Source organism: Pelophylax lessonae, assembly GCF_965119305.1.
Source record: "Pelophylax lessonae genome assembly, chromosome: 1".
Classification (NCBI taxonomy): Eukaryota; Metazoa; Chordata; class Amphibia; order Anura; family Ranidae; genus Pelophylax; species Pelophylax lessonae.
In genome coordinates, this window is record NC_138768.1 from 6,460,136 (window position 1) to 6,532,224 (window position 72,089).

The 72,089-nt window shown below is 44.2% G+C and overlaps 1 protein-coding gene across 1 annotated transcript; it reads left to right on the forward strand.

Annotated features, from left to right (window-relative positions):
- Positions 1–22,031: 22,031 nt before the first annotated feature.
- Positions 22,032–54,038, forward strand: LOC309551511 (vomeronasal type-2 receptor 26-like; the record flags this gene model as incomplete). The annotated part of the gene is made up of 6 exons (XM_082252124.1): positions 22,032–22,725; positions 23,652–23,828; positions 25,117–25,193; positions 43,224–43,448; positions 51,382–51,505; positions 53,131–54,038. 6 exons carry the CDS (start codon positions 22,032–22,034, stop codon positions 54,036–54,038), a joined length of 2,205 nt encoding a protein of 734 aa, XP_082108250.1.
- Between the last annotated feature and the right edge of the window lie 18,051 nt (positions 54,039–72,089).

The window sequence follows — 72,089 nt, forward strand, 5'->3', positions numbered from 1 at the left end:
AAACAATTCAGATGACTAAAATACAACTAAAACTAAAATGCCATTTTAGTCATAAGACTATAACTAAAACTAATAAAAAATTGACATCATCAAAATGAACACTCCTCTGCTGGCCATTTCTATATCAGCAAAACAATTTCATCCAGAGCATGTAATAATAGCACATTAAAGTTTAAAAATGTATTGCACCACTGCATACGCATAAGTAAGGAGCATCTACTAAGCTGCTGAAAACTAAACAATTAAGAAAAAGGCTTTTCTTATATTTTTCTCTAATATTTAATGTTGGTAATATATTCAGGTAATATGTGCAATGACATTACAGCCAATGGAGTTTACAGCAGTGTTAATTTCATCAACGAAAACGTTTTCGTCACCGCTTTCTTCACTTTTTTCAACTGACGAAAACGAGACGCAAAGTATAGCCCATTTTCATCAAATGACGACAACTATGATGAAAATCAAATCTGTTTTCGTTAACAAACGAAAATGAAACGAGAATGTGAGGCAGGGACGTTTACCCAACTTCCGGCTTTCATGGAGCTCCGCCTGTGTGGCATTGGTGTCTGGCATGGCATGCCCCATGACGTCCGACATGAGGAGTGGACTACTACAAGAGAGTCGACTCGAGACCAGTCACCTGACCTCACCAGAGCACTGCAGCTGCAGCACTACAGCCAGACGCGCCAGGCCCGACTCATCACACGGCACTGGCACCTGGCCACCACCACATCCAGAGCAGAGCACCCATTGTGAGTTAACAGCCAGACCAGCTATTACTGCCTCCCTGAGTCCCCTCAGACCACTCACCAGTCACCACTGACATCCGATTCCGCCATCCATCAAGGACTGTGTGTGTGCATATAGGCCGCTGAGGCCCGCCCAGCCCATCCTGTTCAACAACTTCAGTTCAGAGTCAGACCAGAGACCACCCTTAAACCTGAGACCCCCATCCAGCACTCTGAGCAGCACTTAACAGGGACCCATCCGTCATTAGAGCTGTCTGTCAGGGAGCCACTGCTCTCTTCAGGTTCGTATAGTGACCCTGATTCTGCCAGTACGGCTTCCCCATCTCTCTCATCTGACATGGTCAGTATACTGTAGGCCTCTTCACTACTGTACCACCGTTTGGACATTTTAGTAACTATATTGACAAGTACAGTAGTGTGACTCACAGGTAAAAAAGCACCTGGTTGTCAAGGACTATTTGGTCGCTACAAAAAACTGCTAATGCTAGTAGGGATCAGGCCTGACTCTGCTAACACAGTGGTTTTGTGTGTTGTGTTTTTTGGAAGTGACAGTAATCTATTGGTTACTGCACTTGCCTGGGTGGGGTGGGATGGGCTGGGCGGAGGGGCAAAATGCAGGTGCTGGCAGGAATCAGTGCTGATTGTGCAAACACCGTGTTTTGTGAACACTAAACTTTGGGGAGGCTAGTATAGTTCTGATCAGATCAGATATTGATCTGTTCAAACACTATACTAGTAATGGAAGTGTATGTGTGTGTATATGTGTGTATGTGTGTGTATGTGTGTGTATGTGGTAATCACAGGGTTAACTAATATTTCTAACTATGTGCCAGTGATCTGCGCTATTTTAGACTGACACTAACACTAACTAATGTCACCTGTGTCACTAATAATAGTGATCAGAAAAAAAACTGTACACTATAAAAGTGACACTGTGATAGGGCAATGAAGGGGTTAACTGGGGGTGATCAGGGGGATCAGGGGGTTACATCTTTATTGGGGGGGGTGGCGGGGACACTAAACCTACTTGGGACATAAACTAAATCGCCAGCGCTAACTGAAGTCACAATCACACTATCACAGATATACAGAAAAACACTATATTACATGTATATAGTGTGCAATGTGACAGGGGGAAAGGAGTTAACTGGGGGTGATCAGGGGGGGGGGGGTCAGAGGGTAAATTTTTATTGGGGGGGTGGTGGGTATCCTAACCCTAAAAGGAATGGCTGCAAGCGCTAAACCAGGTCACAAGTCACACTAATACAGGAATATAGGAAACCGCTATATACTGTATACAGTGTGTGTTGTGACAGGGGGTGTAGGGGTTAACTGGGGGGTGATCGGGGGTTAAGTGTGCCTAGCTAGGTGTGTGCAAGTGTCACAGTTTTGATCCTCTCTCTTCTGTTGATGAATCCAAAAAGGATTTTTGGAGGAGAGAGCGGGTCATTTCTGTGCCTGTGTTTACATGACACAGGCACAAGTTAGTTCCTGATTGGTCAGGATCGATCAGGAGCGGGCACCGTACATGTGCAACGCTTTGCCTGGGAGAGTCAGACTGCTGCCGTACAACTTCGGCGGGTGGTCAGCAAGTGGTTAAGGAGGGCTAGGGATCGCCAAAACGTTCTATACCACGGAACAGAAATACAATTTTTCCAGGACTAGAGTTGAGCGGACACCTGGATGTCCGTGTTCGGCGGGTTCGGCCGAACTTTAAAAAAAAAGTCCGGGTCCGTGTCCCGGACTTTTGCCGAACTTTTCCCGGACACCAAACCCCATTGAAGTCAATGGGGACCCGAACTTTCAGGCACTAAAATGGCTCTAAAACACCAAAGGAAAGGGCTAGAGTGCTGCAAATGGCAGCAAAACGTAGTTAAGAGCATGGCAAGTGCTCTGCAAACAAATGTGGATAGGGAAATAACTTAAAACAACAAAAAAAAACAGAAAAATAAAACAATGTTCTTCATCTCTGAAGGACGAGGCCCATATGGAGTAGGAGGGAGGTTGAGGTGGTGGTGGATGTGGCGGTGTCATAGGCGTGCGCACAGGGTGTGCCGGGTGTACCTGGGCACACCCTAATCACCTAGGGCACATTAGCATTATCGCTCTGTTTGCCAGTGAGGAGATGGGAAAGATCTCCCTCGGACCTGCTCTGCTCTATTTCACTTTGCCAGCAGGGAGAGTAATGTATCGGGACCATGTACATGTAGGCAAACACTTGCATGTGTATTTAAACTTTGGGGTGCACACCCTAATGCAATAGGCTGCGCACACCTATGGGCGGTGTAGGTGGAAGCGGCGGTGTCAGAGAAATGGCCATGCTGCAACTGGCAACTCCGCCAGTACTTCCAATGGCCGCAATGGACTCAGGCCATAGACTCATTGTCAGTGAAATGGCTGTGCTGCAACTGGCAAATTTGCCAGTACTTCCCATGGCTGCAATGGACTCAGGCCATAGACTAATTCACTGGCCTATAAAAGGACTCTGCTCAGCCCATCTGATTGCTGGATTGTCTTCAGCTCTTCCTGTTTCCTGTGTATTGCTACTTCCTGGATTCCAGTTTGACCCGGCTTGTTTCTGACCTGTCTGCTCTCTCTCCTGGCTTTGACCCACGGCTTCGTCTGACCCTTCGATCCTGCTCCGGTGTTTGACCCTCGGCTTGTGTGACCATCCTTGCTCTCTTGTCCTCTGCCTGACTTCCAGTGTACCGATCCCGGCTTGCTCAACGGACTTGCTTCTGCTCAATCCCCTTGTCTTGGCGACCTGTTTGGACTGATACCTGTGTATGACCCTCGGCCTGGCTTTTACCTGCACATTGCTTGATTCCCAGGAGGCCCTGCAAGTTGTTCCAGGATATCCTTGTGAACCTTTACCTGCACTCCACAAGCATCCAGTGCTCCTTGGGACGCGTCACCTCCTGTCCCACTTCCAGGGGTGATTCGCACCGAGCTGCAAGGGAAGCCCTCTCAGCATTTCGGCCTCTACCAAGAAGTGATCCGACAGTACAATCCAGCCATGTCAGAGGCCGACAGAGGTGCTTCCCAGCTCGAGGCTCTTTGTCAGCAAGTCTCCTCTTTAACACAGGCGGTCCAGAGACTGCAGGACGGTTATTTTCAACTAGAGGGTCGAGTGTTGAACCTAGCTGGCGCACCCTCTCCTTCCGACCCCAATCAAACGCCCGCTAGCTCCGGGGGCACCTCCACTCAGCAAGGACCAGCCGGCCCTGCGCAGGCAGCCATGGTTTTCCCACCTGAACCCAGGGTACCTACACCCGAACGCTTCCGTGGGGAACGGAGAAGGTTCAGATCCTTTAAGAATGCATGTCTCTTGTATTTAGCCCTTCAGCCCAGAACCTTCTCTTCAGAGACTGTCAAAGTAGGATTCATAATTTCTCTGTTGTCAGAAGAACCCCAGACCTGGGCCCATAACCTCCTTGAGCAAAAGAGCCCCTCATTGAACTCTGTAGACTCCTTCTTCCAGGCCATGGCCCAGTTATATGAGGACCCCCAACGGACTGTTACGGCTGAATCAGCCCTACATGCCTTACAACAAAATAAACGTCCTGTAGAGGACTATACCATTGACTTCCGCAGATGGGCTGCGGATACAGACTGGAATGAGCCAGCACTCAAGTACCAGTACCATCACGGATTGTCTGAAGCCCTTAAGGACGAGTTAGCTCGGGTAGAAACCCCTACGTCTTTGGAAGGTCTAATCTCACTGGCAATCCAACTGGACAGGCGCCTGCGGGAGAGACGCTCAGAGCGCCTTCAAGGGGCCCGACCTACCTGGGTTCTCCCGAAAGTCCCACTTGCTGCTTCACCCCATCCTGGGCCTTCTGTCTCCAGGAGATCAGAAGGAGAACCCATGCAGATTGGTCTAATCCGTTCTGCCTTGACCCCCGAGGAAAGACAACGTCGCCGTCAAGCTAACCTCTGCCTTTATTGTGGGGAATCTGGCCACTTCCTACGCAATTGTCCTGTGAGACCCAGTAAGTCCTATTCACGGCCTCTGCTGAACTGTCAAGTCGCTGGGTCATCCCCTACTCATCTTATTCTCCCTGTCTCCCTACAGGTAGCAGAAAAGAAGATTCGGCTTCTGGCGATCGTTGATTCTGGGGCATGTAGTTGCTTTCTGGACCGTTCTTTAGCTCAAAGACTGTGTGTCCCCATGCAAGCTAAGGAACAGCGACTCCATATTCTTCTGGCTGATGGTTCTTTGCCCAGTTCCGGGCCTGTTACTGAAGAGACGTGCCCCATCTTCACCACGACAGATTCTCTTCACCAGGAATTCCTCCAATTTGACGTCCTTTCCTCACCAATGTTTCCCATTATTTTAGGACTTCCCTGGCTACAGGCCCACAACCCACAGATTGATTGGGTTAAGAGAAGGATCTCCTTCACGTCTAATTACTGCCTGAACCATTGTTTCCTACCTGGATCTGATACTTCTGCTGCTTGCCTGGCCGTCCAACCAGTACATGATCTCCCGGAAAATGTCCCCGCAGTTTATGAGGAATTCATGGACGTATTTGATAAGAAAAAGGCTGAAGCTCTGCCTCCTCACAGGCCTTATGATTGCCCTGTAGAACTTCTGCCTGGAGCCGAGATTCCTTTCGGAAGGATATTCCCGTTATCTGAGAAGGAGCTGGAAACCCTCCGGATTTATATTAACGAAAATTTGGAAAAGGGTTTTATCCGCCCCTCCTCCTCACCAGCAGGGGCCGGGATATTCTTTGTCGAAAAAAAGGATGGCACACTAAGACCTTGTGTAGATTACCGGGAGCTTAATAAAATTACTATTAAAAACCGGTATCCTCTACCTCTTATCCCAGAACTGTTTCAACGTTTCCGGGCAGCTCGGATCTTTACCAAATTGGATCTCCGTGGAGCTTACAACCTTGTTCGCATTAGGAAAGGAGATGAGTGGAAGACGGCGTTCAGAACGCGGTTTGGCCATTTTGAATACCTGGTCATGCCTTTTGGGCTGTGTAACGCCCCTGCTACCTTCCAACATCTAGTTAATGACATTTTTAGGGAATTCCTGGATCTCTTTCTGATTGTCTACCTAGATGACATACTCATTTTTTCCTCCACTCTGGAACTCCACCGGACCCATGTTAAAAATGTACTATTTACTTTAAGGAAACACGGACTTTATGTGAAACCAGAGAAATGCGAATTCGAGAAAGACTCCATTCAATTCCTGGGTCTCATTATCTCAACAAACGGCATTTCCATGGATCCACAGAAAGTGCAGTCAATTCTCGATTGGCCAGCCCCCTGTGATAAGAAAGGAGTTCAACGCTTTGTGGGGTTTGCTAACTTCTATCGGAGGTTCGTGAAGGGGTTCTCTATGATTATCTCCCCCATTACCCAATTGACCCGCCAACAGGTCCGTTTCCATTGGTCACAGGAAGCTCAAACGGCCTTTGACAAACTGAAGACGTTGTTCACCTCAGCACCTATTCTCCAGCATCCTGATCCAACCCTACCTTATGTGCTTGAAGTGGATGCTTCAGAAATAGCCACTGGAGCAATCTTATCTCAAAGACAAGGCCCGAAGACTCTTCTGCACCCTGTGGCTTTCTTTTCCCGGAAGATGACACCTCCGGAGAGAAACTATGACGTAGGGGATCGGGAACTCTTGGCCATCAAATGTGCCTTGGAAGAGTGGAGATACTTGCTTGAAGGGGCTACTCATCCCATTTTAATATTCACAGACCACAAAAACCTGGAATACCTCAGGACAGCAAGACGCCTGAGACCCCGTCAAGCTCGATGGGCCTTGTTCTTTTCCCGGTTTAATTTTCATCTTACTTACAGGCCAGGGTCCAAGAACGGAAAAGCAGACGCCTTGTCCAGAATGTTTCCAGATACCCCAAACACAGCCGAACCTAACACCATCCTCTCGGCTCAAAATTTTTTGCTTATTCAAACGGATCTGCAATCAGCAATTAAGCAAGCCTCAGTTCAATGTCTCGAGCCTGGGACCTCTTCCTTGGAAAAACGCGGGGGATTCTTGTGGTTCCAAGAAAGGATTTTTGTTCCTTCACAGATCAGACTACAGGTCCTAAAGACTTTGCATGATCACAAGCTTGCCGGGCACTTCGGGGTCAGGAAGACATGTGAACTCATTCAGCGCCACTTTTGGTGGCCCAATTTAGTTCGGGACTGTAAATCCTATGTGGGTTCTTGTATTACGTGTCAGCGTAACAAGGGGGCTAAGACCAAGTCCTGGGGCCTGTTAAGGCCATTGCCCATCCCGGAACAGCCCTGGAAGCAACTTTCCATGGATTTTATAGTGGAATTACCACCTTCAGAAGGTTTCACTACTGTCCTGGTGGTGGTGGACCGTCTCTCGAAGATGGCGCACTTTTTGCCTATGATTGGCACACCTTCTGCCGTGGAAACAGCTAACATGTTTATTAAAGAAGTGGTCAGGCTACACGGTCTCCCGGACAGTATAGTATCGGACAGAGGTGTCCAATTCACTTCCAAATTCTGGAAAGAGCTTTGCAAATCCTTGTCCATTAAGATATGCCTATCATCAGCCTACCACCTGCAGAGTAATGGTCAAACGGAAAGGACCAACCAGACCCTTGAACAATACTTACGTTGCTTTTGCACTTGCTCCCAAGATAACTGGGTCTCTTTACTTCCGTGCGCGGAATTCGCGTATAATAATGCCCTGCATTCTGCAACCAACCAGACCCCGTTCTGGGTGAATTACGGGTTCCATCCTTCTTTTTTGCCCAGTGCTTTCTCAGAAACATCAGTTCCTGCAGTGCAAGACCGGATAATGGCTATCAGGGATAACTACCGGGTGCTACAGGACTCCATATCCAAAGCCCAACAGGAGTACAAGAAATTTTCTGACTGCAAGAAAAAGGAAAATCCTATGTATAAGGTTGGGGATAAGGTGTGGCTCTCCTCAAACAACCTAAGACTATCTTGCCCTTCTAAAAAGTTGGGACCAAGGTTTATTGGGCCTTTTAGAATCAAAAGGATGATAAACCCTGTGGCTTTTGAACTGGCTTTACCTAATTCATACAAGATCCATCCTGTATTCCATGTTTCCCTGCTAAAGCCTGCAATTTCTAGCCCTTTCCCAGGGAGGGAAGAATTGCCTCCACCTCCAGTTTCAGTGGAGGGTGAACCTGAATATGAAGTGGAAACCATTCTGGATTGTCGAAGAAGGGGTGAGCTCATACAGTATCTTATTAAATGGAAAGGTTACCCCACTGAAGACAATTCCTGGGAACCCGCTAGTAACCTGCATGCCCCCAGGCTGGTACAGGAATTCCACAGGAGATTCCCGGAAAGATTGGCCCGGTTGGGCATCCGGAGGCTGCCCCTTGGGGGGGGCACTGTCAGAGAAATGGCCATGCTGCAACTGGCAACTCCGCCAGTACTTCCAATGGCCGCAATGGACTCAGGCCATAGACTCATTGTCAGTGAAATGGCTGTGCTGCAACTGGCAAATTTGCCAGTACTTCCCATGGCTGCAATGGACTCAGGCCATAGACTAATTCACTGGCCTATAAAAGGACTCTGCTCAGCCCATCTGATTGCTGGATTGTCTTCAGCTCTTCCTGTTTCCTGTGTATTGCTACTTCCTGGATTCCAGTTTGACCCGGCTTGTTTCTGACCTGTCTGCTCTCTCTCCTGGCTTTGACCCACGGCTTCGTCTGACCCTTCGATCCTGCTCCGGTGTTTGACCCTCGGCTTGTGTGACCATCCTTGCTCTCTTGTCCTCTGCCTGACTTCCAGTGTACCGATCCCGGCTTGCTCAACGGACTTGCTTCTGCTCAATCCCCTTGTCTTGGCGACCTGTTTGGACTGATACCTGTGTATGACCCTCGGCCTGGCTTTTACCTGCACATTGCTTGATTCCCAGGAGGCCCTGCAAGTTGTTCCAGGATATCCTTGTGAACCTTTACCTGCACTCCACAAGCATCCAGTGCTCCTTGGGATGCGTCACCTCCTGTCCCACTTCCAGGGGTGATTCGCACCGAGCTGCAAGGGAAGCCCTCTCAGCATTTCGGCCTCTACCAAGAAGTGATCCGACAGGCGGTGGAGGAAGACCAGGGCCGGATTAAGAGCATCATGGGCTTGGTGCTGAGGATTTTGAAGGGCCTTAAGGGCCGTGCCTTGGCATGCACCCAGAGGAGGAAGGGTGCAGCCATGCATGCCTAATTGCACATGGGATGCTGTCTCTGAAGCCCATAAACACATCCATGCATCGGCAACTGTCCCTCCTTGTCCGGACTTCGTGCTGTGTGGGGAGGTTCTGAGGGAGCTGCCTGGGGAAGCGAGCATAGAAGCCAGACTTCTGTGTTTACAAGTGACAGAAGAGCGGTAACAGTGAATATGGCCAACGCGGGGCCTATATAAAAGGTAGGGGCCTGGAGCTGCAGCTCCAATAGCCCCTACGTTAATCTGGCCCTGAGGAGGATGAGGTAGCCAACACTGCTTCTTTTCACAAATTTTAAATGCGGGTACACCCCAAAAGAGTGAGAAAGAGCAAAAATGGAACAATGGGTGGGTAAGGTCGGTATCCATCGCTATTCTGCACAAGGTACGGAAAAGTCCCGTGGGATCCATGCCTGGTTCATTTTAATGAACGTGAGCTTGTCCACATTGTCTCTGGACAGGCGGCTGCGCTTGTCTGTTATAACGCCCCCAGCCGTGCTAAATACCCGTTCAGATAATACACTGGCTGCAGGGCACGCCAGCACCTCCAAGGCATAAAGGGCAAGCTCAGGCCATGTGCCCAATTTGGAGACCCAGAAGTTGAAGGGGGCAGACCCTTCATTCACTACATGTAGGCGTGTGCACACATACTGCTCCACCATGTTGGTAAAATGCTGCCTCCTGCTAAGACGTTACATCTGAGCTGCTGGTGCTGCTGTTTGTTGTGGCGTGCTGACAAAGCTTTTCCACATTTCGGCAATGCTAACCCTGCCTTCTGAGGTGCTGGCGGTGCCCTGGTTGCATTGGCGAACTCTTCCTCCTCCTCCTCCTCCTCTGCCTTGTGCTTCCACTGTGGCCCCGCTGTCAGGTGGGAATGCCAGCAGCATCGCGTCTACCAGCGTGCGCTTGAACTCGTGCATCTTGCGATCGCGTTCCAGTGAGTGAATTAAGGATGGTACGTTGTCCTTGTAACGGGGATCCAGCAGCGTGGCCACCCAGTAATCAGCACAAGTTAGAATGTGGGCAACTCGGCGGTCGTTGTGGAGACACTGCAGCATGTAATCGCTCATGTGTGCCAGGCTGCCCAGAGGCAACGAAAGGCTGTCCTCTGTGGGAGGTGTATCGTCCGTGTCCTCTGTATCCCCCCAGCCATGCACCAGTGATGGCCATGAGCTGGCCTGGGTGCCACCCTGCTGTGAACATGGTTCCATCTCCTCCTCCAGCTCCTCCTCCTCATCCTCCAGAACTGTGCCCCTGCTGGACAATTGTGTCCCTGGCGTTTGTGTGTGCAGGAACCCACCCTCGGAGCCCCTTGCGAATGACTGCCCTGAAGGCCTTGGAAATGTTACCTCCTCATCCTCCTCCTCCTCATCCTGTGCCACATCCTCTTCCATCATCGCCCGAATTGTTTTTTCAAGGAGGCATAGAAGTGAGATAGTTAAGCTGAGAACGGCGTCATCGGCACTGGCCATGTTGGTGGAGTACTCAAAACAGCGCAACAAGGCACACAGGTCTCGCATGGAGGCCCAGTTATTGGTGGTGAAGTGGTGCTGTTCCGCAAAGCGACTCACGCGTGCGTGCTGCAGCTGAAACTCCACTATGGCCTGCTGCTGCTCGCACAGTCTTTGCAGCATGTGCAAGGTGGAGTTCCACCTTGTGGGCACGTCACATATGAGGCGGTGAGCGGGAAGGCCGAAGTTACGCTGCAGCGCTGACAGGCGAGCAGCAGCAGGGTGAGAAAGCCGAAAGTGCGCACAGACGGCCCGCACTTTCTGCAGCAGCTCTGACATATCGGGGTAGTTTTTAAGGAACCTCTGCACCACCAAATTCAGCACATGCACCAGGCAAGGGATGTGCGTCAAACCGGCTAGGCCCAGAGCTGCTATGAGATTTCGCCCGTTATCGCACACCACCAGGCCGGGCTTGAGGCTCACTGGCAGCAACCACTCATTTGTCTGCTGCTCCATGCTCCTCCACAACTCCTGTGCGGTGTGTGGTTTGTCCCCCAAACAGGCAAGTTGTAAAACTGCCTGCTGTCGTTTACCCCTGGCCGTGCTGAAGTTGGTGGTGAAGGTGTTACGCTGTCCGGATGAGGAGGCGGTAGAGGATGAGGAAGCGGAGTAGGAGGAGTTAGGAACAGGAGGCAAACTGAAGCGCCCTGCAATCCTCGGTGGTGGAAGGACATGCGCCAAATTGCTATCCGCCTCAGGCCCACCTGCCACTGCATTTACCCAGTGTGCCGTTAGGGAGATATAACGCCCCTGACCGTGCTTACTGGTCCACATATCGGTAGTTAGGTGGACCTTGGCACAGATGGCGTTGCGCAGTGCGCACCTGATTTTTTCCCCCACTTGGTTGTGCAGGGAAGGGATGGCTTGCCTGGAAAAGTAGTGGCGGCTGGGCACGACGTACTGTGGGACAGCCACTGACATAAGGTTTTTAAAACTGTGCGTCTCCACCAGACGGAATGACAGCATTTCAAAGGCCAAGAATTTTTAAATGCTGGCATTCAGGGCCAGGGATCGTGGCTGGGTAGGGGGGTACTTCCTCTTCCTCTCAAGTGTTTGGGAGATGGAAATCTGAACGCTTCCACGGGACATTGTGGAGATGGTTGATGACCCAGGTGGTGGTGTTGCTGACAGATCCTCTGTTTGCGGGGTGGCAGGTTCCGGTATCACTACAGATGTGGCTGGAGCGGCCGAGACTGCAGCAGAAGAGGAAGCAGGATGAGCCAGAGACGTTTCTTGGTTTTGAAGGTGTCTATTCCACTGCAGCTCGTGCTTTGCACTTAGATGCCTGATCATGCAGGTTGTGCTCAGGTTGAGATGGTTTATGCCTCGCTTCAAGCTCTGATTGCACAGGGTGCAAACCACTCGTGTCCTGTCATCAGCACATTTTCTAAAGAACTTCCACGCTAGAGAACTCCTTTGAGCTGACTTTGGTGCGCTCGTTCCTTTGCTGCGTTGGGCAGTAGCGGGCGTAGTGTCTAGGGCACGGCCGCTCCGCTTCTGCACCCTGCTCCCTCTTCTGCTGTGCTGGTGGCTCTGTGCGACCACCGCCTCTTCCTCCAAACTACTCAGGTCACCTGCCTGACCTTCATTCCATGTGGGGTCGAGGACCTCATCGTCCTCCACATCATCTTCCACCCAGTCTTCACCCCTGCCCTCCTTGTCGGTCTCCACAATGCTGAACGCCACAGCAGTTGGCACCTGCTTTTCCTCATCATCGGAGACGTGCTGCGATGGTCCTTGCATGTACTCTGTCCTTGTATGTAACCCTGCTGACAGAGTCCTCAAAAAGAAGAAGAGACTTCTGTATGGATTGGGGCTCAGACTGCTTGCCTGATTTCCAAGGGGGTGAGGTGAAAGACGGTTGGACATTGGCTGCAGGTGCCAACTCTGACCTTTCTGCAGTAGACTGGGTGGGAGACAATGTGAAGGAACTGGAGGCACTGTCAGCAACCCAATCTACTATCGCCTGTACTTCTTTAGGCCTCATCACATCTAGAGGCGCATGATGCCCTACCAAATACTGATGCAGGTTCTGTCGCCTACTCACACTTGAGGAAGGTGTTTGACTTGTGCGTGTAGCTGGCACAGATCGACCACGTCCTCTCCTTGCAACAGGAGCTCCACCAGCAGCACCACGACCCAGGCCACGGCCCTTATTTGACGGTCTCCTCATATTTCTGTAATTTAAGATCTTGCCCTAGAAAGGTGTTTATTGAATAGCGGAACAAAACAACAACAGTATCGCACGGGTGTATCTCACAGTCAAATATGCAAACTATGCCGCAATTTAATGTTTTTTACCCCAAAAGGGTGTATATTGAATAGTGGAATAGGAAAAAGGATAAAAAAACGGTGTATCTCACACGTACAAACACAGACTAGGCCCCGATTCAAATTTTTTGTACCCTAAAGGGAGGATGAGGAAGAGGAGTAGGAGGAGTTGGGAACAGGAGGCAAACTGAAGCGCCCTGCAATCCTTGGCGGTGGAAGGAGATGCGCCAAACCAATTTAAAAAGGTGTATCTCACACGTACCGATACAGACTATGCCGTAATTTAATTTTCTTACACTCCAAAAGGGTGTATATTGAATAGCGGAATAGGACAAATTTTACAAAATGGTGTATCTCACACGTACAAACACCAACTACGCCCCGATTACAATTTTTTGTACCCTAAAGGCAGGATAAGGAAGAGGAGTAGGAAGAGTTGGGAACAGGAGGCAAACTGAAGCACCCGGCAATCCTCGGCGGTAGAAGGAGATGCGCCAAACCAATTTAAAAAGGTGTATCTCACATATACCGGTACAGACTATCCCGCAATTTAATTTTTTACACTCAAACAGGGTGTATATTGAATAGCGGAATAGGACAAATTTTACAAAACGGTGTATCTCACACGTACAAACACCAACTAGGCCCCGATTACAATTTTTTGTACCCTAAAGGCAGGATGAGGAAGAGGAGTAGGAGGAGTTGGGAACAGGAGGCAAACTGAAGCGCCCTGCAATCCTCGGCGGTAGAAGGAGATGCGCCAAACAAATTTAAAAAGGTGTATCTCACATGTACCGGTACAGACTATCCCGCAATTTAATTTTTTACACTCAAAGAGGGTGTATATTGAATAGCAGAATAGGACAAATTTTACAAAACGGTGTATCTCACACGTACAAACACAAACTAGGCCCCGATTACAATTTTTTCTACCCTAAAGGCAGGATGAGGAGTAGGAGGAGTTCGGAACAGGCAGGAGGCAGACTGAAGCACCCTCAAATCCTCGGCAGTATGAGATGCGCCCCAAAAATTGGAAAGGTGTATCTCACACGTACCAACACAGACTATCCCCCAATTTAACTGATCCCCAAAGGTTTTTGATTAAATAGCGGAATAGAAAATATGATCAAAAAAAGTGTATGTATATCACACGTACACAACCACACTAGGCCCCAATTATTATTGTTTGTACCCCTAAAAGGCTGGATGAGGAGTAGGGGGGAATATGGAACAGGCAGCACCCTCAAATCTTCAGAAGTATGAGATGAACCCCAAAAACTTGGAAAGGTGGATCTCTCTCACACGTACCAACACAGACTATCCCCCAATTTAACTGATCCCCAAAGGTTTTTGATTAAATAGCGGAATAGAAAATATGATCAAAAAAAGTGTATGTATATCACACGTACACAACCACACTAGGCCCCAATTACTATTGTTTGTACCCCTAAAAGGCTGGATGAGGAGTAGGGGGGAGTATGGAACAGGCAGCACCCTCAAATCTTCAGAAGTATGAGATGAACCCCAAAAACTTGGAAAGGTGGATCTCTCTCACACGTACCAACACAGACTATCCCCCAATTTAACTGATCCCCAAAGGTTTTTGATTAAATAGCGGAATAGAAAATATGATCAAAAAAAGTGTATGTATATCACACGTACACAACCACACTAGGCCCCAATTACTATTGTTTGTACCCCTAAAAGGCTGGATGAGGAGTAGGGGGGAGTATGGAACAGGCAGCACCCTCAAATCTTCAGAAGTATGAGATGAACCCCAAAAACTTGGAAAGGTGGATCTCTCTCACATGTACCAACACAAACTTTCCCCCAATTTACCTGATCCCCAAAGGTTTTTGATTAAATAGCGGAATAGAAAATATGATCAAAAAAAGTGTATGTATCTCACACGTACACAACCACACTAGGCCCCAATTACTATTGTTTGTACCCCTAAAAGGCTGGATGAGGAGTAGGGGGAGTATGGAACAGGCAGCACCCTCAAATCTTCAGAAGTATGAGATGAACCCCAAAAACCCCAAATATCATTCAGCTCTGCTGCAGGCCACAACTTAATTTTTTTTTAACCCAAGGCTGTATATTGAATAGTGGAATAGAAAAAAAGTGTATGATTTTTGAAACCACTCAATATTAGCACATGTGAACTTAACACAGCAGTGTATGATCAGTCACTCAGCACAGCACAGCTGAAGGAAAAAGGCTGCACACAGTGCCTGATAAAAAAATACTTTTCTCCCTCCTCCTCAGTGGGCAAAAAAGATTGTGTTCACTGCACCCCAAAAAGATTGTGTTCACTGTACCCCAAAAAGATTGCGTTCACTGCACCCCAAAAAGATTGTGTTCACTGCACCCCAAAAAGATTGTGTTCACTGTACCCCAAAAAGATTGCATTCACTGCACCCCAAAAAGATTGTGTTCACTGCACCCCAAAAAGATTGCGTTCACTGCACCCCAAAAATATTGCGTTCACTGCACCCCAAAAAGATTGTGTTCACTGCACCCCAAAAAGATTGTGTTCACTGCAGCCCACACACAGCAAAATGGATGTGGACCACTGACACCTGCCTATCTCCTATCCCACACCACACAGCAATATCGATTGTAGTTTGTAGAACACACTTTCCCTAAAAATCAGCAGACTCTATCCCTAATAGGATTTATAAGATCGTAGATCGGGTGACTGCAAACCCCACCCCACACAGCAATGTCGATTGTAGTTTGTAGAACGCACTGTCCCTAAAATCAGCAGCCTCGCCCTAAAATGCCTACAACTCGCCCTGCCTAACACACTCCGACCTGTCCCTCAATTCTATCCGGACACAAATGTTTTTTTTTCCTGTCTGTCCCTAATCAGCAGGCAGCACGTTGATGTGTGCTCTCTCCCTGATCTAAATAGCAGAATGACGCCGCAGCGGCGCTGCCTCGAACTTATAAAGACTTGGTCACATGCTTCAGACGGCCAATCACAGCTACTGATACATTTGCAGGCATGGCTGGGATGGCTTAGGCACACCAGTTAAACGCTTGTTGATTGACTGTTGAAAGCCCGCCATGAAAAGCGCGTCAAAGCATGCAAAACCCGGAAATAAAACGACCGAACACAGATTTTTACCCGAATATACAGTAAAATGTCCATGTCCGTGTTCGGGTAAAAAAAATCCAATTATTCGGTACGAACACGAATAATACAGTCCGTGTTCGCTCAACCCTATCCAGGACGTCTCCCATATCACCCTACAAAAAAGGAGAAATCTCTGTCTACTGTTAGACCTGCTCTGCTCTAAAGGTATTCAATACTGCTGGAAATTCCCTTTCTGCCTTTCAGCAACCTCTGCAGTCCACACAGTGAACATGCGTGTGCCAGAGGACCTTAGGTCCTTCTGTGAAACTCTGCAAATACCACAGGTCCCCCTGCCTAATTGGCACGGTACCACCTGCAACCCACAGCTCCAACGTACCAACTCTATGGATGCAATTCCCGTAAGAGATGAATTCCATATTAGGCGCAGGAGGTCTCCCTCTCCAAAACAACAACCGCAAGTAGAGCCTAGTCACATAGCTGGCTGCAGCCCGACAGCATCTCCAGTCTACAGGAGGCCGTGTCATGAGGGGGCCAATGCCTGAATATGTGCCTGGTGGCAAAGTCTGCCCTTTCTTGCCCACATTCTCCTGCATTGAGCAAATACTCACACTTTTTCCAATAAGGACAACATCGGATCCCTCCTACACACCGTACTCTCTCCATGAAGAGGATCTTGCCTCACAAACTATTACAACCTCTCATGGGCCTCATATCTCCCATTCCTTCTGATAATCCACTCGTCATATGCAGAAGGAGGATACTTCCAAGACTAACAATTTTACTGGGAAGCTTCCTATTTCAAACAACCCTTATGCTCCTGGCCACCGCATGAATGACAAACTTGAGATCTTATTGATAACTACCCTTGAAGCTCAGCGCAAACCCCCTGTGATTGCACACCCTATGCCAACTCGCACCAGGGTCACTACCCTATTACTTACCCCCTCCCCTTAACCTTTCTATCCTTTTTCTCAGGAATAGGTTTTCTTGATTTTCCTTTTATTTTATGATTTTTTTACAGTTTTAAACTGCTACAGAAACCTTACTGAACGTTTTTTGAGCATACAATAGGTGCTATGGATGTCCATCCTTCACCACAATGTATTGTGTTGTTCTCTATCTTACTATGTTATAGATATATGAATTACTGACTGAACCAATGCCAGTATTAAGTTCTCCATGTGATTCCTGTTTACCTGAATATGTCTTCTCTTTTGTTTCTTTATTAAGCTTCCAAGCTCTATTATTTATACATGATTGTCTTCTTTTGACCTCCTGTGCTCCGGACCTCCCAGACCATTGTACATCGATACCCTCCACTCCTTCAACCAACAGAATAGTGACTGCTACTGTTGGCCTACACCAGACTACATGAAGACCATCAGGGTAAGGTAGCTGGAGTACCTGTACATCCGGTAACTACTTTTATTTCCAAAGACCTACACTTCACTTCTTTTTGCTTTTCTCTCCCCTATTCTCTCTCTTCTGCATCCTACCCCTGCACTCCTTCTTTCTCTCCTCTCCCCTTCTTCCTCCCCCTTCCCCTTTTCTTCTCTTCACTTCTATCCTTGGTTGGCTCCATAACCATTGCTCTTCTCATATAAGTACTCAGCCTCAACCACTACTAGCTTATTCAATTGCTATCCACATAACTCTTCCAACATCTATACCATTTCCGATCCCCTTGATTCCTTTTGAATACTAGACATCATGCCCATCCCAGGTCACTCTCATGGCCGCTCAACTCTTAAAATGATCTTGTTAAATGCAAAGGGATTGAATATACCTGAAAAATGAACTCAGGTTTTACATATGATGCACAGATTGAGGGCAGACATAATTTACCTTCAGGAAACACACTTCCACACAGGCAACATTCCTAGACTTACAAACCATCACTACCCCACATATTACCATGCCACCAATCCACAAGCTAAGACAAAGGGGGTTTCCACCTTGATCTCTAAAATCACCCGATGGCAAATGAGTGACTTCCTTTATAGATTCTGATGGCAGATACTTAATAGTAAAGGGCTTTATTCATGACCGACCGGTCACTTTAGCCAACATTTACAGCCCCAACTCCACACAAGTTACTTTTTTCAAATCCATCTATACACTCCTGGCAGGCTTCCAATCAGGAATCACCATTCCAGGTGGTGATTTCAATGTGGCTCTACACCTCTTATTAGACTCCTCTTCGGGCTCATCATCCCAGCCATTTAAAGCCCTGCGACAAATCAAAACTCAACTACAGAACCTTCTTCTGCACGATACATGACACATTCTGCATCCCAGTGTTAAGGATTACACATTTTTCTCAGCCCCCCACAACAAATATTCGAGGATCGACTGTTTCTTTATTTCTCAAAAAGATATCCCCTTACTTACAACCGCCACCATCGAAACTATGCTCTTTTCTGACCACCACCCCATTACGGTCACGCTTACACTCCCAGATGCAGTCCCCTTCACTTAAATTTGACGTCTTGACTCATCTCTATTAACAACAGACTCAGATGTTATAGGTAGTATAATCAGCGCAACTAATAATAATAATATGTGATAGCGACTATACCATAAACTTACTTCACAACAGGTGGAAGATGAATATGATGCAAGGGTACAGCGCTAAAGTGACTTGGTGCTAGATAAGGTGCTAATATTCAAAATATAGTGGCACGGTGCTTGGCATAGTACCCACTAACCATAATGTAATACATTTACAGATGTATTAATATAGGTGCAAAGTGGCAAAAATCAGTTCAACTCATAAAAATACATAAAATATAAAACAGCAGCTATATCAAAAACTTTCTCACTGAAAAAGTGCTAAGATGTATATAATGCAGGGGTACAGCGCTAAAGTAAAGCGTGAAAAATAAGGTGCTAAATGAATCTTGAAGTGACAATCTGCTTATTGCAATATCCTTAATGTATACAATTAATCACATATAGATATCGGAGATTCAGCAAGATTCAGAGGGCACAAATGGGGACATTAGTGGTAGGGTGTTTATAGTACCTAAATCCAAGGTGGGTATGGGGAAAAATCACAAGAGCAGCTTAAAAACAACATCAAACGAGGATATAGTATGCAACCGGTCAAAATTACAAGGTTTGTATACCAATGCTAGAAGCCTGGCTAATAAGATTGGAGAGCTGGAGCTGCTGATGTTTGAGGAGGACTTCGATTTTGTGGGGATAACAGAGACTTGGTTTGACGGCTCTCATGACTGGATGGCGACCATTCAGTGGTATTCCCTTTATCGCAGAGATTGAGAAGGTAAAAAAGGGGGAGGGGTATGTCTGTATATTAAGAACAGTGTACAGGTAAATAGGAGGGATGATATTAATAATGTAGCTATGGACGAGGTAGAATCCCTATGGGTAGAACTTCAAAGGGAAGGCACTGTGGGGAAGGTAATATTGGGCATATGCTATAGGCCCCCCAACCTATAGCATACGGGAGGAGGGGGAGGCGGACCTCCTTTTACAGATAGGATTGGCAGCAAGGATGGGAAATGTCATTATAATGGGGGACTTTAATTATCCAGATATAGACTGGGCAGAAGGAACCGCGCATTCAGCCAAGGCTCGACAGTTCCTAAATGTTTTGCAGGACAATTTCATGGGTCAGATGGTGAACGCACCGACAAGAAACAATGCGGTACTTGACCTACTGATCACCAACAATACAGACCTGATCACGGATATAGAAATACGAAGCAACTTAGGAAACAGTGACCATAGGTCAATTAGTTCCAGTATTGATTACAGTAATAGGAAACACGAGGGTAATATAAGGACACTGAATTTCAAAATAGCCAATTTCCAAAAACTGCGCTCGCTGCTAGAAAATACCAAATGGGATAGAACCCTGGGAACAAAGAACACGGAGGAAAAATGGGAGTGCTTCAAGAGCATACTAAGCAAAGGGATTGGCCAGTGCATTCCAAAGGGAAATACATTTAAAAGAGCAAAACTTGGGGCGTGGCGACCGCTGACCAAGATGGCCGCGTGATCAGGGAGCTCCTTACTCCGTCCGCTCTATTCCACATCTACGGCCCGACACAGCAGCCATCGACGCCCTAACCTGCCAGCTTACCTTGGGGGAACAACTCCTGCACCCAGCCAAGATGACTAGATGGAAGCCAACAGCCCCGCAACTCCGAAAACTCTCCGAATTCTTTCCACCGGCGCCCTCGGGGCTCCGGCAAAATGGTGGCGGCGACACTTCCGGTCTACGATCGCCGGGTCCTCTAGCGTCAACTCCAGATGCAGCATACGTCACAATCCAGGGACAGCCCGCGCAATCGCCAGACGGTTCCCTGATGAGACCTGCACGATCCGCCGACTCTTCCCCCTCATCACCTTCAATGCAGAGCCCTGTTAAATCAAAACCGAGGAGGGAGGATGGCCCACAGCAGTACCGCAGCTCTTCAATGGAGGTGAGAAGTAACACTACGATACTGCAGGGTGCCTGGGCCTATATACCACAGCCCGATCCATTCGCCAATCTCCCTAAAACAGGCCAACCAGTGTCCGACACGACACTGAAAGATATGTTATCACTTTTTCATACCTCCATGCAAAATAACATCTTGGCATCTATTCAGTATTGTCAGAAGGAACTGCACCAGATGGGAGACAGGGTAGACGTGGTTGAGAACAGGATGGGGGAGTTTGCGGTGTCCTACAATGCCCTAATTGATTCCCACTCCTCACATCAAGAAGACATGCAGCGTATGCAAGCTAAAATAGCTGATTTGGAGGACAGGTCGAGGCGTAATAACCTCAAGATCAGGGGCATTCCTGAATCCATCCAATCTCCTCAATTACCAGGATTTGTACATGATCTCTTTTCCAAAGTGGTTCCTGAACTCACGAATGCTGACCTCACAATAGATAAAATCCACCGCATCCCGAAACCCTCCTTTTTACCCCAAGAGATTCCTAGAGATGTATTGTTGAGAATCCACTTTTTTCAAGCCAAAGAAAACATTTTGGACACCTTTAGGAAAAAAAAATCGCCTCCCTGATCAAGCTGCGTCACTACAGATCCTTCCGGACTACTCTCAGTACACTCTTCAACTGAGACGTAACCTCAATTCGATCACTAAGGCTCTCCGAAACAACAAAATACCGTACAAGTGGAAATATCCGGCCAATCTCTGTGTAACTCATCAAGGCTCAACCTCCCAGATAACTACCATGGAACAAGGGCTAAGATGTCTCCGTCAGTGGAATATTCTTCCGGACCCCTCCGACCTACAGCAGCAATGCGACAATCCTAGACCCCAACACCTACAACCCGACTGGCAAGTCGCTACTCGGTCCTCCAGGTCTACTCATCGCCACAAATGATGACTGTCGTACTTCCGGAATAGGACTCCCTGTTTCTCAATAGCACCCTACACCGTGCTTTTCCCCCCACCGAAGATGCAGCCACAGCTGCGCACTTGGTCCATCCGGACCTTGTCTTTTTTACACCCACTGTTTTTCTGTATGTTTGTTCTTTTTGTTTTTTGTGTTTCCTTCGTATCCCACCCTCTCTTGCAGAACAGGATCACGATGAGCACATTGAAGCCTCACGCTAAGGACAACACGAACTGCCGTTATGTTCCAACCTGTTCCACGGATTGGAGTTCACCACCCGCCGAACTGTTCCTTCCTTCTGACCGAACTACTTTGTCTCTAATTTGGTGTGTACCAGAAGCTACTATACGTATACATAACTCCAAGGTACCACTTCTCCAGTATGTGTCAGCAGGTTACGATCACAGTAGATTTCTTGTGTCATGCCTTTGCAATTATTGTCTTTAAATGTTAAGGGTCTGAACCACCCTGTAAAAAGGTACTCCATGTGGAAAGAGGCATCTTCCCACAAGGCAGATATCCTTGCTATTCAGGAGACGCATTTTCAACTTGATCACAGCCCTAGATGCTCTCATAGAGATTACCCACACATTTTCCAATCCTCCGCTGGGGAAAAAAAAAAGAGGGGTTCTGCTGGCGATCAGTGGCTCTGTATCCTTCACCTATACTAGGGTGGTGTTGGATGCAGAGGGCCGCTATATCATCCTTAACTGTACTATTGACAACTGCTTGTACACCATAGTGAATGTGTATGCCCCCAACACGTACCAATTGAGGTTCCTCCGCAAACTGTGTGCAAAGGTTAACAAACTCAAGTCCGGGATGTTAATTGTTTGTGGGGACTTTAACTTGGTGGCGAACCACGTTATGGATGCCTCCTCTAGAGGGCGACCCTCGGCTCCTTCTCTAGCTACACTTATCCACTCTGAGGGGCTCCATGATGTGTGGCGCTATCAACACGTGGAGGAGAGGGACTACTCCTACTTTTCCACAAGCCACAACTCCTACACTAGGATTGATATGTTTCTAGTTGACATGCAAACGTTATCTCATGTCACTCATACATCTATTTCCCCCATTACATGGTCAGACCATGCTGCCATTCATATGCCACTGTCCCATCGTCCCACCTCTCCCACCGCCTTTCTGTGGAGATGCAACAACTCTATTCTATCTGATCCAGATTCTCTTAAATTTTTGAAATCCCGGTTGGAAGAATTATTTTCCATTAATAATACTCCTGACGTTGATCCTGCCATGCTGTGGAACACACATAAGGCCTTTGCGAGGGGAATTCTTATTCAGCTGGGTTCTAAGTTGAAGAAGAGGTTCCACTTGGAAGATCTTATTCACAGTATTCAGGATCTGGATACCAAGAACAAAAATATTCCCTCCCCATCTAATGCCTCCAAATTGGGTGCCCTCCGCACTGACCTTAGGAGACTTCTTTCTGAGCGCCACGATAGCATGTTAGCACGTCTCCACATGCGTTACTATTCTGCCCACAACAAAGCAGGTAAATTTCTAGCTTCAAGAATTAAGGCGAGGAGGGTTAAAACTAGAACTGAATCTATCGTACATCCACACACGGGTAATAAACATTCCCACTCGCAAGAAATATCAGATGCGTTCGCGGATTATTATAGTTCTCTATATAACCTTAAGCTTGATGCAGACACTCCCCAACCCACGGATGCATCCATTCGGGATTTCCTTCACAGACTCCACCTCCCGACTCTGACGACAGACGCATTAACACAATTAAACAGACCTTTTTCCCTTAAGGAACTGACTGACACGCTCGCAGCCATGCCTCTAAATAAGTCCCCAGGCCCCGATGGTCTCACAAATGAATATTAAAAATCCCTGCAAGACCAATTATCACCCCACCTCTTAAATCTTTTTTCTAATACGGTCAAGATGGGCACCCTACCGTCAGAAATGTTATAGGCTAACATCACTACACTCCCTAAGCCGGGTAAACCCCCTACCACTCCCGCAAATTTTAGGCCTATCTCCCTCTTAAAAATGATATTAAATTATATGCTAAACTTATTGCCAATAGGATTGCACTGATTTTGCCCTCTCTTATAAAGGAGGACCAGATGGGGTTAGTTAAGGGCAGACAGGCTCCCGATGCCACGAGACGGGTTATCAATCTGCTCCATCATGCTGAGCGCACAAAAACGCCTTCTCTGCTCTTATCCATAGACGCGGAGAAGTCGTTTGATCATGTTCATTGGGGTTATATGAGAGCTGTGTTGGAAAAGTTCGGTTTCACCGGCCCGATTTTGTCGGCCATCCTGACTCTCTACACTACCCCAACGGCCAGGGTACTCTCGGCGGGCACTCTAACCAAAGCTTTTCTAATTTCGAACGGCACGCGTCAAGGCTGCCCACTTTCCCCTCTGATATTTAATCTAATGATTGAACCCTTGGCAGAAACATTCAGACAAAACCCCATGGTTTCGGGCTTTAAGTTTCAACGCTCGCAACATGTTATTACACTCTTTGCTGATGATGTTATCCTGAGCCTGACGAACCCCATCGTGTCCTTACCCGCTGCTTATGATATCCTGCAAACCTTCAGCGCCATTTCTTACTATAAGGTCAACTTCAGTAAATCCGTCATTCTAAATTTGGGCATACATGGACATGCACTTGAACACCTTAAGCAAAAATTAACCTACACATGGACTACTCAAGCTTTGCAATACTTGGGCATATCCTTAACGTTCCCGACCTCTGGTCTACTGACCTCTAATTTGCATCCATTAATAGCCTCCATTTCCGAAGATATCAACAAACTAAAGAAGACAGAATTATCCTGGGCTGGTAGAATAGCTGCCTTTAAAATGACATGTCTCCCTAAAATACTATGTACATTTCGCACTCTTCCGATTCACATCCCCAAACATCATATCAACTCGCTCAACAAACTACTATGTACCTTTATTTGGCAGTGGAAACGGGCACGATGCGCATACACGCACATGATACGACATAAATCGGTGGGTGGGTTGGGACTACCAAATATCGAAGACTACTATCACGCATCCCGCCTGGCCCCTTTGCAGTATTGGTTCACCCATAGAACTCATAACATAACTCTCCCGTGGCTCCTGATAGAATCCGTATTATCCAAATCACAGGACCTATACACATTACTCTTGGCGGACATGTGGAAACCCTTGACACTACATACTCTTCCGATAACAATGAGAGCTTCCCTACAATCCTGGCGTTATCTAATTGCTCAACCTCCGACTCCGCAACATAACATACCAGTTCCCATACCTTTATCCACCATGAGTATTCTACTTCCTTATGTCCACATCAATAAATTGTTGTCGGCCGGCATTGACACAGTAACACAACTGTATCAAGGTAATTATATTAAACCCTTTGCGGTCCTACAACGAGAGTTCTCACTCCCCCCTCAAGCTGTCTTTGCTTATAAAAGCATTGTGAGCTTTGTATCCAAACATCCCCCCCTAGATTTGACCTTCCCCTATCACTGTGGAAGTATCTTACAGACCCGACATCCAAGATTAAAGGGATATCTGTGTTTTACAACAGACTACAGCAGAAGCTCACATTTCATAAAACGTCCCACATGACGAAATGGTAAAGGGACCTGCGTTCGACCTTTTCCAGTGAGCAATGGAAGTGGGCGATACGCACGTCTTACAAGTCAACATAGTGTGTCACTCATTGGGAACAATTTCAGAAAATAGTCACTAGATGGTACCTGACCCCTTATCTCTTGTCATTAATTTATCCTACACATGACCGCTTTGCTGGCGCAATTGTGATCAAACTGGTACACTTCTTCATATCTTCTGGTCCTGCAAAGGACTTACTAGCTTCTGGAGGAAAATCTTTGAAGTAATTTCTTATGTTACAGGCATCTTGACCAAACCTGAGCCCGCCTTGGCTCTTCTCTTCCTGGGCATTGAAAATATACCCTCCGACATGAGAACGGTATTTACACATATACTGATAGCAGCCAAAACGGTCATTGCTAGATGTTGGAAACAACCAGTAGCCCCCTCCCACATGGAGGTGATACGTCTAGTTAATCAACACTTTTCCTTGGAAAAGGCATATGCGTTTTCCGAGGTAGTAAATTCCATACAGCTTGGATTCTCTGGCAACAGAGCTCTTATTTCCAACCTGTCTAATGAGATATTGCCGCTAGTTTCTGGTTTAATACAAATTTTTGTGTTATGTACTCATGTTACGAATGTTCATCCTTTACTACGAGAATTACCTTCCCTGTTCTCGCTTTGTATAATGTTACATTGCATTGTAATGCATTCTTCCTTGTTTTGTACTTTTGTTTTTTTGTGAAAAATCTAATAAAAACAATTTCAAGTAAAAAAAAAGAGCAAAACTAAACCCTGGGTGGCTAAACTCCAACATAAAAGAAAAGGCCTTAAAAAAATACAAGGCTGAGGGGTCATTGGCAGCATTCAAGCATTACAAATAGGGTTGAGCGAAACTGGACTGTATTGTTCGTGTTCATACCGGACTTTTGGGTATTCGGTACCCGGACCCAAACCCGAACATTTCACTGTATGTTCGGGTACTATCCGTTGTTTGGTATGTTTTGGCACGGTTTTAATGGCGCGCTTTCAACACGTGCAAGGCAGCCAATCAGAAAGCGTTTAACTAGTGTGCCCTAGAAGCCATTACAGCCATGCCTACTAATGGCATGGCTGTGATTGGCCAGTGCAGCATGTGACCCAGCCTCTATATAAGCTGGAGTCACATAGCGCCGCGCGTCACTCTGGGGTGCAGTGCACGATGTTTATGCCCTGACCTGAGCCCAGTGAGGAGGAGGGAGAAAAAAAAACTTTTATCTGTCTGTTAGATGGGCATTGTGTGGTGCTGCACATTTCATGCAAGCTCAGTGCATATGTGTCTGCTTAACCACTTGCCGCCCGCCCACCGTCAAATGACGGCAGGACGGTGCGGCAATTGTTCTGGGCGGACGTCATATGACACAGCCCGTCACCGGCAGGGGGGAAACAGCCAATGGGCGTGGCTGTTTCCCACGTGATCGACTGTGATCTAATCACACAGCCGATCACAATAGAGGAGCCTGGAAGAAGACAGCGCATGCGCAATCGGGAGCGCGCAGCGCAGTCATGGCGGTGGCTCTGTTTTCCCTAGGAACACAGCTAGTCACCGGCAGTAGTAAACAGTCACTGACAGTGACTGTTTACTATGTGATTGGCTGTGAATCCATTCACAGCCGATCACAAAATGTAAACACAGAGCAGTAACTCACTGTTACTAGCTCTTCTCCCCTCACACATTTTCCAGTGTGAGGAGAGCAGAGCCAGAAACAGTGAGTTACTGCTCTGTGTACCTGTCACTGTAAAATCATAGCAATAAAGGTCCCCACACAGTCCTCAGCCCCCCCCCCCAATTGTGCCTGTCACCCAACAGTCACCTCATCAGTGCCCAGAAATTGCCACCCATAATGTTCACATGTGAGCGTAGCGATCGCAGGCAGAATCGCCGCGATTCTGCCCACGATCCGGAAATCATTGCAAATCGCGGGACGCCTGTGCGTTGCCCGTGATTTGCAATAGCACCCCAAACGCTGTGCGATGTTGCCGCGATTTCCGCCTGCCGAATCGCAGTAACATCGCGCAAACAACGCATGACACCCAAAAAAAGGTACAAGAGCTCTTTGGGGCGTCATGCGTTGTTTGCGTGATGTTACCGCGATTCGGCAGGCGGAAATCACAGAAACATCGCACAGCGTTTAGGGGGGGTTTGGCAAATCACGGGCAACGCACAGGCGCCCCGCGATTTCCAACGATTTCCGGAATGCGGGCAGAATCACAGTGATTCTGCCCATGATCGCTACGCCCACATGTGAACGTAGCCTAAAGTTCACCTGTGACCAGAGGCTGCCATCAGTACCGCCGTGCACCATCGCCTGTTACCTGTCACCCATCGGTGACCATCGCCCGTCACCTGTCACCCCATCAATCACCGTCACCTGTCACCCCATCAGTCATCCTCACCTGTCACCCAATCAATCATCTTCACTTGTCACCCCATCAGTGATCATCACTTGTCACCCCATCAATCATTGTCACTTGTCACCCCATCAGTGATCGTCACCTGTCACCCCATCAATCATCATCATCTGTCACCCCATCAATCATCGTCACCTGTCACCCCATCAATCATCGTCACCTGTCACCCCATCAGTCATCGTTACCTGTCTCCCCATCAGTCATTGTCATCTGTCACCCCATCAGTCATCGTCACCTGTCACCCCATCAGTCATCGTCATCTGTCACCCCATCAGTCATCATCATCTGTCACCCCACCACTCATCGTCATCTGTCAACCCATCAGTCATCGTCATCTGTCACCCCATCGGTGACCGTCACCTGCCACCTATCAGTCACCTGCCACCCATCAGTGATCATCTGCAGTCAACCGTCACCCATCGCACAGCCCATCACAGCCAGCACGTCAAAAAGGATGTACAGCAACGAGGAGGCCCTTCAGGTCCTCTCCATGACTGATGAGAGCACCGGGGAGCTCTCATCAGTATCCGAATCCATATCCGAATCCGATTCGGAATTTGAAATCGCTAATAGTAGCAGATCGGAGATGGACTTGGACTATTCCTGTATACTTTCCTTTATAGAATGTATTTTGGGGTGCAATTTTTGCTATATACATGCAACAACTTACTGACCGCCTAACGACTATATACGTCGGCCATTAAAAGCTAAATACTGGGGTTATGGCAGCAGATGGCTGCCATAACCCCGGTATTTTTTTAAACGGCGAGCGGTCGGCTTTCAAATAAGGGTGGTCCCAGTGGCGGATTCGCCGCGGAATTACCCTTACGGTGCAGGGGAAGAGGTGCCCCCTCCCGCCACGTCCCAGACGTTTTCCCAGCTTACCGGACCCGCCAGCAGAGGAGAAAACTATCCGGTCCCGGATCCTCAGAGACAGGAAGTCGAGTGAGGCCAAGATGGCCCTCACTCGACTCTATGGTCTTGGAGGACCGGAGCTACGTCAAAAGTCGTTACCTAGCAACCGGTTTAACCACTTACCGCCCGCCCGCCGTCATATGACGGCGGGACGGTGCGGCTATTATCCTGGGCGGACGTCATATGACGTGACCCAGGAAATGCACGGCAGGCGCGTGATCGCGGGCGCGCCGCCATGCACTGCCGGTGTCGGGGTGTCCCCGGGACACCCCCCGTCACCGGCAGGGGGGAAACAGCCACTGGGCGTGGCTGTTTCCCACGTGATCGGCTGTGTTCCAATGACACAGCCGATCACAATGGAGGCGGCCGGGAGATGACCGCGCATGCGCGATCGGGAGCGCGCAGCGCGGTCATGTCGGTGGCACTGTGTTCCGTAGGAACACAGCTGTCACCGGCAGTAGTAAACAGTCACTGACAGTGACTGTTTACTATGTGATCGGCTGTGAATCCATTCACAGCCGATCAGAAAATGTAAATAAAGAGCAGTAACTCACTGTTACTAGCTCTTCTCTCCTCATACAGTTTCCAGTATGAGGGGAGCAGAGCTAGAAATAGTGAGTTACTGCTCTGTACACCTGTAAAAAGTAAAATCACAGCAATAAAGGTCCCCTTAAACAGTCCTCAGCCCCCCCCCCCAATGTCACCTGTCACCCAACAGTCACCTCATCAGTGCCCAGAAATTGACACCCATAACGTTCACATGTGAGCGCAGCGATTGCGGGCAGAATCACCGCGATTCTGCCCGCGATCCGGAAATCATTGCAAATTGCGGGACGCCTGTGCGTTGCCCGTTTTTTGCAATAGCACCCCAAACGCTGTGCAATGTTGCCACCATTTCCGCCTGCCGAATCGCGGTAACATCGCGCAAACATCGCATGATGCCCAAAAAAGGTACAAGAGCTTCTTTGGGGCATCATGCGTTGTTTGCGTGATGTTACCGCGATTCGGCTGGCGGAAATCGCAGCAACATCGCACAGCGTTTGGGGTGCTATTGCAAATCACGGGCAACGCACAGGCGTCCCGCAATTTGAAATGATTTCTGGATCACGGGCAGAATCACAGTGATTCTGCCCGCGATCGCTACGCTCACATGTGAACGTAGCCTAAAGTTCACCGGTCACCAGAGACTGCCATCAGTACCGCCGTGCACCATCGCCCGTCACCTGTCACCCATCAGTGACCATCGCCCGTCACCTGTCACCCCATCAGTCATCGTCACCTGTCACCCCATCAGTCATCGTCATCTGTCACCCTATCAATCATCGTCACTTGACACCCCATCAGTGATTGTCACTTGTCACCCCATCAATCATCGTCACATGTCACCTCGTCAGTGATTGTCATCTGTCACCCCATCAATCATCGTCACTTGTCACCTCATCAATCATCGTCACCTGTCACCTCATCAGTCATCATCACCTGTCACCCCATCAGTCATCGTCACCTGTCACCCCATCAGTTATCGTCACCTGTCACCTCATCCATCATCACCTGTCACCTCATCAATCATCACCTGTCACCTCATCAATCATCGTCACCTGTCACCCCATCAGTCATCGTCACCTGTCACCCCATCAGTCATCGTCACCTGTTTGCCATATACATGCAATCACTTACTGACTGCCTAACGACTATATGCGTCGGCCATTAAAAGCTAAATACTGGGGTTATGGCAGCAGATAGCCCCCATAACCCCGGTATTTTTTGAAACGGCGGGCGGTCGGCTTTCAGATAAGGGTGGTCCCAGTGGCGGATTCGCCGCGGAATTACCCTTACGGTGCAGGGGAAGAGGTGCCCCCCCCTCCTGCCGCATCCCAGACGTTTTCCCAGCTTACCACACCCGCCGGCAGCGGGGAAAACTATCCGGTCCCGGATCCTCAGAGACAGGAAGTCGAGTGAGGGCAAGATGGCCCTCACTCAACTCTATGGTCTTGGAGGACCGGAGCTACGTCAAAAGACGTTGCCTAGCAACCGGTTTAAAAGGCCGCTTTTTTTTTTTCTTTTTTTTTTTTCCTCTTTCAACAATTTTTTTTTTCTTTTCTTTTTTAGTGTAGTTGTGAGGTGTGAGGTCTTTTTGACCCCAGATCTCACAATAAAGAGGACCTGTCATGCCTATTTCTATTACAAGGGATGTTTACATTCCTTGTAATAGGAATAAAAATGATCAAAACATTTTTTTTTTTAAACTGTGTAAAAATAAAAAAAATAATAAATAAAATAAATAGGAAAAAAAAAATAAAAAAAATTAAAGCGCCCTGTCCCCGTTAGCTCGCGCGCAGAAGCAAACGCATACGCAAGTCCCGCCCACATATGTAAACGGTGTTCAAACCATACATGTGAGGTATCACCGCGATCGTTAGAGCGAGAGCAATAATTTGAGCCCTAGACCTCCTCTGTAACTCTAAGCTAGTAACCTGCAGACATTTTTAAAATGTTGCCTATGGGGATTTTTAAGTACCAATGTTTGGCGCCATTCTGTGAGCATATTCAATTTTGAAGCATGACATGTTGGGTATCTAATTACTCGGCGTAACATTATCTTTCACATTATGGAAAAAAATTGTGCTAAATTTACTGTTTTCTTATTTTTTAGTTCAAAAAAGTGAATTTTTTTCAAAAAAATCGCATCTGGAAGACTGCTGCGCAAATATGGTGTGATAAAAAATATTGCAACGATCTCCATTTTATTCTCTAGGGTCTCTGCTAAAAAAAATATATAATGTTTGGGGGTTCCAAGTAATTTTCTAGCAAAAAAAATGATTTTAGCTTGTAAACACCAAGTGTCAAAAATAGGCCCAGTCTTAAAGTGGATAAATGGACAACTTTGTGTAAAGCGCTACTTGGATGTTAGGCCTCTGTATGTGGCCAGGCTGTGAAAAAGTGTTACACATGTGGTATCGCCATACTCAGGAGGAGTAGTAGAATGTGTTTTGGGGTGTAGTTGCAAGTATATATATGCTGTGTAAGAGAAATAACCTGTTAATACGTCAATTTGTAAAAAAAAAAAAAAATCTTCATTTTGCAAAGAATTGTGGTAAAAAATTACAACTTCAAAAAACTCACCATGTCCCTTATTAAATACATTGGAATGTCTACTTTCCAAAAAGGGGTCATTTGGGGGGTATTTGTACTTTCCTGACTTTTTAGTGTCTCAAGAAATGAGATAGGCCTTCAGTACATCAGGTGTGAGCAAGTAAGGTCAATTTTCAATGATTAGCGCCATAACTTGTGGACTCTATAACTTTCACAAAGACCAAATAATATACACTTATTTGGGTTATTTTTACCAAAGATAAGTAGCAGTATAAATTTTGGCCAAAATTTGTGAAGAAAAATGACTAATTTGCTAAATTTTATGACAGAAACAAAGAAAAATGTGTTTTTTCACAATATTTTCAGTCTTTTTTTATTTATAGCACAAAAAATAAAAAACCCAGTAGTGATTAAATATCATCAAAAGAAAGCTCTATTTGTGTGAAAAAAAAGACACAATTTTTTTATGGGTACAGTGTTGCATGACTGAGTAATTGTCATTCAAAGTGTGAGAGCGCTGAAAGCTGAAAATCGGTCTGGGCAGGAAGGGGGTGAAAGTGCACTGTAGGCAAGTGGTTAATCTGCATTTAAAAGAGAAAAAAATATTTTTCCTTCATATTTAACTTTGACATACAGTGTTTAGACAGACCCTGCTTTTCTAACCTGCTCTTCAAAAAGCACCAATGTAAGGGGAAAATAATTATTTTTTCAGTATTTAGGGAAAAAAAAATATTTTTCAGTTTTTCATTCAAATGGGGTTTTTTTGTATTCAATAGCGGAATAGAACAACAACAGTATCCAACCTGTTAGGCGTGCGGCGTGTAGCGGGCATTTCCTGCAACCTCAGTGCATATGTGTCTGCTTAATCTGCATTTTAAAAAGAAAAAAACTTTTTCCATCATATTTTACTGTGACTTACAGCATTTAGACAGACACTGCATTTCAAATCTGCTATTCAACAAGCACCAATTAAGGGGACAATTATTTTTCAGATTTCCATTCATACGTTACAGGGAGATACACCCATTGCATACTGTTGTTGTATTGCGCTTTGCAATAAAAAAGAAAAAACATTTAGGGGACAAAAGAGTTGATTGCGGCCCTGTCTGCATATGTTACAGTGCGATACACCCATTGCATACTGTTGTATTGCGCATTGCAATAAAAAAACACATTTAGGGGCAAAAAAAGTTGATTGCGGCCCTGTCTGCATATGTTGTATAAAAATTAGGGTATTGGCGCTGCCAATCTATAAGGTGGGAAGTGTGTAGCTGGAAATACAGTCCAATAAGCCAATGCTTGGAAGGAAAAGAGAAATTAGTCCATATCTTGGTAGGTGTACAGAAAAAGTGGAAATAACCTTACGGTGACCCCAAGGTGGGTGACTGGCGAGGTGCGGGGTGACCCCTAGTAAAAAGACCTACTAACCAGATATACCCACCCCACACAGGGGTATAGAGCGGGTATTTGGAATATAGCTGGGTATTCCTTCCTCTGGCTTCTTAGTTCCCTTCTGTGTAGGGGAGAGGCGTAATGGGCAGCCACTGGGGATCCCAGCTGTCCCAAAGGAAAAACGGGCTTAGTAGGGTCTTCTCCTAATGGTATGGAGTCCAGCGGTCCGTGGGTGGAGTCCGGTCACTCGATAATGTATGGGTGGGAGGGTCACATAGGGCAAAGAAAGGCTCAATAGTGTGATATCGTTTAAAACCTTTATTCAGATCAGTATATAAAAGATGGGTACTCACATTTAAAAAATTAGTTCAGAGCGAGATAATGGCGTCTTGGAACGCAATGCGTTCCACCAGGATACTGGAACCGGAAGTGATGTGACGGCGCTGTACGCGTTTCGTCATCAGGCATCTTCTGCAGCGTCGCATCACTTCCAGTGCGATCCCTTTAGTATATGGTGGTTACTAAGCAACGGAACCCGCCAACTTATTATGCGGAAAGGAACAATCGGCGTTCATGGGCTAATATTGTGACACAATAGTGATCTTTAATATGCTTGCTAGACTTAACCAGCAGGGTTAGCCGTGTTAATTGGTATATTATAAGATCGGGGGAAGGAAAAATATATAAACGAACAGAGTAATAATAGAATATATTGTGTATTAATATATAGTCCCTGTGCCATAAATACCAAACAAAACCACCATATATACATACAGGGAGAAAGATATTTTAAAAACATTAATGTTGCATACAATGATTAATTTATTAGACTACATATGTTAAACAAATAAAAGGGGAATGTTATAGGCCGCATTCTCAGAGGAGGACATCTAGTGGATAAGAATGTGTATTTCATATATTTTACATATAAGGGAATATTTAAGGAGGAATTCTTAAAGGGGAAGGACATCTAGTGGATAAAAATGTGTACTACACTTGAAAGATATAATAATTGTATACCAACTAGGATTGAAAAGGTTATAAATTAATCAATGGTCAATGGGAAACTTAAAAGTCATTTGATACCTATTATATGAAGCAGGAAGGGTAATACATTAATAATATGTAATTTAAAAGAGGTAACTGATGGGAAATTGTATTACATATAAAAAAAAATTAAAATTAATTTAATAATGTAATACCATTGAAAATATATATTTTAAAATGTATTTTAAAATTAGTAGGAGGAGGATGTAATAAATGTAATCTCTAATATATTATCCACTAGATGTCCTTCCCCTTTAAGAATTCCTCCTTAAATATTCCCTTATATGTAAAATATATGAAGTTTCAAATCGAATACTGTATGACAAAATAATATTTAATTCTACAGAACAGGTGTAACATTATTATTTTCTGAGGTTCCCATAAATTTAATTCATTTATTATTCTTTTAAATTAATTGCTAGTTGTTATGCATATACGAATTTTCGACATTTCCTTTAAGTGCAATACACATTCTTATCCACTAGATGTTCTCCTCTGAGAATGCGGCCTATAACATTCCCCTTTTATTTATTTAACATATGTAGTCGAATAAATTAATCAATGTATGTAACAATGTTTTTAAAATATCTTTCTCCCTGTATGTAAATATGGTGGTTTTGTTTGGTATTTATGGCACGGGGACTATATATTAATACACAATATATTCTATTATTACTCTGTTCGTTTATATATTTTTCCTTCCCCCGATCTTATAATATACCAATTAACACGGCTAACCCTGCTGGTTAAGTCTAGCAAGCATATTAAAGATCACTATTGTGTCACAATATTAGCCCATGAACGCCGATCGTTCCTTTCCGCATAATAAGTTGGCGGGTTCCGTTGCCTAGTAACCACCATATATAAAAGGGATCGCACTGGAAGTGATGCGACGCTGCAGAAGACGTCTGATGACGAAACACGTACAGCGCCGTCACCTCACTTCCGGTTCCGGTATCCTGGTGAGTACCCATCTTTTATATACTGATCTGAATAACGGTTTTAAACGATATCACACTATCGAGCCTTTCTTTGCCCTATGTGACCCTCCCACCCATACATTATCGAGTGATCGGACTCCACCCATGGACCGCCGGACTCCATACCATTAGGAGAAAACTCTACTAAGCCCGTTTTTCCTTTGGGACACCTGGGATCCCCAGTGGCTGCCCATTACGCCTCTCCCCTACACAGAAGGGAACCAAGAAGCCAGAGGAAGGAATACCCAGCTATATTTCAAATACCCGCTCTATACCCCTGTGTGGGGTGGGTATATCTGGTTAGTAGGTCTTTTTACTAGGGGTCACCCCGCACCTCGCCAGTCACCCACCTTGGGGTCACCGTAAGGTTATTTCCACTTTTTCTGTACACCTACCAAGATATGGACTAATTTCTCTTTTCTTTCCAAGCATTGGCTTATTGGACTGTATTTCCAGCTACACACTTCATAAAAAAAAAAAAAAAAAATTGTGCACTATTCCGCACCATTTGGTGTGTTACTCACTCACTTAATCCTTTAATAGCATACTCTTATGCTCAATTTTCATTTTATGTTTCAGTGCTACTATTTAGCACTGCACACCATTAGTTCACATTTTATTTCACTATTGCACATTTTTTTACTAATTTAGGGTTTATCATACCACTTATTTATTTACTGAGACGCATTTTGCACTTTCTCTACGCCTCCTTCTGGTCATATATTTTTATTGTATTTTATCAGTTGCTGATTGCACATTGTATCTTCTATTCATCTAGTTTTTATACCAATTTATTGTTTTTGATACATACTTTTCACTTTTCTCACGCCTCCTGTTGGCTATTCACTCGTATTGCACTATATTTATTGTTGATTGTATATTATTTGAAATTGTATACCCATTTATATATCTATTATTGGCTTATTTTACATATCATTATTTTGTATACCATCACATCACAGGTTTTACACTTATTTATTTATTTATTTGCACCTTATAGATTGGCAGCGCCAATACCCTAATTTTTATACACCATTTTATATAGTCTTTGGACTAAAGTCTTGGGTAGGCTGCAGCCGACCTTTATACATATCCTTTTAATCCTTTGATAACCTTAGCGCGAATTTTACCTTTACTCTGTCTGCATATGTGCCTGAGGCGGATAGCAGTTTGGCGCATGTCCTTCCACCACCGAGGATTGCAGGGTGCCTCAGTTTGCCTCCTGTTCCTAACTCCTCCACCTCCTCTTCTGGTCAGCGTAACACCTTCACCACCAACTTCAGCACAGTCAGGGGTAAACAACAGCAGGCATTTTAAAAATTTGCCTGTTTCAGTGAAAAACCACACACCGCGCAGGAGTTGTGGAGGGGCATTGAACATCAGACCGATGAATGGTTGCTGCCAGTGAGCCTCAAGCCCGGCCTGGTGGTGTGCGATAACTGGCAAAATCACATAGCAGCTCTGGGCCTAGCCGGTTTGACACACATCCCTTGCTTGGTGCATGTGCTGAATTTGGTGGTGCAGAGGTTCCTTAGAAATGACCCCGATATGTCAGAGCTGCTGCAGAAAGTGCGGGCCGTCTGTGCGCACTTTCGGCGTTCTCACCCTGCTGCTGCTTGCCTGTCAGTGCTGCAGCTTAACTTTGGCCTTCCCGCTCACCGCCTCATATGTGACATGCCCAGTGCCTGCAAGGTGGAACTCCACCTTGCACATGCTGGCCAGACTGTGCGAGCAGTAGCAGGCCATAGTGGAGAATCAGCGGCAGCATGCACGCGTGAGTCGCTCTGCGGAACAGCACCACTTCACCACCAATAACTGGGCCTCCATGCGAAACCTGTGTGCCTTGTTTCGCTGTTTCGAGTACTCCACCAACATGGCCAGTGCCGATGATGCAGTTCTCAGCTTAACTATCCCACTTCTATGCCTTCTTGAAAAAACACTTCGGTTGATGATGGAAGAGGATGTGGCACATGCTGAGGAGGAGGAGGATAAAGAGGTAACATTTCCAAGGCTTTCAGGGCAGTCATTCGCAAGTGGCTCTGAGGGTGGGTTCCTGCACCCACAAACGCCAGGGACACAATTGTCCAGCAGGGGCACAGTTCTGGAGGATGATGAAGATGAGAAGGACGAGATGGAGGAGAATATGGAACCATGTTCACAGCAGGATGGCACCCAGGCCAGCTCATGGCCATCACTGGTGCATGGCTGGGGGGATACGGAGGACACAGAGGATACACCTCCCACAGTGTACAGCTTTTCGTTGCCTCTGGGCAGCCTGGCACACATGAGCGATTACATTCTGCAGTGTCTCCGCAACGACCGCCGAGTTTCCCACATAATAACTTGTGCTGATTACTGGGTGGTCACCCTGCTGGATCCCCGTTACAAGGACAATGTACCGTCCTTAATTCCCTCACTGGAGCGTTATCGGTAGATGTGAGAGTACAAGCGCACGCTGGTAGACGCGCTGCTGGTGGCATTCCCACCTGACAGCGGGGGCACAGTGAAAGCACAAGGCCAAGGCAGGGGAGGAGGAGGAAGAGGTCGTCAACGCTGCCAGGGCACCGCCACCACCTCAGAAGGCAGGGTTAGCATGGCTGAAATGTGGAAAAGCTTTGTCAGCACGCCACAACAAGCAGCTGTACCAGCAGCTCATATGGAACGTCTTAGCAGGAGGCAGCATTTCACGACAAAAATGGTGGAGCAGTATGTGTGCACACACCTAGACGTACTGAATGATGGGTCTGACCCCTTCAACTTCTGGGTCTCCAAGTTGGGCACATGGCCTGAGCTTTCCCTTAATGACTTGGAGGTGCTGGCCTGCCCTGCAGCCAGTGTATTATCTGAACGTGTATTTGGCACGGCTGGGGGCGTTAAAACAGACAAGCGCAGCCGCCTGTCCAGAGACAATGTGGACAAGCTCACGTTCATTAAAATGAACCAGGCATGGATCCCACAGGACTTGTCCATACCTTGTGCAGAAAAGACATGTATACCGGCCATACCCAGCCATTGTTGGATTTGATCTTTCTTACTCTTGTACCCGAATTAAAAAAAAATGTAATTAAAAACCAAAACCAGTGTTGGCTACCTCATCCTCCTCCTCTACTGCCGTCACCGCTTCCACCTACATCGCCATATCCACCGCCGTATCCTCCCCTACCTCAACCTCCTACTCTATATGGGCCTCGTCCTCCTCCTACATCATTCAAGATAATTATTTTTTATTTTTCTGTTTTTTCTGTTATTTTTAATTGTTTCCTTATCCACATTTGTTTGCATAACACTTGCCATGCTCTTAAGATGAGTTTGCTGCCATTTGCAGCCCTCTAGCCCTTTCAATGTTTGTTTTAGAGGCATTTTAGTGCTCAAAAGTTCGGGTCTCCATTGACTTCAATGGGGTTTGGGATCGGGGCAAAGTTCGGGTTAAGTCCGGTTCACGAACCCGGACTTTTTTTCAAGTTCGGCCGAACCCGCCAAACATGGACATCCAGGTGTTCGCTCAACTCTAATTACAAAGAGTGCAATAAGAAATGTAAAGGCGAAATCAAGGCGGCTAAAATAGAACACGAGAGACATATAGCGGAAGAGAGTAAAAAGAACCCCAAGAAATTCTTTAAGTATATAAATGGTAAGAAAGCAAGGCCAGAACACATTGGCTCCATAAAAAACGACGAAGGAAATTTGGCCACAGAGGACAGAGAAAAGGCGAAAGTGTTAAATAATTTCTTCTCTTCAGTCTTCACAAAAGAATTGGGGGGCTACACTAACCCAGCTTGTAATGCTAAACTAAATAATACACCTCAGGAAGTACCGCCATGGCTAACAGAAGATAGACTGTAACATAAATAAATCACCGGGACTGGATGGCGTGCACCCGATGGTTCTTAAAGAGCTCAGACAGGTGATTGCCAGACCATTATTCTTGATCTTTAGGGATAGTCTACAGACGGGTATGGTGCCAGCTGATTGGAAAAAAGCCAACGTGGTACCAATATTTAAAAATGGCCCGAGATATATCCCGGGTAACTATAGGCCGGTCAGCCTAACATCATTAGTCTGCAAGATTTTGGAGGGGATGTTAAGAGACTATATACAAGACTTTAGTAATGAAAACGGTATTATTAATAGTAATCAGCATGGATTCATGAAAAATCGTTCTTGACAAACCAATCTATTAACCTTCTATGATGAAGTGAGCTGCCACCTAGATAAAGATAAGCCTGTGGATGTGGTGTATCTGGACTTTGAAAAGGCCTTTGACACCGTTCCCCACAAACGCTTACTATACAAACTAAGGAATGTAGGTATGGACCATAAGGTGAGTACCTGGATAGAGAACTGGCTCCAGGGGAGAGTCCAGAGGGTGGTGATAAATGGGGAGTACTCAGATTGGGCGGGTGTGGAAAGTGGGGTCCCCCAAGGTTCTGTCCTGGGACCAATCCTGTTTAATTTATTCATAAATGATCTAGAGGAGGGGATATCTACTACAATCTCAGTATTTGTGGATGGTACTAAACTTAGCATGCCAATATCTTCCATGCAGGATGTGGAAACCTTACAAGCGGACCTGAACAAAATAATGGGGTGGGCAACTACATGGCAGATGAGGTTTAATGTTGAAAAATGACACGGTTCCTACGAATGCATGTATGCTTCCAGTAAAGGGCATCTCCGGTCAACCCAAGCAGAATGGTCCCTTTGGACCAAGTGGTACAATCAAGAAATATCTAACAGAAACTGAATTAGTCAACACTCAGGTTTAAAATTCCCAGCCGCATATCACGCAAACGCACCCTGTTCTGACCAAGATCATAGTTGTGTACAATATTCAAGATGTACACTCAGAAAGACTCGTGTCTCCATCGACACACAGATGGGAGCATCTCTAACTGAACTTATTTTCAATTACCAGTAGTTCAAAATTGGTTGTTTTCTTGTAGAATTTATTAGATGTATATCTTCCGCATTGTATAATACTTAATCTATCACCAATTGTGCGATAACCTCGGACCAGGCATCGTGCTAGTCTCTGGACACAGGAGTGTCTGAGAGAGGGGGGGCGTACCTGGTTCCATATCAGTCTCCTGTTCCATCTCGCACACCTCTCATCGTTTGTTTATTTGTATCCCTATATTAGACTTTTAACTGTATCCAATCAAACTTTACACCTTAACAAGTCTCTATGCAACAAATACTGTTCAAATGTTCTTTTGTTACGTTGTTTTCTTTTTGATAAACCAATAAAAACGATTGAAACGAAAGTAGCACAATGCCAAATAGCAAAAAATACCATTGTCATTAATGGGGTAATATTTTCTAGGGGTCAAGTGGTTAAAAACAACACAGGTCCATCCATTTCAACGTGTGTGTGTGTGTGTGTATATGTATATGTATGTGTGTGTATGCATGTGTGATTTTTACTCTCTAAAAGTTCCCATAGCCCCATATAGTCTGCTTTCTGAGGAAGACATCTAAAAGTTTTTTTGAAATTATCACAAGTTCAGATGTTTTGCCTGCCTCCAAAAACCCCCAAAAAATGCCTGCAACAACACACCTGGGCGTTTTTTTTTTTGACGCTAGCGTTTTTTGGGGCATTTTTTGGGGTTCTTTGGAGGCAGGCAAAACATCTGAACTTGTGTATAGTGGTATATATACCACTATACACAAGTTCAGATGTTTTGCCTGCCTTCAAAGAACCCAAAAAATGCCCAAAAAAACTCTTGCTACTAAACCGGCAATGTGTGAAAAGCGAGAAGCCAACAACCTGTGTTCTAAGTGACAAATGATCTTTTTTTTCTGGTTTTGGACATGCTACAGAGCTGAAACTTCACAGGTACACTTTTTAGACCCCCCAGATACTAAATCCAAAGAAATTTTTTTTTTTCCTCAATAATTGGCTCTCTATCAAATATGACAATTTTTAAGAACTTTTGTGTGATTTTGTGTCTGGGGGGTCTAAAAAGTGTACCTGTGAAGTTTTAGCTCTGTAGCATGTCCAGAACCAGAAAAAAAGATCATATAGGTGTAAAAGGAGGGTCCCACCATCCCTGCTCTACTGAAAAATGATATTTTTTTCTGGTTCTGGACATGCTACAGAGCTGAAACTTCACAGGTACACTTTTTAGACCCCCCCAGACACTAATCCAAAAACGTCATGCCTGCCTCCAAAAATGCCCGATAAATGCCTGCAAGAAAAAACGCCGTAGAGAAGCCGTATTCCTGTTCTAATAAAAATTATAAGAAAAATGCAAATTTTTTTAAGGGTTCTGGACATGCTACAGAGCTGAAACTTCACAGGTACACTTTTTAGACCCCCCAGACACTAAATCCAAAGACATTTTTTTTTTCTTAAATTTTTTTTTGTTGTGTGATTTAGTGTCGGGGGGGGGGGGGGACCAGAAAAAAAGATCATTTTTCAGTAGAGCAGGGATGGAGGGACCCTCCTTTTACACCTATATGATCTTTTTTTTTCTGGTCCTGGACATGCTACAGAGCTGAAACTTCACAGGTACACTTTTTAGACCCCCCAGATACTAAATCCAAAGAATTTTTTTCTTTTTTTTCTTTTTTTTTTTTTTTATTTTTTCAATAATTGTCTCTCTATCAAAAATGAAATTTTTTAAGAACTTTTTTTTTGTGTTATTAATAGAACCCTGGGGTATGACCCAGAACCCTAGGTACTTTTTAGGGGCATTTATTGGGTTTTAGGGCTTCAAAATGGTGTTTTTTTATTACCGAAGTTCGGGTCCCATTGATTTCAATGGGGTTCTGAAATCCGGGCCGAACTTTCGGGAAGTTCGGATGTTCTGGCCGAACCGAACTTTTCAAAAGTTCGATCATCCCTAATCCTAATGCTCTAACCCTAAGTTTCTAACCTTAACCCTAACCCTCTAACCCTAACCCCCTAACCCTCTAACCCTAACCCTAGCCCTAACAATAACCCTAGCCCTAATTCTAACCCTAACCCTCTAACCCTCTAAACCTAGCACTAAAAAAAACCCTAACCCTAGCCGAAACCATAGCCCTAACCCTAATGCTAATCCTAACTCTAACCCTAGCTCTAGGCCTGACCCTAACCCTAACGCTAACCCTAAGCCATAACCCTAACACTAACCCTTAACCCTAACCTTTAACCCAAACCCTAAACTCTAACCCTAACCCCAAACCCTATCCAACCTTAAAACAAACTCTATCTAACCCTAACCCCCCTAACCCTAACCCTAACCCTAAATCCCTAACCCTAAATTCTAACCCTACCTCTAACCCTCTAACCCTAACCCTCTAACCCTAAGCACTAAAAATAACCCTAACCCTAGCCCTAACCCTAACCCTAATTCTAACTCTAACCCTAGCCCTAGGTCTGACCCTAACCTTAATGTTAAACCCTAAGCCATAACCCTAACCCTAACCCTTAAAGCCCAGTTCCTGTCCCATTTTGGTCGGTTCTGGTCTGTTTGCGGTTGTTTGCAGTGCTTTAAACGGGGAGTTGGGTCTGCCAGAGTTTGGTCTGTCACTGTGAAGCGGGCGTAACCCTTACACTACCTGATCGATACAACATCATACCTGATCGTATACACACACTGGATGTTTTAAAGCACGTTATTACAAACAATTTAGGAATGTTAGGTGATTTATGCCCTTTATGGATTAAAACCCGACTCTGCGTCAACTACGTAATTTTCCATGGAAGTTTTGCCATGGATCCCCCTCCGGCATGCCACAGTCCAGGTGTTAGTCCCCTTGAAACAACTTTTCCATCACTATTGTGGCCAGAAAGAGTCCCTGTGGGTTTTAAAATTCACCTGCCTATTGAAGTCTATGGCGGTTCGGGAACATTTGCGGAGGTTCGCGTTCGCCGTTCGCGAACGGCAAATTTTAGGTTCGTGACATCACTAGTTATCGGCACTCTCAGCTTTTACCACTTCCTAAGGAAGGGAGTCACACATTTTTACTGCTCTAACAGTAAAAAACCCTTTCCACAATCTAAGGTTAAGCCTCCTTTCTTCTAGCCTCAAATCATGGCCACGTGTCCTCTTCAGGGACCTTACAGTAAACAGTTTGACGCAGTTACTGAAGTCACCTTCAATACATTTGTACATTGTAATCATGTCCTCTCTTAAGTGCCTCTTCTCCGGAGTGAATAACTCTATTCTATTTGTCGTCATAGCTGAGATCCTGTGTCCTCCTTTTCAATTTTGTTGCCATTTGCTGAACTCTTTTTTAATTCATTGAGATCTTTCCTGAGGATTGGTGACCAAAACTGAACTTTATATTCAAGATGAGGCTGATCCAGTGTATTGTAAAGGTGGAAAATTATGGATTTATCTCTGGAACGATCGCATTCACAAAACAAATTACTTATTAATAGTCCCAATAAAATGTATCGGATTATAAGTGCTCAGCAAACAGGTCATCACATCCCGATGGCATTCTCTAAATGAGATATAACTAGATAAACTATCTATAATCAATAAAGTATTAAACGTTCTATATGCTTGTTGCCTATAATCATTTTCTTTTTTAAGCTGTCCCGCTATGTAGAGAAAGTCCAGTACAAGGACCGGATTGGCAGGGTTCTGATTTTTAATGATAAAGGAGAACTGCCCAGCCCACTGGAAATTGTAAATTGGATTACAATTAATGGTGAAAATATCATCTATCGGATTCACGTGGGCGACTTTGATGGGTCCCTTTCAGAGGGTCAGCAACTTACACTACAATCAGAGCGAATATCATGGAAAGGAGACAAGGTGAGTTACACTGGGGAAGCTGATTCACAATTTTTACAAGAAATATTAGTTTTGACCCTAAAGCCCATCTCCTGACAAAACCTAACCCCCTCCCCCCACCCTGTTCTTGTATGGCCAACATCTTCCCTGACTAATTCCATGGTGATTAGATGAAGGTGTCAGCAATAGCTGTGTGGATATAAATGTCGGGATATGTTCCCATCACTCATTATAACTGAAGAATAGACGAACTACAAGACATCTTCTACATTACAGAACAAGTCCAGCTGAATGTGACTGACTACTACTAGCTACCCCCCTCCTCATCACACAGACTGGGACATAGACATTAGGGATGGGCGAACGATTTGGCCCGAGCATCAGTTCGAGCCGAACATTGGCTGTTCGTCCATTCAACGAACACCCAAATTATCGGGGGGCTTTCAACCATTTGTTTCGCCTGCCGAATGGCCAAATTACCACAATGCACTGCGCTGCCGCACAGTGCATTGGAAGCTCTGATTGGCCGAAGCAATGAAAGCTTTGCCCAATCAGGGCACAGAGTACTATCAGAGCCATAATTGGAGAAAAAAATGATGACTCTATCCAATCATGGCTCACTGCTCTAAGTCCCATCCCACATTGTAAAAGTATTCTTTCAACAGCGGCTATTTGTAGTGTGAAATTGGCATGGAGAGAGATAGAACAGGGCTCTGTTCAGTGCTACTAGAGAGTTAGTGTGCTATAGTGTGCTATTCTGATTCTATTGTCAGTGTAGAATATCAGTTTAGTGTGAATCTAGTTATAGTTCAGTCAGTGTGACTATTCATTTTTACATTAGTGTCAGTTTTTTTTGTCAGGGCATGTTTAACGCAGTATATTTCAGTGTGTTACATTAAGTTTAAGACAGTATACTTCTGTGCATTATGTGTCGTTTAATGTAGTATATTCCTGTGCGTTACTGCATGTCTACTCAGTATATTTCTTTGCTTTACTGCACATTTAATGCAGTATATTTCAGTGCTTTACTTGCCGTTTAATGAACTATAGTTCAGTGCATTAGTACACGTTTAATGCAGTATATTTTAGTGCATTAGTGCATGTTTAATGCAGTATATTTTAGTGCATTAGTGCACATTTAACACAGTTTTTTTCAGTGCATTACTGCATGTTTAACAAAGTATATTTCTGTTTGTTAGTGCATATTTAACGCAATATATTTCAGTGCGTTACTGCGCGTTTAACGCAGTATATTTCTGTGCGCTAGTGCATGTTCAATACAATATATTTCTGTGCTTTACTACACATTTAAAGCAATATATTTCTGTGTAAAAAATTAGCAAAAAAGCTATCAGCGCAGTTATTTAAAATAAATAGAAAAAAACATTTTTTTTTTTTTTAAATATCCGGCAGCCACCACCACATAGTGTTATTCACTTCCACAATATAAGTAATTCAAAACAAACAGGTGCTGCGCCAGAAAAATGAATAGTGAATATGTCAAAAAAATATATGTATAATGACAATGTGTGTTAATAATAAGCAAACTCAATGACCTTAAATCATAAGTGCTTCCCAATATCACACAAAAAATAAAAAAAATGAATAAGTGTCAATAAATCAATATGTGCATACACTCAAAATCATGAAATTAAATGTCCATAAATAGGTGCATTCCAATCCTCAAAGTAATGGCCACCACAGAAGTGATTAATATATAATATTGTGCTTCACTCCACTGCCACCAGAGATCAAAGCCTTTCACCTTAAGATTTGACCCAGAACACTGAGTCAAAAACAACTTTTTTACCCCTATGGGTTCACAGGCAGATGTCACCAAATGGTAAGGAGGTCTCAGACGGATGCACAGGGACAAGGTAACAGCGATGGTGCCGCTTTCACACAGGGCACATAGAGATCACCACATAAGTAAAGAAGCAAAAAGAAATTGAATGCTCTCTGTGCGGATAAGCTGGTAACAGCCATTTATTAAAATCAATATACTCACAAACAGCCACTTAGAGTCATGCTTGTAACAATGAGATTGCACAGCTGAGATGATACACCGAGCAGCAGGGAAGGCTCCGCCCCCTATACGCGTTACGCCTAAGCCTATTGGGTGCTGACTTCAACAGTAGAGGTCCTCTACGTAACGCGTATAGGGGGCAGAGCCTTCCCTGCTGCTCAGTGTATCCTCTCAGCTGTGCAATCTCATTGTTACAAGCATGACTCTAAGTGGCTGTTTGTGAGTATATTGATTTTAATAAATGGCTGTTACCAGCTTATCCGCACAGAGAGCATTCGATTTCTTTTTGCTTCTTTACTTATGTGGTGATCCCTGTGTGAAAGCGGCACCATCGCTGTTACCTTGTCCCTGTGCATCCGTCTGAGACCTCCTTACCATTTGGTGACACCTGCCTATGACCCCAGAGGGGTAAAAAAGCTGTTTTTGACTCAGTGTTCTGGGTCAAATCTTAAGGTGAGAGGCTTTGATCTCTGGTGGCGGTGGAGTGAAGCACAATATTATATATTTGTCAGAATATTTATACTGCTCTGAATATAACAGTGTCTATTCATGTAAGTAAGTAAAGATCTGTAAGGTAGGAGAATCTCAACTTATTTCCACAAATCAATATGTAACAAAAATACAAACTTAAAACGATGAATGCAATGTGATATGTAGCTCAATAATGAAATTAAAATTAAAAGCAAGATTACATTTTCCCCAGGTAGAGTAGAAACCATATATAAGTGTTCTATATAATCAGACCACAATTGTCTGCGAATTGCGCAGCCAACAGTCACTCCGCTGCAGTTGAAGTGAGAATAGGCTATGCAAAATAAGAGACAAATGCGCTCATATTGCGCTAAATCTGATATTAATAGAAATGTATAAAAACAAAAATCGATTTTTAGAGAAAAATCAAATATGGTTCATACGGCTGGGATTGTAATCTCATTACCCTTAAATATAAAATATTAAACATATAAGGAAGGAAATAAACAATATTGATTAAAATCAAATAAACAGCAAGGTATATTTACCACACTTAAGATGGCTGCTAGCTTAAAATGGTCGTTACCAGAGTCCTTAAGATGGCTGCCTTCCCAAAATGGTGGCCAGTTAGGGAAAAGTTTCGTTTGGCGTTCTTCAAAGTTTCAGATAAATGATGGAGCAAGATGGAGTATGTATAGATGAGTATATGTATGGATGTGAGTAGCATGTGTGTTGCAAGTGTAATGAATGCTGTCGTAATTTGCCTGTGTATATCTCACATCTGGGGTTCCCTTTTTATATTGTGTTGAACAAAAGACCAGTAAAATTACCTTAAGCTAAACCCAGAAGAGGAACTTTATCCCCATTGGTTGGGATATTTTATCCATTAACTGGTGAGGTCATTGGCAACACCTCATATTCAGTATATTGGATATTAGAATTATATAATAATTTCTCCAATTAAGAATAATCATAAAAACAACATAAAAAAACCTGTCCATACTGTCATAATATATACATGTCCATCTAATATCTCCATCATGTATCTTGGCAGGGATTGAACCTGGCAATGCCATTTTAATAAGAATATATTAATAATACAATATATATATATATATATATATATATATATATATATATATATATATATATATATATATATTGGAAATTACTGATTTACTCCGAGACTGCATTTAGTAGTAGTCTCCAAAGGGGGCAGTATTGTATTGCTTATTAGATTCAGTATATTTTTTACATTTTTTTATATGAAATTCCCCCCCAAAAAAATGTAAAAAACTAAATTTTTTAACATTTTTGGCCAATTTGTTTTCTGCTACATATGTTTGGTATAAGCGTATTTTGATTGGTTTGCGCAAAAGTTATTGCGTTTACTAACTAAGGGAAAGATTTCTGTCATTTTTGGTGTTTTTTTTTAACGCGTAATGGCGGCGATCTGCGACTTTTTTGCGGTACTGCGACATTGCGGCGGACAGATCGGACCCTTGACTGACATTTTTGACACTTTTGGGGTTACCAGTGACATTACTGCAGTAATCAGTGCTATACATATGGACTGTTACTGCAAAATGACACTGGCAGGGAAGGGGTTAACTTTATTGGGGAGGGAGGGGTTAAGTGTGTCCCTAGGGGCGTGCTTTCTACTGTGATTGGCTGTGGCTACTAGTGTAGGAACAGTGATCAACGATGCTACATAGTAGAACCGTCTGATCACTGTTTCTACACAGGGGAGAATGACAGGTGGCTTGTTTACATCAGCCGCCTGACTTTCTCCCTCTGTACCGACGATCGGCATGTGACCGGCAGACATCGGGTCCGCCAGTCACACGCACTAACTTCCCTGTGAACGAGCCGCGGCGGGCGCTCGCTCGCCAGCTATTGGCTCACAAGGAAGTGACAGGCAAGTGACGTACCGGTTTGTCACTCTGCCTGGCCGGGGCTGACCGCCGCAGTATATAGTCGTGCGGCAGTCGGCAACCGGTTAAGGATGCCACGGCTGGCTTCCCGGCTCCACTCCTTGTAATGGATGTAATCAATGGTGTATAGTGAAATGCCTATTTCCCCTTATGATGAATACCTTATGCCTTATGTATGTGTATATATATATATATATATATATATATATATATATATATATATATATATATATGTTACTGCTGCGGTTTACTACCTTACTCAAAATGGCTGCTAGCTCACCCCTCCCTTCATGGAAGTAATATGGAAACCAAGATGGCGCCTCCAGAGGTGACTACACCCAAGGCAGAGGTGGTCATATCCTGGAAGAAAATCATAGTCACATAGATAGATCCAATCATGAGCTTATATGCTCTTTGCTACTTTTCATCTACACCAGATCTATACAAGTATTTCCTGGAATGAATATCTTGATGCTTTATAAGCTTGAAAAGAGGAACAAATAAAACAGAAGTATCTTATCTCTGACAGTGTGTCGGCGTACGATTTTTCCTGTGTGCACACATCATATTGAATTTAGACCAGGGACAGATATAATCTCAGACTGTTTTGGTTCCAATCCAAAACATCCTTAACAACCAGCTTATACTGCACCCTGATTGGGCAAAGCTTTGCCCAATCAGGTCACAGAATGCACTATGCAGCGCTCAGTGCATTGTAGGGTGTTCAGCGGGGCAAATGCTCTGCAAATTCAGGTGTTCCTCCGAACCGTCTGTCCATCCCTGGAAGAAGCTGCGTTGGAACGCAGCGTAACGCGTAGGATAGCCAAACCGGAAGTGACGTATCGGCAAAGGAATGTTTGTTATGTGAGAAACAAGACGCAATGAAATGTGAGTGTTACTCTTATCTTTTTTAATAAAATTTATGAGACGTACTTCACCATGTTTGGCCCAATTTGATTTCTTGGAGATAAAAAGGACCGCATATACCCCCTGGAGTAGAGCTGTCTGTATAAAGGAAATATAATTGAGGATTCAGAATGGTACATATATGCCAATAAGGAGAAAGGCACAGCATACTGAGGCATATAACTTAAGGCTCTCTTTAAAGAGCATTGAGGTGAGCGCATAGGACACCTAGTGGGCACCGCACGAAAAAGCACCTGCATGCCATATTTGGATAAGAAGATTCGTTTTATCACTATATATTTATATATTTATTTAAAGGACACTTTAGCACCTTATATTTGTAACCACCTATTTGGAGCACATAATTTTATTTTATTTTAAAAAGGTCACGGACTTATAACTTTATTTATTTTTCTCACTATATATTGTATTTATATAGTTGGTTTAACAGAGATCCATTCTAGTTTAACAGATTTACCACCTATCATATTTATTGTAAGATTTATATTAGATTGTATTTATTATGCACATTGAGATATATTATTTATGAATATTATATTTAAGAAGCACTAAGGCACTTTTTCACATATGTATTTTATTTGATTTATGTTACATCCCCCTTTCCTAACCTGCCAGGCAGCATGCCCTTATAATTGTCTGGCAGGGATTTTGAAGGGGACCCACACAGTTTTTTTTTTACATTTTGGTGTCGGGTTCCCCGCCAGATTCATACCACGGACTGGGGGGGGGGGGCCCTACGCGTTTTTTTTTTTTAATTTATTTATTTATCTGCACTTTTTTTTATTATTCAACTGTCAGCGGGGAATCCCATTGACAGTTGATGACTCTTCAGTTGTTAACCACTTAAGCCCCGGAAGATTTTACCCCCTTCCTGACCAGGGGTTTTTTTGTGATTTTTTACTGCGTGACTTTAACGGACAATTGCGCGGTCGTGCGACGCTGTACCTAAACGAATTTGACGTCCTTTTTTTCCCACAAACAGAGCTTTCTTTTGGTGGTATTTGATCACCTGTGCGATTTTTACTTTTTGCGCTATAAACAAAAAAAGAGCGTAAATTTTGAAAAAATAAAAAATATTTTTTAAATTTTTTTATATGAAATTCCCCCCCCAAAAAATGTAAAAAACTAAATTTTTTAACATTTTTGGCCAATTTGTTTTCTGCTACATATGTTTGGTATAAGCGTATTTTGATTGGTTTGCGCAAAAGTTATTGCGTTTACTAACTAAGGGAAAGATTTCTGTCATTTTTGGTGTTTTTTTTTAACGCGTAATGGCGGCGATCTGCGACTTTTTTGCGGTACTGCGACATTGCGGCGGACAGATCGGACCCTTGACTGACATTTTTGACACTTTTGGGGTTACCAGTGACATTACTGCAGTAATCAGTGCTATACATATGCACTGTTACTGCAAAATGACACTGGCAGGGAAGGGGTTAACTTTATTGGGGAGGGAGGGGTTAAGTGTGTCCCTAGGGGCGTGCTTTCTACTGTGATTGGCTGTGGCTACTAGTGTAGGAACAGTGATCAATGATGCTACATAGTAGAACCGTCTGATCACTGTTTCTACACAGGGGAGAATGACAGGTGGCTTGTTTACATCAGCCGCCTGACTTTCTCCCTCTGTACCGACGATCGGCGAGTGACCGGCAGACATCGGGTCCGCCAGTCACACGCACTAACTTCCCTGTGAACGAGCCGCGGCGGGCGCTCGCTCGCCAGCTATTGGCTCACAAGGAAGTGACAGGCAAGTGACGTACCGGTTTGTCACTCTGCCTGGCCGGGGCTGACCGCCGCAGTATATAGTCGTGCGGCAGTCGGCAACCGGTTAAGGATGCCACGGCTGGCTTCCCGGCTCCACTCCTTGTAATGGATGTAATCAATGGTGTATAGTGAAATGCCTATTTCCCCTTATGATGAATACCTTATGCCTTATGTATGTGTATATATATATATATATATATATATATATATATATATATATGTTACTGCTGCGGTTTACTACCTTACTCAAAATGGCTGCTAGCTCACCCCTCCCTTCATGGAAGTAATATGGAAACCAAGATGGCGCCTCCAGAGAGGACTACACCCAAGGCAGAGGTGGTCATATCCTGGAAGAAAATCATAGTCACATAGATAGATCCAATCATGAGCTTATCTGCTCTTTGCTACTTTTCATCTACACCAGATCTATACAAGTATTTCCTGGAATGAATATCTTGATGCTTTATAAGCTTGAAAAGAGGAACAAATAAAACAGAAGTATCTTATCTCTGACAGTGTGTCGGCGTACGATTTTTCCTGTGTGCACACATCATATTGAATATAGACCAGGGACAGATATAATCTCGGACTGTTCTGGTTCCAATCCAAAACATCCTTAACAACCAGCTTATATTGCACCCTGATTGGGCAAAGCTTTGCCCAATCAGGGCACAGAATGCACTATGCAGCGCTCAGTGCATTGTAGGGTGTTCAGCGGGGCAAACGCTCTGCAAATTCAGGTGTTCCTCCGAACCGTCTGTCCATCCCTACTTACATTATTATGTCTGTAGTTTTGCTCTTGAATAGTTCATATCTTTTCATATTATCTTAGGTCCCAAGGGGTCGATGCTCCGAGGAATGTCTTCCAGGGTTCAGAAAATCCATAAGAGAAGGATATCACCCATGTTGTTATAATTGTGCTCCATGTTCAGAAGGAGAAATATCAAACCAATCCGGTAAGCTTTATATTTCTTTAAATAGAAACTCTGATATTGAATTAGAAAATGAAAACTTTTAAAGTCCCTTAAAGTGATTCTGTAACCACTTTACACTTTGCAGGCTGAACATCTCCCTACATTCTATGAAATTAATGATTACTGATGGCGCCTTTCTGCCTTTTTTGGGGGGGAAAGAATGCTGCACTTTTCTTCTATCTCTGACCCTTCTGGGAGTGTTGGAGGCTTTCTCAAGCAAGCAACAGGAAAGAGATTCCTCCAACTGTCTGCCTGAGAAAGCCTCCAACAGTTTTACACTTACCTAAAAGTGGTCTGGAAAATGATTTCCCTGAAGAGACCAAAAATGGTAAAATAAGAGAATGTCATTGTTACATATATGTTAGGGTTACAGATAGACTGTGTCATGGCCACCACTGAGGCTGAAGGTGCTTTTATTTTCAGTAGGTCATCATCACACTTTGTTCATGAATAAAGTTTTCTTGAGATATTCACCATATTTATTGTTCCAAACAATTTGTTTTGTTTGGCTTTTAATTCATATTTAATATTACATCATAACTCCAAAAAATGTTAAAGTAATTAACAACCTCTGGAAGGTTTACCCCTTCATGACCAGGCCATTTTTTTTGTGAAACAGCACTATGTTACTTTGACTGACAATTGCACGCTCATGCGACACTGTACACAAATAAAATATAGGTCATTTTTTTCCAACAAATAAAGATTTCTTTTGTGGTATTTTATCACCACTGCATTTATTTATTTATTTATTTATTTATTTTTGCGCTATAAAAAAGAGAAGACCGACAATTTTGAAAAAAAAAAAGTATTTCCTGCTAAAAAATATTTCCAATAAAGAAAAATTTTAAATGGAATTTCCTCGTACATTTAGGCCAAAATTGATTTGGCTACATGTTTTTCATAAATAATCCCAATAAGCATTTATTGATTGGTTTATGTGAACGTTATAGCATCTACAAAATATGGAATGCATTTTTGGAATTGTTTTTTATACTAGTAATGGCGGTGATCAGCAACTTATAGTGGGACTGCGATACTGCGGTGGACTATCGGACACTAACTGACACTTTTGAGACTTTGTGGGAGCCGGTGACACCAATACATTGATCAGTGCTACAAATAAGCACTATTACTGTACTAATGACACTGGCTTGGAAGGGGATAAACATCTAGGGCGAACAAAGGGTTAATTGTGTGCCTAGCCAGTGTTTATGTGTACACAGTGTGCTGCATTCTCTAGGTGAAGAGATGGATTCTAGTCTCTGCTTTGCAGGAACACAGAATCCACCCCTTCCCTCCTTTGAGAACTGAGGTATGCCCTGTTTACATAAGCATTTCTCGGTTCTCTGTGTTACTAACAATCAACGGGTTCCAGAGAACATCGAGTCCCCAGGACCCACAGATCAGTTTCTACTAGCACCCCCTGCAGGCACAAATGCAGAATCACATGATTTGGCGCACAGCTGCCACCCTGTAACAGTAAAAGTGCCATAGGGCGGTAAGCAAGTGGTTAAGGAAATGACTGAAATTTTTTTAATATCATCAAATAGTTGCATTGTCGGTGTACCGTGCCTAATGTTATTTTCACTTATTTTACTCTACAGACAGTGAACTCTGCAAGAAGTGTCCTGAAAATGAATGGCCTAACAAAGCTAAAAATGTTTGTATTGACAAGGTCAATGAGTATTTATCATACGAGGAGGATATTCTAGTTTTATTTTTTTCTGTATCTTCAGTCATATTTGCTACAATATCTCTCCTTATACTTGGACTATTCTTTTGGTTTCGGAGCACTCCCATAGTCAAAGCCAATAACCGGAACCTCAGCTTCATTCTGCTCCTCTCCCTCATACTGAGTTTCCTGTCTGTATTCCTCTTCCTTGGCCGTCCTGTGGATATTACCTGTATGCTGCAACAAGTCTCCTTTGGAGTTCCCTTCACCATCTCAGTATCTTCTATCCTAGCCAAAACCATCATGGTCTTTGTTGCTTTCAAAGCCACCAGACCTGGAAGCTCTTGTAGAAAATGGGTGGGAGTCAAACTTCCCAATACAGTCATGTTATTCTGCTCATCCATTCAGGTTATGAATTGCATTCTCTGGATTTGCATCTCTCCACAATTTCAGGAGTATGACATGGACTCCTATCCTGGGAAGATCATCATTCAGTGTAATGAAGGGTCAGTTATTGGGTTCTACTCTATGTTGGGTTATATGGGGTTTCTGGCAGCTGTGAGTTTTGTTCTGGCTTTCATGGTGAGGACATTACCGGACAGTTTTAATGAAGCCAAGTACATCACCTTCAGCATGCTGGTGTTCTGCAGTGTCTGGATTGCCATGATCCCGGCCTATCTGAGCACCAGAGGGAAATACATGGTGGCTGTGGAAATATTCGCCATATTGACCTCCAGTGCTGGAATATTATTGTGTATGTTTTCTCCAAAACTCTACATTTTACTATTGAAACCTGAGCTGAACACAAGAGGAACAATGCTGGGGAAAAGAATGCTGTAAATGTAATTCATTGATTCAATGTATAATGCTGTAGACCAGATTAAACACATTCAGTAATATTGTTAAATCATCATCATTATGATTTTTGTGTATATTAACTGCCTTCTGTCTGCCTATTGTACATAAGTGGATGGAAGGCGGATGTTATAGGATGGGATGCTATTTTAGAGCTTAATTGTTTTCTTTCTCTTACATGACCAATAGCATGCACAAGCAAAGTAGTGTGACTGCGCTGTTCATTGGACAATGCCAATCACAAAAATTGCTGTGACCAATAGAAACATCACACCATGTAACCAACACCTGCACTCCCACTTGCTCCCACTTTGCTCTCACACACTGATTGGAGTGTGATAAGAAAGAAAGCTTCAAGATCACCAGCCAGTATAAATTCAATCCAGAATTCGACCCGCCAAGCCTTGTCATGTGGCCTTCACAGCAAGTTTTACAGCAGGAACGTGACAGAACTCCATTCCACCACCTCTGGATCTCACCCTCCTCTCCCACTCCCCACTGTCATTTGTAAACACAGAAGCCTTCTATGTTTACAAGGGACAACTTGGCTCTCAGCGGCTCCTGGATCTAACAGATCTCTGCACGCTCTTACGGTGGGGCACAGCAGGGACAAATCTCCAGAATCTGAGAGAAGGAACAATATCTCTGCAAAGTGATGCAGAACCACCTACACATGGAGGTACTAGAGCCGGACCAGGTAGGAGAGAGAGATGTGAGGAAGCTTTGAGGGGGGTGGGGTTTCACACTGTACATAATACACTTCTAAACTCTGCACTCTGTACGTAGTGCATCCCAGACACAACCGGCCCTTTGAGGGCAATCATACTTCTGATGCGACCCGCAATGAAATTGAGTTTGACACCCCTGCTCTACAGTATATGTAGGCAGTTGTTTCCTTTCAGCCTTTTCTGTTCCAGCATGACTGTGCCCCTGAGCATCTCCATAAAGACATGGATTAAAAAGTTTGGTGTGGAGGAACTCAAATGTTATGAACATTGTCCTGACCACAGCCTGATTGTGAGTCAAGTCTTCTCATCCAACACCAGTATCTGACCTCACTAAGGTTCTTTTGGTTGAATGGGCACAAATTCCCACAGATACATTCCAAATCTTGTGAACAGACTTCCCAGAAAACTGGAGGCAGTTATAGGCACAAAGATGGGGGGCAACTCCATATTAATGACCATCATTTTGAAATGGGATGCTCAAACAGCCCATATAGGTGTGATGTTTAGGTGACTACAAATATTTGGTCATATAGCATATCTGATCTGCTCACCTTTCTTTTAAGAATGGAACCAGAATTGATGTGCTCTGATCCCTTCTGGGTTCAGTGTTGTCATTCCCGCAGCCCCCAATGGCCAAGGAAGAAGCAATTTGAGCATGATTGTGCTTTGTTTCAAAGCATTCATATATAATATATATTCTTACTTCACACATTGGAAACCCTCCCAGTCTATTATTTATAGTTATTATTTTTTATTGAACGATACATTTTAAATCTATATATTTTAAATATATTGTACAATTTTCTAAATATTTGAAATGCTGGAAACAATTTTGCAAATTTTTATATTCACCTGTAAATTTAAAATATAATAAATACCGAATATCTAGCAAAAGAAACTACTAAACCTTACAATATCACTAATATTTATCAGCATTGCTGATAGTGGAAAGCGGTTCTTTAGTAAAGTATTATTAGACATCTTCTATAGGGAACAGCTGGAGTTTGTTCTATTGGATGAAAGTTTCTATGCAATCTCTCAGGAGATGGAATCAGAATTTACTATTCTTCACTAGAGTTGGGCGAACATCTGAATTGTCAGGGCGTTTGACCATTTGTACAGCCTGCCGAGTTAACACAATGCACTGCGCCGCCACACATTGCATTGGAAGCCCTAAATGGCTGAAGCAATGAAAGCTTGGCCCAATTAGGGCACAGAGCACTGTCAGAGCCATTATTGGACACTGTCATGATGACTATATCCAATCATGGTTCATTGCTCTTAATCCCACCCGACACTATTAAAGTATTCTTTCTAGAGCGGCTATATGTAGTGTGATATCAGCATAGAGAGAGATAGAACAGGGCTCTGTTCAGTGCTGCTAGTGAGTTAGTGTGCTATTGTGATTCTATTGTCAGAGTAGAATATCACCTTAGTGTGAATCTAGTGATCGTGCAGTGTGAGTGTAGAGCGAATGTTCATTTTTACTTTAGTGTCAGTTTATTTTGTCAGGGTAGGTTTTCTACAGTATATTTTAGTGTGTTGGTGCACCTTTAATGCAATTAACTTCAGTGCATTATCGCTTGTTTACCGCAGTATATTGCAGTGCATAGGTGTGTGTTTACTGCAGTATATTTCAGTGTGTTAGTGCACATATAACGCAGTATATTAAAGTGGGTTAGTGCATGTTTAATGCAGTATATTTCAGTGTGTTAGTGCACATATAACGCAGTATATTTTAGTGTGTTGGTGCATGTTTAATGCAGTATATTACTGTGCATTAGAGCACTTTTATCGCGGTATATTTGAGTGCATTAGTGCACATTTACCACAGTATATTGCCATGTGTTAGTGCACCTTTAATGCAGTATATTCTAGTGCATAGGTGCACATTTAATGCAGTATATTTTAGTGTTTCGGTGCACATTTAATGCAGTATATTGCTGTGCATTAGTGCACTTTTATCTCAGTATATTTCAGTGCATTATTGCACGTTTACCACAGTATATTGCAGTATGTTAGTGCACGTTTAATGTAGTATATTTTTGGGCATTAGTGCACGTTTAATGCAGTAATTTTCAGTGCATTGGTGCACATTTAATGCAGCATATTTCAGTGCAGTATATTTCAGTTCATTAGTGCATGTTTACCACAGTATATTGCAGTGTGTCAGTGCAGTTTTACTGCAGTATATTGTTGTGTATCAGTGGAGGGCATCTGTGTAGTGAGTACTCAGGTTAAAGTGTACCAAACACCACTTTGCAATTGATTAAAGTTCATCCAAATACACACGTTCCCATCTTTATTACATTTTGTTAATAAGCCCCCCTCCCCATTGTGTCTGGGAGGCCAACAAAGAGAGGCATATATTCCCATGGCACTGTGAGGAGGCCAGCAGCGTATGTGTCCACAGGCAAAGGTGGACGTAACCCGTCCTCAGGCAGGGCATCATTTCCTCTGTTTAGTGATGTTGCCCGTGCTATCCAGCCACAGCATGCAGAGGAGGTGGTGGACTGGCTTACTAAACCACCCTCATCCTCCATCACACAAGCAGAGACTAGTGCACAGTCCACCGCAGCTGCCAGAGTGGCCTATTCTGCCTCCTTAGCCACAGCTATTCCTGCCATAGCCCCAGTATCAGGCATGGAGGAGTCAGCTGAGTTATTTGAACACAGCGTCAGCCACTTGCTCTTTGATGATGCCCAGCCATTACTTGATTCAGATCTTGGTTCTGAGGTTGGGAAAGGTAAGAAAATGAGCCTACAGGGAGGGGAGAACCCCGGTAAAAAACAAATTGGTAGACATGCCCCCCCCGCCACAGCATATTGTCAAGTTGTCTCCAGTGATGATGAGGATGGAGGGGATGATGATGATGATGATGACGTCACTGACGTTACTTAAGTGCCCGATAGAGCAGAAAAGGAAAGTGAGGGTTAGGCACATCCCCAAAAAGACAGCCATCATGGAAGGATCACATGCAGCAGAGGAGGTCAACAAGTACCTGTGTGAGAATGGCACAATGACAGGCTTCGGCCGACTCCATTTTTTTCCTATGCCAATGGCTGCTGATAAAGGATGCTGAATTCCCTTTTTACCATCTGCTTTTCAATACAAACTGTCATCATCCAAATATAACAATGTCTCTTTCTCTTTAACTCTTCATTGATCAATTTCATTTATGGTAATTATAAAATATATATATATAAATATATATATTATTATTAGTAGTAGTAGTAGTAGTAGTAGTAGTAGTAATAATAGTAGTAGTAGTATGTATTTTATTATATTTATATTTTTTACTATATAAATTATTTTATATTATATTTATATATGGTTATCATTTTATAACTTGCATTGTACAAATAAATGATACAATTTTACAAAATATTTTTTAACAGGAGTCTAAAAAAGACACTAATTTTTAATGCTAAAAGCACACTCCAGAAATTCTGGCTCATTTAACAGGGCAATTTCCATCCATGGTGCCCAAAACACGACACAAATATTTATTTTTACAGATGCTAAATGTCTGCTCAATCTCTAAGAAATTACCTGTCCAGAATGGCTTTCTAGCTGTAGTGCAAACCTGCAATTCTGTTTCAATCATTTTTATAAGTTTTAAAAAAGAGAGTAACACAATTTAGTAGACATTTTTACAGTACTGAGGCTGTACATCAGGAATGGTAAAGGCATACAGTAGTAACAAGTCAAGGGATACCGGTATAGTCCCATGTTTCAATCAGATAATATTCACAACTGTTAGGCTACTAGACTCAAGGGACTAACTCAAGGGTAGGAACCTAAAATGAACCCATCAAAAATCTCAACAATATAAATTTGAAGCTATGACAGGTGCTATACTGTGATAAACCTCAGATAGGATCAGAAGTCAGGGTACAAAACCTCACATTATTATCAAAAACAATTAAGAAAGAAAATCTCAAAAGAGCAAAAGGGGAGAAAAGAAAAGAAGGGGAAGAATGGAGACAAGGAATGTCCGTCCAAAGATCCAGGACCCCAAAGCCAAGAAGACCACCTCTCGGTATCCGAGACCTGTAAATAAGAGAGCCAGGGGTTTCATATTTTATCAAATATCATTTTTTTTATCCCCTAAGACACTCACCATCTTTTCATGGAGCATAATCAAGGTCAGCTTGTGCTTCAGCAAAGGGATTTCTACCACAGAACTTTTCCATACAGTGGCTATTGTGATTTTGGCCACCAAAAAGATAATTTGAATCAACGTTTGTGTGTGTCTAGGGATATTTTCAACCAGTTCATTTAACAATGCTATCTGAGCATCTTTAGTAATATTGATCATGGTGACAGAATAAACTAAGGAATGGACCCGTATCCAGAAGCGCCTAACTTTAGGACAGGTCCACCGAATGTAAAGGGTTGTCCCCACTTGACCACAACCCTAGAAACAGGAGGATGAGGGGCCAGAGTACATTTTAGAGAGTAGTTCAGGTACCGAGTACCATCTAGCGTATGCTTTGTACCCTGCTTCCACCAAGGCATTATCAGGACACAAATATTTATTGTTGTACATAGAAATGATGGCCCATCCCAACAAGCTTTTAATTTGTGGTGCAAACTTGTATGCTATTTTCATTGTTAGTGTTCAAGAAAAGACACTTTTTCAAGATGCTCAATGCCTCCTTTTATAAATTGCAGACTGCCTAAACAGACCTTCTAGATGTGGTACAAAAAGATATGCTATTTACGTTGTCAATGTCGAGAAAACACTTATCACTTTTTCTTTGACTATTTTGAATGTTTGCTCAAACTCTCAATAATGTTGGCCTGTTCACAGAGGCTTTCTAGCTGTGGTACAAACCTGTATGCTATTTCCATCCTCAGTGTTCAAAAAAGTAATATTTATTTTATATTGAATATTAAATGCATGCTCAAGCTTTCATTAATTGTGGCCCGTTCACAAAATCTTTCCAGCTGTGGTACAATCCTGTATGCTATTTCTGTAATAGTTTTTTTCTTTTTCTTTAAAAAACACAATTTATTTTCTGATGCTGAATGCGCACTCAAACCCTCAAACATTGTGGGCAGTTTAAGCAGGCTTTTTTTTTAGCTATGGTGCAAACCTCTATGGTATTTCAATTATCTGTGATAAAAAAAAAAAAAAAAAATCTTAACCACTTGCCTACAGTGCACTTTCACCCCCTTCCTGCCCAGACTGATTTTCAGCTTTCAGCGCTCTCACAATTTGAATGACAATTACTCAGTCATGCAACACTGTACCCATAAAAAATTTGTGTCCTTTTTTTCACACAAATAGAGCTTTCTTTTGATTGTATTTAATCACTACTGGGTTTTTTATTTTTTGTGCTATAAATAAAAAAAGACTGAAAATATTGTGAAAAAACGCATTTTTCTTTGTTTCTGTCATAAAATTTAGCAAATGAGTATTTTTTCTTCACAAATTTTGGCCAAAATTTATACTGCTACCTATCTTTGGTAAAAATAACCCAAATAAGTGTATATTATTTGGTCTTTGTGAAAGTTATAGAGTCCACAAGCTATGGTGCTATTCATTGAAAATTGATCATACTTGATCACACCTGATGTACTGAAGGCCTATCTCATTTCTTGAGACACTAAAAAGTAAGGAAAGTACAAATACCCCCCAAATGACCCCTATTTGGAAAGTAGACATTCCAGTGTATTTAATAAGGGGCATGGTGAGATTTTTGAAGTTGTAATTTTTTCCCACAATTCTTTGCAAAATGAAGATTTTTTTTTTTTTTTTTACAAATTGACATATTAACAGGTTATTTCTCTCACACAGCATATATATACTTGCAACTACACCCCAAAACACATTTTACTACTCCTCCTGAGTATGGAGATACCACATGTGTGAGACTTTTTCACAGCCTGGCCACATACAGAGGCCTAACATCCAAGTAGCACCGTCCGGCATTCTAGGAGCACAAATTACACATATAATTTCCTGACAACCTATCGCACTTTTGAAGGCCCTGGAGCACCAGGATAATGGAAACCCCCATAAAATGACCCCATTTTGGAAAGCAAACAGCCCAACGTATAATTTTTGAGGCATAATGAGTCTTTTGAACATGTCATTTTTTTCCACAAGTTTTTGGAAGCTGTGGAAAGAAAATGAAAATGCATTTTTTTTACACAAAGTTGTCCATTTATGAAATATTTCCAATACATAGCATGTACATAGCAAAAATTGCACCCCAAAATACATTCTGCTATTCGAGTATGGCGATACCACATGTGTAAAACTTTTACACAGCCTAGCCACATACAGAGGCCTAACATCTAAGTAGCACTTTACACAAAGTTGTCCATTTATCCACTTTAAGACTGGGCCTATTTTTGACACTTGGTGTTTTCAAGCTAAAATCATTTTTTTTGCTAGAAAACTACTTAGAACCCCCAAACATTATATATATTTTTTAGCAGAGACCCTAGAGAATAAAATGGAGACCATTGCAATATTTTTTATGACACCTTATCTGCGCAAGAGTCTTCCAAATGCAATTTTTTTGGAAAAAATTCACTTTTTTAATTAAAAAATAAGAAAGCAGTAAATTTAGCCCAATTTTTTTCCACAATGTGAAAGATAATGTTACGCCGAGTAATTAGATACCCAACATGTCATGCTTCAAAATTGTGCACGCTCACAGAATGGCACCAAACATTGGTACTTAAAAATCCCCATAGGCAACATTTTAAAAATTTCTACAGGTTACCATCTTAGAGTTACAGAGGAGGTCTAGGGATCAAATTATTGCTCTCGCTCTAACGATCGCGTCGATACCTCACATGTGTGATTTGAACACCGTTTACATATGTGGGGGGGGACTTGCGTATGGGTTCGCTTCTGCGCGCGAGCTAATGTGGACCGGGCGCTTTCATTTTTTTTTTCCTATTTATTTTATTTATTATTTTTTTATTTTTACACAGTTTAAAAAAAAAATGTTTTGATCATTTTTATTCCTATTACAAGGAATGTAAACATCCCTTGTAATAGAAATAGGCATGACAGGTCCTCTTTATTGTGAGATCTGGGGTCAAAAAGTCCTCAGACCTCACAACTACACTAAAAAAGGAAAAAAAAATTGTTGAAAAAGAAAAAAAAAAAAGCAGCCCTTTAAACCGGTTGCTAGGCAATGACTTTTGACGTAGCTCCGGTCCTCCAAGACCATAGAGTCGAGTGAGGGCCATCTTGCCCTCACTCGACTTCCTGTCTCTGAGGATCCGGGACCGGATAGTTTTCCCCGCTGCTGGCGGGTCCGGTAAGCTGGGAAAACGTCTGGGACGCGGCGGGAGGGGGGGGCCCTCTTCCCCTGCACCGTAAGGGTAATTCCGCAGCGAATCTGCCACTGGGACAGACGAATCAAATTCCGAATCGGTGCTCTCATCAGTCATGGAGAGGACCTGAAGGGCCTCCTCGCTGCTGTACATCCTTTTTGACGTGCTGGCTGTGATGGGCTGTGCGACGGGTGACGGTTGACTGCGGATGATCACTGATGGGTGGCAGGTGACTGATAGGTGGCAGGTGACGGTCACTGATGGGGTGACAGATGACAATGACTGATGGGTTGACAGATGACGATGAGTGGTGGGGTGACAGGTGACGATGACTGATGGGGAGACAGATGATGACTGATGGGGTGACAGGTGACGATGACTGATGGGGTGATAGATGACAATGACTGATGAGGTGACAGGTAACGATGACTGATGGGGTGACAGGTGACGATGATTGATGGGGTGACAGGTGACGATGATTGATGGGGTGACAGATGACGATGATTGATGGGGTGACAGATGACGATCACTGATGGGGTGACAGCCAGCTGATGATGATTGATGGGGTGACAGATGACGATCACTGATGGGGTGACAATTGACAATGATTGATGGGGTGACAGGTGACGGTGATTGATGGGGTGACAGGTGATGGGCGATGGTCACCGGTGGGTGACAGGTGACGGGCTATGGTGCACGGTGGTACTGATGGCAGTCTCTGGTGACAGGTGCACTTTAGGCTACGTTCACATGTGGGCGTAGCGGATCAGGGCAGAATCACTGTGATTCTGCCCGTATTCCGGAAATCATTGCAAATTGCGGGGCGCCTGTGCGTTGCCCGTGATTTGCAATAGCACCCCAAATGCTGTGCGATGTTGCTGAGCTCTTGTACCTTTTTTGGGCGTCATGCGTTGTTTGCGTGATGTTACTGCGATTCAGCAGGCGTAAATCGCAGCAACATCGCAGAGCGTTTGGGGTGCTATTGCAAATCACAGGCAACGCACAGGCATCCCGCGATTTGCAATGATTTCCGGATCACGGGCAGAGTCGCAGTGATTCTGCCCGCGATCGCTACGCTCACATGTGAATGTTATGGGTGTCAATTTCTGGGCACTGATGAGGTGACTGTTGGGTGACAGGTGCAATTGGGGGGGGGGGGGGCTGAGGACTGTGTGGGGACCTTTATTTGTGTGATTTTACATTTGACATGTACACAGAGCAGTAACTCACTGTTTCTAGCTCTGCTCTCCTCACACTGGAAAATGTGTGAGGGGAGAAGAGCTAGTAACAGTGAGTTACTGCTCTGTGTTTACATTTTGTGATCGGCTGTGAATGGATTCACAGCCGATCACATAGTTAACAGTCACTGTCAGTGACTGTTTACTACTGCCGGTGACTAGCTGTGCTCCTAGGGAACACAGAGCCACCGACATGACCGCGCTGCACGCTCCCGATCGCGCATGTGCGGTCTTCTTCCGGGCTCCTCTATTGTGATCGGCTGTATCATTGGAGCACAGCCGATCACGTGGGAAACAGCCACACCCATTTGCTGTTTCCCCCCTGCCGGTGACCAGCTGTGTCCCGGGGACACGCCGACACCGGCAGTGCAGGGCAGCGCGCACACGATCGCGCGCCTGCCCTGCTTGAATGGGCAGACGTCATATGACGTCCGCCCAGAACAATGGCCGCACCGTCCAGCCGTCATTTGACGGTGGGCGGGCGGCAAGTGGTTAATGCTAAATATCTGTTCAAGCTTTGACAAATAGGGCCCCAACCAAACTGGGTATTTAGCTGTGGTGCAAACTTGTACGTTAATTTATCCTTCATTAACCTCACTGGTGGTATGATTATTTCAGATTTTAGGTGCTGAAAGCTGTACCATTATTTTGCATGTAATTCTTAAGAATGAGCAGCTCAAACCAACTATTTACATATGATTTTTTTTTTTAACTGTGCGTTTTTCTTTACAACATCTTGGGTATGATAAAGTTTGAGACACAAAACCATAAATTATAATATAATAAATAACTATAAATAAGTTATAGTATATACAGTATATATATATATTACATGGTTACATAGTTTGTGAGGTTGAAAAAAGACATCAGTCCATCCAGTTCAACCTATGATGTGTGTGTGTGTTTGCTGTTAACCGTACATTGTATACCCCTGTATGTTGTACATTGTATACCCGTGTATGTTGTACATTGTATACCCCTGTATGTTGTGGTCTGTAAGGTGCCCATCTAATAGTTTTTTGAAACTATCGATGCTCCCTGCTGATACAACTGCTTGTGGAAGCGAATTCCACATCCTTACTGCTCTGATAGTAAAGAACCCCCTACATATTTTAAGGTTAAACCGTTTTTCCTCTAGTTTTAGTTAGTGGCCACGTGTCCTATTGTATTCCCTTTCTCTAAAAAGTTTGTTCCTTATGCTAGGGTTGCCAGTACAGTATTTGTACATTGATATCATATCCCCTCTCAAGCGTCACTTCTCCAGAGAGAATAAGTTCAGTGCTTGTAGTCTTTCCTCATATCTGATGTCCTCCATTCCCCTAATTATTTTTGTTGCCCTTCTCTGGACTCTCTCCAGTACCAGCACATCCTTCCTGAGGACCGGTGCCCAGAACTGGACAGAATACCACAGATGTGGCCGGACCAGAGTCTTGTAGAGTGGGAGAATAATCTCTTTTTTTTCTGGAGTGAATCCCCTTTTTTATACAACCCAGTATTCTGTTGGCTTTGCTTGCAGCGGCTTGGCATTGCATGCCACTTATCATCTGCCATGTAGATCCCCATGCCATTATTTTGTTCAGGTCCGCTTGTAAGGTTTCCACATTCTGCATAGAGGATATTACTAATAATAATACTGTTTTCATTACTAATGTCTTGAATGTAGTCCCTTAACATCCCCTCCAAAATCTTGCAGACTACTGATGTTAGGCTGACCGGCCTATAGTTACCCGGGATATATCTCGGCCTTTTTTGAAATATTGGTACCACGTTGGCTTTTTTCCAATCAGTTGGCACCATACCCATCTGTAGACTATCCTTAAAGATCAAGAATAATAGTCTGGCAATCACCTGGCTGAGCTCTTTAAGAACCCTCGGGTGCAAGCCACCCGGTCCCGGTGATTTATTTATGTTAAGTTTCTCTAGTTTAGTTCTAAGTCTATCTTCTGTTAGCCATGGCGGTACTTCCAGAGGTGTGTTGTTTAGTTTGGCCTTACAAGCTGGGTTAGTGTAGTGTAGTGTAGTCAATTATTTTGTGAAAAAACGGAAGAGAAGAAATTATTTAACACTACCGCCTTTTCCCTGTCCTCTGTTGCCAAAACTCCCTTATCGTCTTTTATGGGGCCAATGTGTTCTGGCCTCGCTTTCTTACTGTTTATATACTTAAAGAATTTCTTGGGGTTCTTTTTACTCTCTTCTGCTATATGTCTCTTGTGTTCTATTTTAGCCGCCTTGATTTCGCCTTTACATTTCTTATTACACTCTTTGTAATGCTTGAATGCTGCCAATGACCCCTCAGCCTTGTATTTTTTGAAGGCCTTTTCTTTAGTATTAATATGCATTTTTATGTTGGAGTTTAGCCACCCAGGGTTTAGTTTTGCTCTTTTAAATATATTTCCCTTTGGAATGCACTGGCCAATCCCTTTGTTTAGTATGCTCTTGAAGTACTCCCATTTTTCCTTTGTGTTCTTTGTTCCCAGGGTTCTATCCCATTTGATATTTTCTAGCAAAGAGCACAGTTTTGGGAAATTGGCTCTTTTGAAATTCAGTGTCCTTATATTACCCTTGTGTTTCCTATTACTATGATTAAAACTGAAACTAATTGACCTTTGGTCAATGTTTCCTAAGTTGCCCCGAATTTCTATATCCGTGATCAGGTCTGTATTGTTGGTAATCAGTAGGTCAAATACCGTATTGTTTCTTGTCGGTGCGTTCACCATCTGACCCATAAAATTGTCCTGCAAAACATTTAGGAACTGCCGAGCCTTGGCTGAATGCGCGGTTCCTTCTGCCCAGTCTATATCTGGAAAATTAAAGTCCTCCATTATAATGACATTTCCCATCCTTGCTGCCAATCGAATCTGTGAAAGGAGGTCCGCCTCCCCCTCCTCCCTCTGGTTGGGGGGCCTATAGCATACGCCCAATGTTACCTTCCCCATAGTGCCTTCCCTTTGAGGTTCTACCCATAGGGATTCTGCCTCGTCTATAGCTCCATTATTAAAATCATCGTTCATATTTAACTGTACACTGTTCTTAATATACAGACATACCCCTCCCCCTTTTTTACCCTCTCTATCTCTGCGATAAAGGGAATACACCTGAATGGTCGCCATCCAATCATGAGAGTTGCCGAGCCATGTCTCTGTAATCCCCACAAAATCTAAGTCCTCCTTATACATCAGCAGCTCCAGCTCTCCCATCTTGTTGGCCAGGCTTCTGGCATTGGTATACAAACCTTGTAATTTTGACCGGATGCATATATCCTCATTTGATGTTGTTTTTAGGCTGCTCTTGTGATTTTTCCTCATACCCACCCTGGGTTTAGGAGCTCCGAACACCCTACCGCTAATGTCCCCATTTGTGCCCTCTGAATCTTGCTCCCCGCTGGCTAATTCTACATCTGTAACCCCCCCCCCCATCACCTAGTTTATAAGCCCCTCTAACTTTTTGGCCATCCTCTCACCCAGTACGGTTGCATCCTCCCCATTTAGGTGCAATCCATCCCTACTAAAGTGCCGGTGGCCGACTGAGAAGTTGGCCCAGTTCTCCAGGATCCCGAAACCCTCCTTACTACACCAGCTCCTCAGCCACTTGTTAACCTCCCTAATCTCCCGCTGCCTCTCTGGTGTGGCTCGAGGTACAGGTAGTATTCCTGAAAATACCACCTTGGAGGTCCTAATCCTCAACTTAGCTCCTAAGTCCCTGAAATTGTTTAGGACTCCCCATCTCCCTCTGCCTATGTCATTGGTACCCACGTGTACCATGACAACTGGGTCTTAACCAGCCCCACCCAGTAAACTGTCCACCCGATCCTTGATGTGCTGAACCCGAGCGCCCGGTAAACAACAGACAGTTCGGCGCTCACGGTCTTTGTGACAGATTGCCCTGTCTGTCCTTCTAATGATTGAGTCCCCTACCACCAGCACCTGTCTTTCCTTTCTCCCGGCCTCACTGGAGGAGTTCTTCCCCTGGCAGCTAGGGGCGTCACTCTGCTCCAGCAATGCTGGTCCCTGACTGGTTTCCCCAACATCACGCAACGGGGCGTGTTTATTGTGGTGCTCCAGGCCAGGACCGGCCTTCTTGCCTTGTTCCCTTCTACCCCTCCTAATTGTTACCCATCTACTCTGCTCTGATGCCTGCACCCCTGTTTTTCCACCCTTCTCTGTGCAGGCCCCCGCCTGCACCTGTCGGGTACGATCCCAGCTCTGCTTCAGTATGGAGTGTCTTCTCAGTGTTGCCAGCTGCTTCCCTAGATTCAGGACCTGAGATTCCAGGGAAGCAATGTGCTTACATTTTGTGCAGCTGTATTTGCCCTTGATCGCATGATAGAGGAACGCATACATGCCACAAGATGTACACCGAATCGCATCTCCACACCCGCCATGCATTGTACCCACTAATCTAATCAGATTCAGGTCAGGTGATTGACTTGGCCATTGCATAACATTCCACTTCTTTCCCTTAAAAAACTCTTTGGTTGCTTTCGCAGTATGCTTCGGGTCATTGTCCATCTGCACTGTGAAGAGCTGTCCAATGATTTCTGAAGCATTTGGCTGAATATGAGCCGATAATATTGCCCGAAACACTTCAGAATTCATCCTGCTGCTTTTGTCAGCAGTCACATCATCAATAAATACAAGAGAAGCAGTTCCATTGGCAGCCATACATGCCCACGCCATGACACTACCACCACCATGCTTCACTGATGAGGTGGTATGCCTTGGATCATGAGCAGTTCCTTTCCTTCTCCATACTAAATTACTTAGAACCCCCAAACATTTTATATATTTTTTTTAGCAGAGACCCTAGAGAATAAAATGGAGATCGTCGCAATACTTAATGCCACGCCGTACACGCGCAGTGGTCTTACAAATGCATTTTTTTTTAAATAAATACACTTATTTGATTTAAAAAATAAGAAAAAAGTTAAGTTAGCCTACATTTTTTTCTATAATGTGAAAGATAACTTTACGCCAAGTAAATAGATACCCAACATCTCACGCTCGTGGAATGTCGACAAACATTAGTACTTAAACATCTCCATATGTGACACTTTAAATTTTTTTACAGGTTACCAGCTTAGAGTTACAGAGGAGGTCTAGGGCTAGAATTATTGATCTCGCTCTAACGATCATGATGATACCTCACATGTGTGGTTTGAACACTGTTTACATATGTGGGCGCGACTTGCGTATGCGTTCGCTTCTACCCGCAAGTTTGGAGGAACGGGGCACTTTACATTTTTTTATTATTTATTTTACCTATTATTTTTTATTTTTACACTGTCCCTTTATTTTTATTTTTTTGATCACTTTTATTCCTATTACAAGGAATGTAAACATCCCTTGTAATAGAAATAAGCAGGACGGGACCTCTTTAATGTGAGATCTGAGGCCAACCCCCCGAAGTGGAATTTACTGGCAGGATACCAACATTTACTAACTGCACCATTTTTAACTGGCAAAAAAACATGAAATTTACTGACAGAGCCGCATTTTTTACTGACACTGTAAAAAAGTACTTAAAATGTCTGTTATCAGTGCTAAACACTGCAAATGTCAATATTTAAACCGTACACATGTAGCTAGTGCTATTAGCAAAGTGTTTACATTAAACAAAAGTCAAAAAACATATTTCTCCATTTATATGAAGGTCGGGTTAATATAACCCAGCCAGCACAGAGTTCCACTATATATCTGAGTGTGCAGGATTCCCCCTTACAGCACAAGGGAGCTCTGACATAAAGGGGAATGCTGCAGCTCATGATCTAAGGGGCAACTCTGTTGTAAGGGGGCTCTGGTCACCAGAGGCCACCTTACATCAGAGCCCACTGCATTCTCCTTTACTTTACAGTTCCCACTTACATCAAGGTCTGCAGCATTGCCCCTCACATCAAAGTTTCCCATTACATCAGGGTTCGCAGAGTTCCCCCTTGCACTGTAAGGGAAAATCCTGAAAACTCTGATGTAAAGGGGAATGCCGGGAACTCTAAAGTGACAAGAGATGGTCAGAGATTGCAAACATGATACAAGAGATGGTCAAAGGATGCGCACAGGATACAGAAGGTGGTCAGAGGATGCACACAGGAAACAGGAGGTGGTCAGAGGATGCGCACAGGATACAGGTGGTGGTCAGAGGATGCGCACAGGAGACAGGAGGTGGTCAGAGGATACACAAATGATACAGGAGTAAGTCAGAGGATGTAGAAATGGTACTGGTTGTGGTCAGAGGATGCGGACAGGATACAGGAAGAGGTCAGAGGATGTAGAAATGGTACAGGTGGTAGTCAGAGGATGCAGACAGGATACAGGTGGTGGTCAGAGGATGCGGACGGGACACAGGTGGCAGTCAGAGGATGTGGACGGGATACAGGTGGTGGTCAGAGGATGCAGACGGGATACAGGTGGCGGTCAGAGGATGCGGACGGGATAAAGGTGGCGGTCAGAGGATGCAGACGGGATAAAGGTGGCGGTCAGAGGATGCGAACGGGATACAGGTGGTGGTCAGAGGATGCGGAAGGGATAAAGGTGGCGGCCAGAGGATGGGGACAGGATACAGGTGGCGGTCAGAGGATGCAGATGGGATACAGGTGACGGTCAGAGGATGCGGACGGGATACAGGTGGCGGTCAGAGGATGCGGACGGGACACAGGTGGCGGTCAAAGGATGCGAACGGGTTAGAGGTGGTGGTCAGAGGATGCGGATGGGATACAGGTGGCGGTCAGAGGATGCGGACGGGATAAAGGTGGCGGTCAGAGGATGCAGATGGGATAAAGGTGGCGGTCAGAGGATGCAGACAGGATACAGGTGGCGGTCAGAGGATGCGGATGGGATAAAGGTGGCGGTCAGAGGATGCGGACGGGATACAGGTGGCGGTCAGAGGATACGGTCGGGATACAGGTGGCGGTCATAGGATGCGGACGGGATACAGGAGGCAGTCAGAGGATACAAAAATTATACAAGGGGTGGTCAGAGGATGCCCCGAGCATTGGTGGTCATTGGGACTCTGGGAGGAAGACAGCCCCTTATATTGGTATGGAAGTGGAAGTAGGACTGCTCTTTAGTAGATGTCAGTGGGAGAAAGACAGCCATATAGGTTGATGGTAAGTGGGAGCAGAAATGTGCCAACCTTGTTCACTGTCAGCAGGTATGTACAATAATTGGTGCTCAGTGGTAGGAGGATTGTGCAACCATTGGTAAACAGTAGGAACAGGTATGCCCCAGCAGTGGTGGTCATTGGGTGCAGGAATGTCAATTGGTATTCAGTAAGAGGAGGTCTGCCCCATAAAGGAGTGGTCAGTAGGAGTAGAAACACCCCAAGAATTGATGATTTGCAGGAGCAAAAAATTCCATTAGAAGTCATTGAGAGGAAGATTGGCTCCTGCATTGATTACAGTGGGAGGAAGAATACAGAGCTGGATCACCCAGAAGGCAGGCTAGGTTTGGGTACCTTTTACAATACTTTTCACTTGAAGAGATAAAAAAGTTGATAGGGCTCTGACTGGTCCATGCTGTCTGTCTTTAGTGCTGCCAGTCCTTCGGCTCCCCTGCACTGATCCCACCAGAACAAGTCTCCTCCTCCCATCAGCCCGCGCTGCGGCTCGGTTCCTTGCATTTAAATTTTTTTAGGCCGGCGCCCGTGTGGCATGACATCATCAATGGGTGGCGTGGACTCAAGATCGGACTGACTCAGCGATTTCCGGAACTGCGCATGTGCAGTTCTCACCCGAGCCCGTAGCAGCCATTTTTACTGGCACTTACTGGCTCTTACGGGCATTTACGGGCAGCCTAAAAGTGCCCTGTTTTTACGGGCTGCCCGTAAATCTACCGGTGGTTGGCAACACTGGTTGGGAGCGATAAGTTATAAGTTATTTCTGGTTCCGCCCCTTTGTTTACCTGGCCACCAGCGGCCAGGAAAGAAGGCGATCAGACCAATCTGTGTCTGATTGGCTCCATGGGAGGCCAGAGGAGAGATTTGGGTCTAATAGACCCCAAATTTCTCTATAAAGATGACCTGTCATGGCCCATGATGTCACAAGGGATTTTGCAGGGTAGGTTCACATATGTGCCTTCTCTGGCACATGTCCCCATCCTGGTGGTGCAGCTATTCCTAGGTAGGAACTGACTTACAGGATCTTCTGGAGCAGAATAGAAACTTTTGTAGCCAATTGATGTCATCCTTCATCTTTTCTGCCCAGTGGGTGATGAATGATATATAACATCTCTGCCATGACTTGCTGGACCATGTGCCTGTGGTCAGTGGACCCTTCTGCTGACCACATAATCAAATGACTTTGAAATATGGTCTACCACATGATGGTGGGGGGCAGGGATGGTCTTATAGGAGAAGAATAGTGATGAGCTGACATTTTGGTCTGAACTTAGACTTGAACTGACCTGTGGCTGTTCCATCATCCAAATATCTGAACGTTTACCCATTTAGCCCCCTGTATGGTGGGAGCCGAGCATCATATATAGAAGTGGTACCTCTACCGCTTCTATACATTTATCCTGGAGTACCGCTTTAAGTTTGGCTACTTTTTATCTATGGATTTCATACAAATAAAAAAGTACAAATTAACCAAAATGCTTTTCTATTCTTTTTTGAGGTAATTTTAACTTTATGAGGCAAAAAAAAAATATATATTATCTGAATATCACCATTAAATAGAATTTTAGAGATGTTCACAGTTTTTTTTAATGCTATATTTATACTTTATTATTTATAAATGTTATAAATTGTAAAATTTGGGCTTTACGTTTGTCTTT